The sequence below is a fragment of the Haliotis cracherodii genome, unplaced genomic scaffold (genome assembly GCF_022045235.1).
Source record: "Haliotis cracherodii isolate W230 unplaced genomic scaffold, xgHalCrac1.p SCAF_4, whole genome shotgun sequence".
NCBI lineage: Eukaryota > Metazoa > Mollusca > Gastropoda > Lepetellida > Haliotidae > Haliotis > Haliotis cracherodii.
In genome coordinates, this window is record NW_027266297.1 from 53,331,764 (window position 1) to 53,403,002 (window position 71,239).

General features: G+C 40.6%; 2 protein-coding genes across 2 annotated transcripts in view; both read right to left on the bottom strand.

Annotated features, from left to right (window-relative positions):
* The window catches only part of LOC139479486 (scavenger receptor class F member 1-like), a 3,034-nt gene extending 2,188 nt beyond the window's left edge, over positions 1-846 (bottom strand). Inside the window, 1 exon segment of the mRNA XM_071262332.1 lies at positions 618-846. Coding sequence (XP_071118433.1) covers positions 618-846 — 229 coding nt within the window.
* A 13,897-nt stretch (positions 847-14,743) lies between these two features.
* LOC139478663 (uncharacterized) lies at positions 14,744-54,883 on the bottom strand. Its single transcript, XM_071261227.1, has 24 exons — positions 54,705-54,883; positions 43,480-43,825; positions 42,835-43,018; positions 40,757-42,461; positions 35,793-37,789; positions 35,286-35,370; positions 34,945-35,082; positions 30,615-34,674; positions 27,663-30,256; positions 27,453-27,564; positions 26,134-26,232; positions 25,537-25,635; positions 24,700-24,798; positions 24,280-24,371; positions 23,353-23,698; positions 21,853-22,041; positions 20,721-20,998; positions 19,593-20,191; positions 19,161-19,309; positions 18,560-18,687; positions 18,287-18,369; positions 17,573-17,730; positions 17,215-17,339; positions 14,744-16,405 (listed from the first exon to the last, which is right to left on the bottom strand). Exons 1-24 carry the CDS (start codon positions 54,707-54,709, stop codon positions 16,210-16,212), a joined length of 13,866 nt encoding a protein of 4,621 aa, XP_071117328.1. The 5' UTR covers positions 54,710-54,883; the 3' UTR covers positions 14,744-16,209.
* Positions 54,884-71,239: the final 16,356 nt, after the last annotated feature.

Consider the following 71,239-nt stretch of genomic DNA (forward strand, 5'->3'; position numbering starts at 1 on the left):
ATTTGGCTTATGAATGACATATTGACATAAAACCTGAAAATGCTTCCATGACGTCTTAGGCTTTATGCGATGACGATCATGTATGCCATTCCATATCGAGGACTCAATTTATTCTATCGACACCCTATCAACCAATCTAAACAGCACATATTTATCATCAACGATCAACATATTCATTATTCTACATTTATAACTTCTGATATAGTCCTGCACCATGACCATGGAATATATTTATTTTATGAAAAAACATAATCTAGAAATGCATACAAAAGCAAGTCTAGCCAGCTCAGCTCTGAAATCAGCATAGGGAATTTTTAAAATTTTTTTAGTCAAGAAGGATCTTGTGTAATATAAGATTTCAGAGTCTAAATGTTAGTCTACTTCTGATACTGTGATCATAGAAACAGTTCTGATCTCTACAGTGTCTGTTACATTGTTTATCACAGTTCCATAAAGACCGTGTTTACAACCTCGGGTATACTTATGGCTCCCATACTGTTCACGTGTGTCGCCGAATCAACCCAATGGACAATTGGTGTCACCGACCCAACTGTTCCTTCAGCCTCTAGCACACGACCCGTCCCAGAAGTAGCAGGAGTTGTGTCCACATCCATCACTCCTATTGTGTTCAGACTTCTTTACCCACCAGCTGTCTTGACAGTTTTCCAGACAGTTCGTTGTCTCTCGAATACATATGGGCTTGTCAACATGGCTACATCATCAGTTGGGAGGACATGTTTCTGTACAGTGTGTGGCATGATACCCAGTCCGACACTGTATGCATATCCCGGTGTCCCTGTAACAGCCGTCGAAGTCGCAGAAGCCGTAACGTTTGTCGTCAAACATGCCAGCCTGTCTACACGACCGTCGTCTAATGGCAAGAGGCAGTTGGAATCAGCTGACGAAAGATACTTAAAGAACACTGAAACAGATATACTATTCACATTGTTTGGATACCTAGTTTATATGTATTCAAACTGGACTTTAGTTGGTAACTAGAAAGAATAATATTACATATGAAGGAGTGATTGAGTAAGTATGGTTTTACGCCGCTTTTAGCAATATTCCAGCAACATCACGGCGGGGGACACCACAAATGGGCTTCACACATTGTACCCATGTCGGGAATCGAACCCGGGTCTTCGGCGTGGCGAGCGAACGCTCTAACCACTAGGCTACCCGACCCCTTACATATGAAGGAAATCACATGGAGGGTAATGAACACATACATGTGTTAACTCCAAGTAGTCTGTTATCAGAAAAGTGAACAACGACCCTATCTCAAGAACGACAATTCTCAGTTTGTAATCTCCCTGCCGAATCACTTACAGCCACATCTGCAATGGTGGCTGGTTCCATCGAACGTTTGGGAAAGAGTATTCTTGCGGCCGTTTATCCCGACTTTACATTTCTTCGACAACGCCTCAACCGTGGGTTGGAGAGCTCATTTACCAGTTGCAAGGTTGTAGTCTCTCGAAGAAAGCCCACCTAGAGTTCAAAGCACTGATTCTGGCAGTGTCACATTAGGCGATTTCATCGCCCAATATTAACTTCCTCGACAACCAGATCGCTTATTTACTATCCAACCTTTGACGCCCATCCTGAATCCCGTGGATCGCGAATACCTATCCTTGTGTCCCTTACGTGCGCTTCGGATCTACCTTGATTCGGCGAAACCTCTTTGGCGTTCCCGAAAGAGCATTTTATCACGCTTTCTATGACAACTGTTACGAAAGTTTCTCGTGCCACGATTTCGTTTGGGATTATTTTGGTTTTCCTCCCAGGTTATAACTTTGCTGGTCAACCTGCTCCTGTCGCATCCAACCCTCACGAAACTCGCGTTGCCGCCTCTACTATGGCTCTACATATATACATGTAGTAATTGTACTTTGACAGCAATTATGGATGGATGTTTCTGGAAATCCGATACGGTTTTCGCTTTTCGCATTCGCCTACCTCCGCGACATCTCTGTGATTGACGTCCAAGGTCTGCATCAAATTGAACCGTTGATTCTCACACAACAAGTCTCCGAGACACCTCTGCGCAGATTAAATAAACCTTGGCATGATTGCTTGAGTTTATTTTATTTATTTTTATCTTTTTTATTTAATATTATTTTTATTTCTCCCAGACGAGTATCTGATTGGAAGATGCATACACTTGTCTGAAGGACTTCGGTTTTCATTTGGAAGTCGCCGTTGGGCGCAGCCTGATCTTGATGTCCCGATCCCCTATTCCACTCACCTCTACTTTGGGCATGTGTTATTGTGGAGTGGATCGACGGATGTCGCTCGCCTTAACCTATCTATTCAATCACCGCGATAGGATAAGTTTAAAACTACTTTTCCTATCTCACACGTAAAATGGAATATTAAGCTCTGGAAAGCTGGAGAGACCACGTGTTCAGCGTGTGTGGGTCAACCGGAAGCAAACATGACCAATATTGCTGGGAGTTGACCATGGTGATGCTTTGTGTTTGGGTGAATTGTTTTCTAAGAAGCTGGAAACCTTTGGCTAGGCAGGTTTCCACTTAGGATCGAAAGTAGAATAAGAAATGCATAGCGTGAGATACGATAAGTATTAAAAATATACAATTTATTAGTTACAAGGCTGTGACTAGATACAATGCAGTCCTATGAATTAGTGTTATTCACATATACTTAGAAATCTCGCCATTTCATACCTTAATGTAACTTATAAACCTATCATTGTGTTGTAACCATCTCTCAGACGACCTTTCTTTTGTAGTAAGACCACTCAGCAGGTTTTACAATTGCTCCCCAGGTTTTACAATTGCAATTGTAAAACCTGGGGAGCAATTGTAAAACCTATCGTGAAATCCCGATTGCTGGATGGCATTTGTAGTTTCTCTAAAATGCACTTGAAAAACCTTTCAAATAAAATTGTCAAGAACAAGACGAAAACTTTATTTCGGCATGTTTACATTTAATTGAAGTTGAATGTGAGGGAAATTGATTTCCCTGCAGCGTTAGAAACTGACTGGACCACGTTAACGGGATCTGTACCGAACAAGTTTCCGCTGGACAATCCATCTTCAGGGCTTTAGCCCCAATAATATCGCTGACCTGGGCCTTCTGACATAGATTAATGGATAGCGGTTTATAAGTTGGACAAACCATTCAACCTCAGGAATGATACGCGTACTCGTCTTTTCTGTGCTTACCCGGTTATACAATCATACCATTCCTTCGGTGTCATGGTTTCTCCATTACAGAAAGGAAATTAACTTCACCGTCTTAGTGATACATAATGTATGTGAAATGTGAGACGGATATGAAATGCTTCATGCTTCATGACGAAATAATCCCCTCATATAAATAGACACACCAGTAATTTTGAATTGATATTGTGATCTTGTTTCTTGTAGAGGCAATTTCATTATGATAATAGCTCCGTGATGATTCCGGTTAGAACGGGTTCCTAGCAACCTTTGTTTGTCATACGAGACGTCTTAATGCATTGAGCGGTCGGGCTCGGTGGCTTGTTGGACTGCGTGTCATTGATCTCCGAGGTGTATCGTTGTTCATAGTATCAGTCGCAGGTTTGTCTGGACTTGAGTATTTACATCTTTCAGTGTTTCAAAGTTTAAGCCATCCATTCTTATTTGAGACCATTACAAATTAATCGGGCGGTTTACCAGCGGCAGTAAACCGTATCAGGGAAAACACGTTCAGGTTTATTTTCTGAATTTGCACGAACCGATCATTGATATTTAATGGCCGAATTGTGTTGTCATTTTGCAAATACTCTAATATAAGAAACATTGACACGCAAATAATACTAGAATCCACACTGATACAAACACTATGTGTACAGCCTCCATGACAAGGTTTTCTAACATGTTAATCTACAGGGGCCATAACTCTGTTGCCACCAGTGATGCGTCGCACACGTCTGTGTACTGTACGCTGTCTGACATAAACAAATCTGTCAGTTACAGACACCAAGTAACTATGCCTTAGTTGGAATATACACAACCAGCAGGGTTAACTCATGCAGATTCCTCCCCGTTTTTGTATCTTGAAGGAAGAGGGGCTACAATTAGGTAACAGTATGTAATTGGTACTAAAATTTGTTGTTCTCAGTCACCATTTTGTATGTTGTAGTATAACACATATGTCATGAAATGAAGTGCTTCAATTACAGCGTTGATTACAGCGTCATCCTTCAAGCTGTGTCTGTATAACACAAGGCAAACAGGGGTGACCTGACCACGTTTTACTCGTTGCTCCTATGAATTCAACTTCCTCGTTTTGAAATAGGTCAAAGGGTATCAGCCGGTTAACCCTGTGAGTTTTGTGAGGGTTTGATTGTGGGGAATAAAGTGCGTGGCACACAAGCATCGCCCGTTCACAACGCGAAAACCTACATGGCAAAAACAGTTTCACCCATGCCAACCTTTCTCCAATATAAGCTCATATTACTAATGAGGGGCGGTCGGGTAGTTTAGTGGTTAAAGCGTTTGCTCATCACGCCGAAGACCCAGGCTCGATTCCCGACCTGGATACAATGTGTGAAGCCCATTTCTGGTGTCCCCCGCCGTGACATTGCTGGAATAAAAGCTAAATACGGCGTACAACAAAACTCACTCACTCACTCACTGAAACTACTGATGATCTCACATATTACAACCAACATTGAGAGACTTAATCAATATGTGTGAATCATATTCAATTGTTTGGTGTCAACCGAAAGCTAGTTCACAGGGCTTTCTTACAAAGGTCATACGCAACCACAGCACCAACTCATGTGTGTCATGCTGATTATATCAAAGACTACAGGCTTGAGAGCTATTGATGTCGAACCAGGACCACTGCAGATAATATAAGTAATAAGTCTTCAACTTCACATCTATGCGATCCATTCGTGTCTGCAAGGGAAAATACATATCAATGAATAAATATCTTTGTGCCATGGAAGAGGAAATGTAGATCGAAAGATTACAAAGCAGTAGTGAGTGAGTGAATGACTGAGTTGGGTTAAACGTCGCTTTGAACAGTATTACAGTCATATCAGCTGGATGTGTGGGTGAGTGAGTTAATGTGTGAGTCACAATTATACACCTCATACATACATGCATTGGCATATCTTCATACAGTCTTCATTTTAAATTGATATTTCTTACTTCCATCTCCACCCTGTACGGAATTAAATGTCACGCCTTCTGGTTGGTGCTCCAGACACATCGTGTGGCATTCCTCCCTACATCCACAGGGATGGAGACATCTGTTACAACTACTGTTCCATCATATAGTCAACTTCTGCTCCATCATATAGTCAACTACTGCTCCATCATAGAGTGAACTACTGTTTCATTATATAGTCAACTACTGTTCCATCATACAGTCAACTTCTGCTCCATCATATAGTCAACTACTGCTCCATCGTATAGTCAACTACTACTCCATCATAGTCAACTACTGCACCATCATATAGTCAACTACTGCTCCATCGTATAGTCAACTACTGCTCCATCATAGAGTCAACTACTGTTCCATCATAGAGTCAACTACTGCTCCATTATATAGTCAACTACTGCTCCATTATATAGTCAACTACTTTTTCATTATATAGTCAACTACTGTTTCATTATATAGTCAACTACTGCTCCATCATAGAGTCAACTACTGTTCCATCATATAGTCAACTACTGCTCCATCATATAGTCAACTACTACTCCATCATAGAGTCAACTACGGCTCCATCATAGAGTCAACTACTGTTCCATCATAGAGTCAACTACTACCCCACTGTATAGTCAACTACTCTATCATATAGTCAACTACAGCTTCATCGTATAGTCAGCTACTACTCCATCATAGAGTCAACTACTACTCCATTGTATAGTCAACTACTCTATCATATAGTCAACTACAACTTCATCGTATAGTCAACTACTACTCCATCATAGAGTCAACTACTACCCCATGGTATAGTCAACTACTCTATCATATAGTCAACTACAGCTTCATCGTATAGTCAACTACTGCTCCATGATATAGTCAACTACTCTATCATATAGTCAACTACTGTTCCATCATATAGTCAACTACTACTCCATCATAGAGTCAACTACTACTCCATCATAGAGTCAACTACTGCTCCATCATAGAGTCAACTACTACTCCATCATAGAGTCAACTACTACTCAATCGTATAGTCAACTACTGCTCCATCGTATAGTCAACTACTACTCCATCATAGAGTCAACTACTGCTCCATCATAGAGTCAACTACTGCTCCGTCATATAGTCAACTACTGCTCCATCATAGAGTCAACTACTGCTCCATCATAGAGTCAACTACTACTCCATCATAGAGTCAACTACTGCTCCATCATAGAGTCAACTACTGTTCCATCATATAGTCAACTACTGTTCCATCATATAGTCAACTACTGTTCCATCATATAGTCAACTACTGTTCCATTATATAGTCAACTACTGCTCCATTATATAGTCAACTACTGCTCCATCATATAGTCAACTACTGCTCGTCTTCTGTTTGTAACGGATGTGAAATTGTTACAACCAAACCGTCCATTCAACATACACAAATTGCAGTCTATTAGAAAATCGAGGAATAAATGCCCAGATAAATTGAATCATTTGTCAATAAGTCCCTGTTTCATAATACCATCCACTTTCTCAATACAATGTGGCGATAAACCACATCTTACGTCCAAATCTCCTACAATTAAAAGTTTTCCCATATTTTAGTAAGTATATACGGAAGCGTAGTAGGGCCACGATGGTCTACGTACGACTTAATATCTCCTACGTAGGACTTATTATCTCCTACGTAGGACTTCCTATCTCCTACGTACGAGATACTAAGTCCTACGTAGGCGATACAAAGTCGTACGTAGGAGATAGTGATTCTAGGCCATACTAAGTCCTACGTAAGAGATAGTAAGTCCTACGTAGGAGATACTAGGTCCTACGAAGGAGATACTAAGTTATTCTAGTCCATACTAAGTCCTACGTAGGAGATATTAAGTCCTACGTAGGAGATAGTGATTCTAGGCCATACTAAGTCCTCCGTAGGAGATAGTCAGTCCCATGTAGGAGATAGTATATCACTAATTCCTACGTAGGAGATAGTAAGTTCACGTAGGAGATAATAAGACCTACTTAGGAGATACTTAGTATAAAAAAAACTACCTTGGCCCTTCTACGCTTCCGTAAGTATATAATTGTTCCAGCAACTGTGAGAAGAATAATTCCTGGTCATGTATAAGCTACACACGAGTACAACTTTTCAACTGTCCTTTTACTTGAAATTAACAACAAAAAATACCTTCATGCTCTTTATCCAATATATCGACATCAAAAACTACCCTTAACTAAGACACCCATACATCCAAGGCCCCTCTTTGCCCTTGGGCGGATGAATTGCCACGTTATGCCCGATTATGTGAAATCTGGAACTGGTATAGTTTCACTTTTCTTGAGGAAAGATTCATTCAGACAAAATATATCATAGTTAAAAAAATCAACAGTGTCCGCGGATTTAAACTAACCTGTAGACTACGAAAGTCAGAATGACTCAGTATGGATCTCATCCTATTTATAGGTGTGAGAAATGGTCACATGTCTGTTTTTGACCAATCGAATTTACCACAAATTGCCTCCGGTAACGTCTTTATTCCTTTGAGGGATTTACTTTCACAACGTAAAATGGAGGGAATGGCGAACCATCTCAGGAGGTAATTTGTTTTACAAATGAGTATTTATACCAATAAATTTATTACGTCTAATGGATTCGCTAATCGTCACCAGAGAGGTCAGCTTTTGAGAATGACTGCCAGGGAACGGTTTCGGAACCGAAACCTATGTCCCAACGATTAGAAATCGTCTGCATGCATGTTGTACCACTGTCAGCAAATCGACAGTCTCTGCACGGACGCCAGTTGTGTCGTGTTCTGTGTGGTGTCGAAGGTTTCGTGTAATGTTTTCAGATGAGTCCAGATTCACTCTTGACATTCTAGATAGGCGTTGAAGTATCTGGAGGCGTCCTAACGAAAGTCAGATCCGGGGGTTAGTCTGCAATTGATCTTTCAAGACGACAACGTTTGTGCCCACCGTGCACGTATCGTAACTACCGTGACTACCTCCAACATCACAAGAATCCAATGGCCAACATAGAGTACTGACTTTTCCCTTTTGGAACACATCTGGAACATGATCGGGGGGAGACAAGGACTAGACTCCCTAATATTGTCATTGGGAGATTGATTCTGTCAATGCTATGTCGTATATTGAATTACTGTAACCAGAATTATTGATCAAGTCATTATGACTACACACCCCTGTCGTCTCTCTTGGTTGTTTGCACCCTTACAATACACCGCCAACATGTTCTGTTGACTGTCATGTTTCACCTAGTTGTTCCATTGTTGTTTGCACTCCTATAGTACACCGCCAACATGTTCTGTTGACTGTCATGTTGCACCTAGTTGTTCCTTTGTTGTTTGTGTAACATGTGGTAAATTGCTTTATTTTAATGTTGCATTTAAAAAGGGGGCCCACAAAATCTAATAGTTCGTCACTCAGTTACTGCAGCTTTGGCATTCTTTATCGTGTCAACCGTGGTCAAAGGGGAAACAACTCTATGTAAGCACGTCCTTATATGGTATTTCAGCTGAATGAAAGTCAACTATAATCTTTGTTTTATTCTTCCCCACGGGTAATTACCACGTCAATGTACATACATAAACATTTATTATAAGTCCAAGGTTCTATATATGCAGGTGATAGGTTTGTACAAATTGTGAAAGCGCTGAAATTAGCGAGGCAAGTTCAAGTTCAGACTGCACGGTCTCACGGGTAACGTGACCGGTCAAGTTGATGTAAATTGTGTATATTCTTTAAGCCATCAAATACTATTATTATATATGAATGTTATATATTTTTTTATGTTTCCCAGGAGTATGATTAGTAGTTAATTAGTCAATCAATTCATCTAAGTTCCACGTTCAATGGTTTATATTAGTCGGCATGTTCAGCCAGGATGAGTTATCTTCCTTCCGCTAAGGGCATTCAAGATGGCTGCGCCCATGTGTAAACAATTGCTCCGAGTTTTTTCATCTCTTTTAACTGTTTTTGGCATGTGTAGGAAGGAAGTTGTTCCGTATTTGGAATTATATTTAATTGACAGTAGTACTAAGGAATACGCTTACGATTCATGCATCTAGCGATAATTGCAAGGAATTTCTGGAAATAGTATCTCATCGTCATGATAAACAATAACAGCCTGTGTGAAATGGGTCATCTCCTGTCAGAATCTGTTAATCGTTTTAGTTTTGAAATTTAGTGTTAAGCACGAAAGTGTTGTTTAAATATTACTTTTTATACAAATAAGATAATTATTAATCAAGTTGACATTGGAATATTAAAGTAACTGTATTAGACTGAATCAGTATTGTTACTTTGTATGTAACAACAGCAGTTAAGCATTACAAAGTGTCTTGATGATCATTAATATGCCAGGCATTTCTGGATTATCTTTTTCTGTAATACACAGTGGTTGTTCCAATTGAATTGTAGTTTCTTTGTAGTTCTTTATAGTTGCCATTCGGTAATTGCCATGTGCTCTTAGCGCAGAGTTGCAATGAAAGTATATAGATTGTAGTACACACTACACAATGTTATCAACATGTAACAAATTATTTGTGTAACCGTTGGGTGATACATATGTTGAATGATCTTTGTCTTCATGAGCCTCGCCATTTTGACAGTAAAAGCACTGAGTGAACGTCAACTATAATCGTTGTGTTATTCTACCCCATAGGTGTCTTGGACTGATCTCACCTTGCTTCCCGGCAAGTGTAACATTTGCACTCTTACAATACACCACCAACATGTTCTGTTGACTGTCATGTTGCACCTAGTTGTTTCTTGGTTGTTTGCACAGGTGTGTAAGAAATAGTTGTTATGAACAGTACGTTATTGTTTTGTTGTATTTTAGAAATGTTACTTTTTCTTCCTAGTCACCGTCATTGTTGCAAACCCGATATTGAAGACTAATGACGATGTCGTTGTTTCTGTGTGACTACACGATGTGGTAACTCGAATGTTAGCAGGAGTAGTGTGACCGTCATCTGTGTGACTTCACGATGTGGTAACTCGAATGTTAGCAAGAGTAGTGTGACCGTCATCTGTGTGACTTCACGATGTGGTAACTCGAAAGTTAGCAGGAGTAGTGTGACCGTCATCTGTGTGACTTCACGATGTGGTAACTCGAATGTTAGCAAGAGTAGTGTGACCGTCATCTGTGTGACTTCGCGATGTGCTTACCCGAATGTTAGCAGGAGTAGTGTGACCGTCATCTGTGTGACTTCACGATGTGATAACTTGAATGTTAGCAGGTGTAGTGTGACCCTCATCTGTGTGACTTCATGTGGTAACTCGAATGTTAGCAGGAGCAGTGTGACCGTCATCGGTGACTTCACGATGTGGTAACTCGAATGTCAGCAGGAGCAGTGTGACCCTCATCTGTGTTCCAGATCTGTATCACTTGCTCATATATGAAAATCACTTGCCTCTAATGAATTATTTGATATCACCCTTGTATACAGTGAATACCTTAGTGGTAGATGTGCTGTCGAGTATGTGTCATACACGTTCACGCAATCATTCAATGAGTAACCGTCACCATACCGGCTTTATTCGGGGTAGGCTGACTTATTCTGAATTGCTATGTGAAAGCATAACACGAACTGTCAACTCTTCATGTAGAGCAATCTTGCAGATGGTTATTACCTCATACCATTATCAAATTTATTGAATAATAATGATGTCAATCAATGTGAATTAATACATCGGTAAAACAACCAAAGCAAAACTTCTCACTATAAAAAGGGATAAATCATTACAAAAACTATAATATCAGGAGTAATAATGATAATGTTTTTCAGAAGTGTATTAACATGATATGTATTATCAAAACTATACTCACACGCAAAAGAAACGCAAGTGGTTTTAAGCAAATAGGTAACAAACACGGAACCATAAATTGTACGAGTTTTAGCATGTAGTGAAGCCTGATGGGGTTATCAATATTTTTGGTTGCATTTTGGAAGCCCCGAGTAAAAACGAAAAAAAAAACTAATCGCCAAAACGCACCATTTCAATGAATATGTGGGTATCATGCAACCATTTCTCACGAATTGTAGTGGATATAAAACTGTGGCCGATTCTTGAACCTACTCCTTGGTCAACAATGCCACGCTTAACTCAAATTCAGAGAAACCAGGCTATCGGATGTTTGGAAGCTGGAGAGTCGGTCCAAGATGTTGCCCGTCATTTCAACGATAACATAACCACCCATTTACCGCCTCCTGCATCAATACAATGCTACACAGACCACAGATGACCTTCCTCGGAGCGGTCGTCCTAGGGTCACCACACCTCGACAAGATCGGGACATCACCCGTCAACACCAGCGACATCCGATCCTAACTGCAAGTAAAAGTGCTCGATAGACCATAGGAACACATAATCGACACATTAGCCGGGACACTGTGATCCGACGTCTCCGTTCCAACAACCTTAGATGCCTCCGACCAGCACGTCGTCCTGTTCTCCAACCACGGCAACGACAGGCACGACTTCAGTGAGCACATGGTCATCACAATTGGCGTCATCGTGAGTGGAGGCGTGTCATCTTCTCTGATGAAGTCGCTTTTGTGTCTCCCGTGCAGACAGAAGAGTCAAAATTTGGCGGCGTCGAGGTGCTCGTTTCGCTGACAGAAACGTTGTGGAAAGGGATCCATGGGGTGGACCTAGCGTCATGATATGGGCAGGGATTGGACTTAATGCGAGACTTGGACCCATGTGCTTTCTGAATGTTCGTCAAGGTCATGGACACGGCGTCACTGCTCAGCGGTATATCGACCAAGTGATCAGACCCCACGTTGTTCCATTTACTGCACAACATCAACAACACATTTTCCAGCAAGACAACGCTCGCCCCATGTTGCCAGAGCTACCATGGCCTTTCTGCAACAACACAACATCCGTGTTCTACCGTGGCCAGCGCTCAGCCCTGATCTGAACCCCATCGAACACTTGTGGGATGAGGTTCAAAGGCGTGTGCACAATGTAAGCCCTTAACATTTGAAGAAAAAAACAATTATTTCATCAACCTTTTAATCCATTAAACTGTCTTCAGTCAATTTTTGTCAATCTTGCCGTATTAGTATTTCTTGTTTTTACTGTTGAAAATAAATAAGATGTATACTGCATACTCGACTTGCGTTTCTTTTGCGTGTGAGTATATTTAAAATGTTAAGATTTCTAAAATGTCTAAAAGATTTGACAGCAGACATTTGGCGCTGCACTGATTAGACATGGACAAAATATAAGAGATTTGGTTACATTTGCAACATCTGCACAGGTGTTTCATAGGTAAACACGCGTACCTAAGCACATGTCATATCTGTTCCATCTATTGACTGGGGGTGCACACCATACTTGCCAAAACACAATTTATTTAATTGGATTATGAACAATAATTATTGAAAACATTCTTTATGAGTAAAGTATTCTAAAATGGCAAAATAGCGATGTGATATCACGTTTCAGATACAGGAAATACGTGAAATATCTAATGCATCTACTTTGTCGTAAATCATGTTACCAATTGACAGCATGGAGTGCTGCCATCGATTTTGAATATATGGGATGGAATGGAGTGAAAAGTTTTTGGGAAAATGGTCAAATTGTACATCAAATCATGAAATCTGTTTCATGATTTTACATCCATAAAAACTCTTGACCAGCGATGATAAATGTATCAAAATAACAGTATCAAAACCCTTTAGTATCAACACTTTGGAGACCATAACACGGCTCTGTATACTTTGCTCTCTGGTTTGCTCTCTGTGACAGCGAGTGTGTGTGTGTGTTTTGTTGTTGTTTGTTTGTGTGTGTGTGTGTCTATCTGTCTCTGTGTGTCTGTCTATGAGTGTGCGTGTGTGTGTATATTGGTCTGTCTGTGTTTGTCGCCGCGTGTGTGCGTGTAAATGCGTGTGTGTCTGTGTACATCTGCCTGTGTGTACATGTGTGTATATCTGTGTCTGTGTGTCTGCGTGAGTATGTGTGTAAGTGTGTGCGTGTCTGTATGTGTCTGTCTATGTCTGTGCGTGTGTGTCTATCTGTCGGTCTCTGTCTCTGTGCGTGTGTGTGCGTGTGTGTGCGTGTGTGCGTGTGTGTGTGTGTGTGTGTGTGTGTGTGTGTGTGTGTGTGTGTGTGTGTGTGTGTGTGTGTGTGTGTGTGTGTGTGTGTGTGTGTGTGTGTGTGTGTGTGTGTGTGTGTGTGTGTGTTTCATAAAGTTCATCTGTCGGTTTTTGTCTTAGAGGGATCATAAAATAAACACTGTAGATGATCGTGGTGTTGTTGTGAAGCAATGTATTAATAGGGCCAGATTTACGTCGAACGCCATACCAAGAAATACAGCACTCCCAAGACATCTGTTATTAAAACATAACATCTCGGCCCAATTGGTACATGTGAGGTATACTGCATTTGTCACATATATAAATATTTATAATAAAAGATTATATCTCAATATCACAAAAAGCATGTCTGCAAACTAACACTGATTAACCTTTCAGAAGATAATCATCATTTGTCCCTGGTACAAAATATAGTGACAATATCAAGCATGTATAAATATAGAACATACTTGGGTCATGCAGACTTATATCCTAGTGAGGAATATTTACAGTATCACAACTGTTACACAACTGTAACAGTCACACATCACCCATTCAAGGGTTAAATACCATTGACTATTTACAGTATCAACTACGTGTTACACAACTGTAACAGTCACACATCACCCATGCTAGGTTTACATACCATTGACGAATATTTACAGTATCAAACACGTGTTACACAACTGTAACAGTCACATCACCCATGCTAGGTTTACATACCATTGACGAATATTTACAGTATCAACCACATGTTACTCAACTGTAACATTCACACCTCACCCATGCTAGGTTTACATACCATTGGCGAATATTTACAGTATCAACTATGTGTTACACAACTGTAACAGTCACATCACCCATACAAGGGTTACATACCAGTGACGAATATTTACAGTATCAACCACGTGTCACATCATTCATACTAGGTTTATGTACAAGTGACGAATATTTACAGTTGCAAGCATGCGTTACACAACTGTAACATGCACTTTAATAATGCTTGGTTCCCTAGATTTATATACAAGTGAGAATATTTACAATATCAGTCATGCGTTACACAACTGTAACATGCACTTCAACAATGCTTGGTTCCCTTTATCTATATACAAGTGCGAATATTTACAATATCAAACATGTGTTACACAATTGTAACATGCACTTCAATAATGCTTGGTTCCCTAGATTTATATACAAGTGCGAATATTTACAATATCAAGCATGCATTACACAACTGTAACATACACTTCAATAATGTTTGGTTCCCTAGATTAATATACAAGTGCGAATATTTACAATATCAAGCATGCATTACACAATTGTAACATGCACTTCAATAATGGTAGGTTCCCTAGATTTACATACTAGTGCGAATATTTACAATATCAGTCATGCGTTACACAACTGTAACATGCACTTCAATAATGTTTGGTTCCCTAGATTAATATACAAGTGCGAATATTTACAATATCAAGCATGCATTACACAACTGTAACATACACTTCAATAATGTTTGGTTCCCTAGATTAATATACAAGTGCGAATATTTACAATATCAAGCATGCATTACACAATTGTAACATGCACTTCAATAATGGTAGGTTCCCTAGATTTACATACTAGTGCGAATATTTACAATATCAAGCATGCATTACACAACTGTAACATACACTTCAATAATGTTTGGTTCCCTAGATTAATATACAAGTGCGAATATTTACAATATCAAGCATGCATTACACAATTGTAACATGCACTTCAATAATGGTAGGTTCCCTAGATTTACATACTAGTGCGAATATTTACAATATCAGTCATGCGTTACACAACTGTAACATGCACTTCAACAATGCTTGGTTCCCTTTATCTATATACAAGTGCGAATATTTACAATATCAAACATGTGTTACACAATTGTAACATGCACTTCAATAATGCTTGGTTCCCTAGATTTATATACAAGTGCGAATATTTACAATATCAAGCATGCATTACACAACTGTAACATACACTTCAATAATGTTTGGTTCCCTAGATTAATATACAAGTGCGAATATTTACAATATCAGTCATGCATTACACAACTGTAACATGCATTTCAACAATGTTTGGTACCCTAGATCTATATACAAGTGCGATTATTTACAATATCAGTCATGCATTACACAACTGTATCATGCACTTCAATAATGCTTGGTTCCCTTGATTTACATACAAGTCCGAATATTTACAATATCAAACATGTGTTACACAACTGTAACATGCACTTCAATAATGCTAGGTTTATACACATTGTTCATGTTGGGTTTACTTATATTCTTTCCCGCCGTGATATTGCTGGAATATTTCTAAAAGCGGCGTAAAACTACTCTCACTCACTCACGCACTTATATTCTTTATTCTTGTTGTACTTGTTATATTACATTACCCAATTATTTAAAGAAATATATTATAAAAACAAAACTGTACAAACTCAAAAAATGGAAAACGCACTCAAGCTCTGATATAATCACACATATTTATCACAGGTACAAATACAGTGTAGGTGTATTGCCTTATGTTATCACAGGTACAAATACAGTGTAGGTGTATTTTCTTGTGTTATCACAGGTACAAATACAGTGTAGGTGTATTGTCTTGTGTTATCACAGGTACAAATACAGTGTAGGTGTATTGTCTTGTGTTATCACAGGTACAAATACAGTGTAGGTGTATTGTCTTGTGTTATCACAGGTACAAATACAGTGTAGGTGTATTGTCTTGTGTTATCACAGGACTTCGGCTGGCGGGTCATGCCAATGTCATCACATCGGGTGGTGGTGCAAGGGACGTAACTCGGTATTCTTTGTTGCACATGCTATATATCATGGTATAGGCTGTGACGCCTTCCAAGTAAATGAAATAATAGATATGAATTATCCCACTTTATCCAACGCTTCAGCTGCGAGGTAACCTTATTGTCTGGAGGTTAATCTCCTTTTCTGTGTCTTGTCTTGGGTGACATCTCAGGTGATGCGACGTGTTTCCATACCACCCTTGTTCTCTCCTTGATCTCGTCTTCGTCATAGGTGGAAGTGTGTGCCAGATATTTCTTCTCCACCTCCTCCAGGTAGTCATTGATGGCGTGTACAAACGGGTCATCGGACAAGTCCGTGTTGTTGATCCTAGAAGAAGAAATACCACATACCCATGACAAAGAAGCTATTCCTTTATATTTGTACCTTCCAAGAGCACCTTGCAACTTACTTATGGGTGACTGGCGATGAACTTTGTTATATTTTATTAACAACGTTTTCTTCGTGAGTGTGGCATTATGTAATCAATACACTAATGGCATCTATACTGTGAAGTATTGGAGTAATTACGAAATGCTTGTAGATGAAGCACCGCCTCCGTGGTCTAATGGTAGAGCATCCGCCCGGAGAGCAGAAGGTCCGGGGTTCGATCCCCAGCCGCGTCATACCAAAATACGTTAAAAGATGGTACTTGTTGTTACCCTGTCTGGCGCTCGGCATTAAGAGGCTAAAACAAGGACTGGTCGGCTCGGAGTCAGTATACTGTGTCTGAGTGGGGTATTCATGTTAAACTGCGGCATGGTATCTCAGTGGGCTAGCACTATAACTCGGCATCAGTCCGGACTAGTACAAGCAGCCACACACACACACACACACACACACACACACACACACACACACACACACGTGCAAGTCATATAAGTGCAATAATCTTGGACGCGACGTTAAACCGCATTTCACCTCACCTTGTAGATGAAGCTTCCAATGATTTGAAAATCACATAATGGTTGACGTTCTGTATGTCCATTCCGAAAGAGATAGGGCAGCATAGTGGCTAAAGACGTTCAATTCCCTACATGGACACAATATGTGTATTGTTTGGTGTTCCCCGCCGTGATACTGCTGGTAGAGCTCTAGTATAAGGCTGCGTAAAATCACGAACCCACTCCCTGACCTACCATTCTCTAGCTGTCCTGAGCATCCAGTTCCTTGGAAGGGCCAGACCGAAAGACGTCAGACCCTCGGTCAGTGCCTTGAAAGCCTCGCCCCGAGAACTCTGCTTATCTCGACAAGTTTGTAGAACCTTGGCAAAATAGCAAGACATTACAGCTGAATAAAAATATGAGCAAAAACTTTCACTCTACAGAAGAGTTGTATGTTGTATTTGCCTCAGCAGTAGATTAAGTGTTTGAGTAAAATTAAGAAAAACGAACAACAAATGATTGTCCATTCAAAAACTGACAGTGCGACAAAGGGCTATGTTAAGATTGTTTTTGCGCTGACTCCAAAATGGGAACATACTGAGTATTTGCTTACCTTGATCATCTTGGCCTGGTCAGTGGGAACTAGTGGATCAGCAAGGATAGTGTCTAGCTCCGGTCTAGACACGTCTACATCCCCTGCCAGGTCTAGTTCGACCCCCGTCTCATCCACCAGTGCCTGCAGGAAGGCATCAGACATCGGCTCAAGGAGACCTGAAGCATCCAACCCAGCACAGTTATCTATGTTCTGACATCAGATATTTGTGCTGTTAACATCGAAAAATGCATCCTCATGATCAATGACAATCATTGATTTATTCCTATATTATGTTATAACAGACATTGTCATGTGAGAATGACAAACTAAAGAACACATCGTAGTTTACTTTCACATTTTACAGGCCTGTTTGTAAATGTGGTGTTCATGATAAAATTCACTGTATCTTATTTCGGTATTGCAAAATATATTCACTTTGTTAAATTATAGATCTTTTATAATAATTGAATTAGAAATATGAATAACTCTGGTAATCTGGTCGTTGAACCATAATCAATAATATCAGGCAATCAATTATAAGGCATGGGTACACTACCTTCCGCATATATCATGGTAATGAAGACTAAGTTGTCCACAGATGTGATATATATTTTTGTTAATTTTTATACAGATTAAAATAAATTATGAAGTATGACACAAAGGATTGAAGAACTCGTTTAAGAAAAACGGTAGAGAAAATATTTCATTCAACTATATTTGGGAGAGTTTTACCTGAAGTTTGTGATTCCTTGGCTGTCAATGCATTCTCCAGCCAGGAGTAGAATTTATCCTGTCGCTCCTTCTTCTCATCCAGCCTAAAATTTCACACATCAAGAATAAAGTAAAATACTTATATACCAATACCATAGAAAAACAATAACCTTGTACATGGCAGCACATTCTGCTGTAATGTGCCTTTTATTAAAACAGTGTTGTGAATCATTGTTCCTTCAACACGTCTTTCTGCTGCACCATGTGGGGTTATCATGGGAAAAAGTTACTTACCATTTCTTGAGCTCCGCGATGACAATTGCCACTAGGTCTCTCCTCCCAGATTTCTGTAAGGCTATCAGCAACTCGGGGACGCCATGGTCGGACCGATGAAGACGGAGATCACGCCATCGTGTCAACATCTGAAATTGATAGATAATGAATGTATAGACATGCATATAGTTGCTTGATTACTATTTACAGTGTCTTTGTCAAGCACGTGACAGAGATACGGTCTTTACTTCATTCACAGACTTGACGAAGACTTGGCGAAGACTTGATGGGAATTGATTGATTTGGCAAACAGAAATGCACAAAATGTGAATATTTTGTGGTGCACGATCAAAGTATCCAGCTTGATTCCAATATTGTTATCAATTGTGCAATAAAGTGAAACACGAAGAGATATGAATCATTTGCACTGAATATATGGGCGCAAACAGTTAAAATTCCAGTCTTAAATACATTAGAAGACGCAATGTTCCTTGTCTAATCACAATACATATCGTCACTACTACGAATTGGCACGACATATGTATATAAACTAGACAGCTGATATTTATCATATTCATAAACCACAAATAATCAACCCGGCCGTGAGTGTATCATCACTTACTTTCAGTCGCTTGTCCATGTCCTCTAGGTCTTCCTGAGTCTGCAGCTTGTCGATGGACGCTCCAGTGAAACCCAGGAGTATCCCCAGCCTCATCCATTCTGATCCAAGTCTGCTCGCCAGATCCTGAAGGAGGTGTCTGTCTGTGAAACCTGAAAAACAAATAAATATGTCTAAACCAAAGAACAAGAGTTAAATGAAGATTTAATATTTCAAAATCTGGACTTGTCTGTGAAATTAGGTCAGTTTGGTAATTTTACTACACATTATACCACCTCTTTTCCAGATGCTCTCTGTTATATGTGCGCTAGACACGACTAAATTTTAGCCTTTCTCAAAAAAATTTTTTTTAAAAAGCAAACTCAATGAAAAGAAAAAAATGTTCGACAACAATCCTCTGAAGATTGCTAAATAAGTTAAATATGAAATTAGTACCTGCAAACGCTAAGGCCTCTTCTGTCGTGGTTTCATTCTTTTTTGTATGTGTCTCGCCATTTTTGTTGTTGGCCTTTGTTCTGTCAAAATCAGCCAGGTACACCAGAATCTTGGCCAGAGAGTCATAGGTGGGATTCTGGGCAAACTCTTTCTCAAGCCTCTTCTTTTCCCCTATGTCAACCCAGCCAACTTTATCCTTGGTTTCATCCTTCGCACAGATTGGGAATGTCAAGTAGTTGTCCCTTTTCGGGTGATACTGTAGCTTTGTGATCACGCTGTTGATCTTCTGGCTGTTGCCGCCGATGTCAAAGAGGAACTCCTGTTTAGGGAAGGAGATGAACTCGTTGGTGAAGCTGGGTTTCTGGTCCTTGTAGCCTTCCATCTTCCAGTGCTGGAGCCTGGTGTGAAGCCGTGTGTTCCTGGTGCACTCTACAACAGCTTCACAGTTGGCGTCTTGCATGGGCCGGAGCATGGCCATGAACACAACGCTGCACTCACGGCGCTTTGCTTTCTCAAGAAGCTTAGCATTAGTGCGGATGATGTCTTTTTCCGTGACCTTTGCATCTTCCATTGGTTGTTTGTACTCAATAAGATTAAGACTGCATGACAAGAAAATAATTAAGGTTAAAATATTGAATTCTTAAACCCAGTATCATTACTGACAAGGGCCCTGTTTCAGGAGTAATTGATGAGGTAAGCATGATTAATGTAATTATAAAACGTCAGAGAATAACCGATACTGATTATCCGACGAAACAGATGCCTTTGGGCTTTAAGGCCAAAACATTATATGAATGGATAACTAAAAATCAGTGAAGACACCAGGTTTTCGCGAAAAAGGCTAAACATGTCCTGCTCTACCGGTAGCACCCGCCACTTACACAGTTTGCATGAAAAAGTATGTGTTTGTTGCCTGACCAACACATCGTTCATATAATCTATAGTGCCGCATAACCCTTATCATTATACAAAGCCTGGTTCAAGACAAAGGAGAATTTGGACTCAACATGTGCCTACATGAACAGTAATAATGTCATTTACAATCTGTAACGGTAATGCAGCATTTCTACTCGGCATACTTTAAACATGCTAGGTATCTACACATCTTAAAGATGTTATTGAACTTACTCAGAGAAATGGGGAACTTTAACTGTAATGAGTCCGCCGTTTATTACTGGATTCTTTTCCAGTATCTCCCAACAGTCCTCCTCCTCTTTATGATCCACTTCGTCATGACGAAGCATGACGTACAGATCGCCGTCACCGAAGTAGTCCTGTGGTGTGGGCATGGTGATGAGGACGTCACGCTTGGGTTGTTCCCCCTTGGAATGGTTGACGTCATAGAAGTGGGACAGGGACAACACGGGAGAGAACTCTTCCTCGTCGAAGGCAGGTTTGGGGATGACCTGTGGCGAAATTCGAAATCTAGCATGTCAACGAGTCTTAATCTTTCATAATCATATTGTTTTTTTCAAGAATTTTGTTCATTTATATATTTTATCATGTTTATGTCGTTTACTGAAAATGGAATTCCAAGTTGCACTTGTGTCTTAATAAGCGTCTTTTTTATGCTTCAGCTATTTAAAGAATGTTTACAAAAATAACACATCAGTGTCTCATAGTCCACATAAAGCACTTATTACGACCCTGACTGGAAATAGACACAAAACGAACACACATACTTTAACATAGACTTACAATAGATGTGACGCTGCGATCGATTTGTGCCAGTGGTTTCTGACCATGTATCCTTATATCACGATATCGTGTAAATGATCGCAAGCCAGTGACCGTAAGGTCTTCAGCAACACATGCTTGCTGTAAAAGGCGATTATGCTTGCCGTAAAAGGCGACTATGCTTGCCGTAAAAGGCGACTATGCTTGCCGTAAAAGGCGACTAACGGGATCGGGTGGTGAGGCTCGCTGACTTGGTTGATGCATGCCATAGCATCACAATTGCGTGGATCGATGCTCATGACATTAATCACTGGATTGTCTTGCCCAGACTCGATTATTTACAGACCGCCGTCACATAGCTGGAATATTGCTGAGTGCGGCGTTAAACAACAAAACAAAAACAACAAGCAGGAGCAACGATCCATTCCATCGGGTAAGATGACACGCAGTCAGCCATTTTTGTCTGAGGGATTCCTTCTATAACCTCCAGTGATCAACTGATTTAGAGCAGCATACATGAACTACCATAAACAACACTTGAATGTATAATTATATTATATGTTATTTTAGAGCTTCACAATACCTCTAGAGTGAGTGTTCCCGACTTGACGAAGGTCTCCTTGGGGATCTTGATCTCCACCATGTTGTCCACAGAGGAGGTGAAGACGCCCCCTGCTGGCGTGATCGGGAACTTTTCTACCTTGGGCAGAGTGACGAGGAGAAAAGCGTTGATGTTTGAGATGTTCATCTTCACGTAGCAGAACCACTGTTTCTGTGAAGATGAGCAAACATTTTATAACTCCTTGGTCAACAATGCCACGCTTAACTCAAATTCAGAGAAACCAGGCTATCGGACGTTTGGAGGCTGGAGAGTCTGTCCAAGATGTTGCCCGTCATTTCAACGATAACATAACCACCCATTTACCGCCTCCTGCATCAATACAATGCTACACAGACCACAGATGACCTTCCTCGGAGCGGTCGTCCTAGGGTCACCACACCTCGACAAGATCGGCAGATCATCCTTCAACACCAGCGACATCCGATCCTAACTGCAAGTGACAGTGCTCGATAGACCATAGGAACACATAATCGACACATTAGCCAGGACACTGTGATCCGACGTCTCCGTTCCAACAACCTTAGATGTCTCCGACCAGCACGTCGTCCTGTTCTCCAACCACGGCATCGACAAGCACGACTTCAGTGGGCACATGGTCATCACAATTGGCGTCATCGTGAGTGGAGGCGTGTCATCTTCTCTGATGAAAGTCGCTTTTGTGTCTCCCATACAGACAGAAGAGTCAGAATTTGCGGCGTCGAGGTGATCGTTTCGGAAAGGGATCCACGGGGTGGACCTAGCGTCATGATATGGGCAGGGATTGGACTTAATACGAGACTTGGACCCATGTGCTTTCTGAATGTTCGTCAAGGTCATGGACACGGCGTCACTGCTCAGCGGTATATCGACCAAGTGATCAGACCCCACGTTGTTCCATTCACTGCACAACATCAACAACACATTTTCCAGCAGAACAACGCTCGTCCCCATGTTGCCAGAGCTACCATGGCCTTTCTGCAACACCACAACATCCGTGTTCTACCGTGGCCAGCGCTCAGCCCTGATCTGAACCCCATCGAACACTTGTGGGATGAGGTTCAAAGGCGTGTGCACAATGTGCGCCCAGTGCCTACAACTGCCGATGAGCTACGCACAGCTGCTCTGGATGTGTGCAGGAGGATCCCTAGGGCCTTCACAAATCGTCCGATCCACTCAATGTACAGGAGATGTGTGGCAGTGACCACTGCTAATGGTGGTCACACCAGGTATTGACTGACATTGTGGGTATTGACCCGAAACTGTGTAAGCCCTTAACATCTGCCTTTTAATCCATTAAACTGTCTTCAGTCAAATTTTTGTCAATCTTGCCCTATTAGTATTTCTTGTCTTTACTGTTGAAAATAAATAAGATGTATACTGTATACTCGACTTGCGTTTCTTTTGCGTGTGAGTTTATATATTGTTTTAACATTGAGTTTTCGAAAGCTATTTCCGGGATTCATTAAGATATCTTGTACATACCGTGTCCTCCTCGTACCGTATATCCCTCAATAAACCGCTGTAAACACCACGGTCTGTTTTCATGTACACTTCCTCAAAAAGGTCAGGTTTGGCATATACGGGTATCTTCAGTGTCACATGACCTTCAGGTCGCGTGCCAGACAAGCGGTACTCAAACACGTCACTCATTAGCAGCTCTTTGTCTGCCGGGACCAATGAGCTGCGACTGTACTCGGGTCGGACACGCCTACCGATGAAGTTGACAGATCCGGTGCCTATGGAGAGCGGTGTTTTTATGGTGAGATCCAGCTTCTTAAGATGATAGGTGGAGTCAGCTTCCAGTGTTGTGTGCTCTATAAACACATAACTGAAATATAAAAAAATATGTCGATTGGATAATATTGTAAGGAACTTGACCAGGTCACCTTTACTTGTTAACATCTTGAGGAAGTCGGTGCAGTGTGGTTACAGCGTTTGCTCGTCACGCCGAAAGCCCGGGTTTGATTTGCGACATTGTTGTAGTATAGGCAAAAGCGGAGTAAACACTCACTCACTCACTCACTCACTCACTCACCCGACCACCCACCCACTCACTCACTCACTCACTCACCCGACCACCTATCCACTCACTCACTCACTCACTCACTCACTCACCCACCCACCAACCCCCTCACTCACTCACTCACTGATGTAAATCGTTAATGTGATTTTATACGCGAATGAAATATTATTAAAGTGAAGGAATCCTTCGTAAAATATTTTAAAATAATACTTGCGCTCTGTCGCATTGACAATTTTCAAGAAGTGCAACCAAAGATGTCAAACAGTCCTTAACAATGTGTATATTTAACATAATAATTAAATAAATGTGTATATTTTATAAGTTTTAGCGAACGCTTATGATAGCTCTTGTTCCAAAACGGAAAAAAAAACTATTTCATGACTTACCCGTTCTTGATTCCAAACACTGTCTGCCTCGACTCCTGCATGAGACGCAGCATGTCCTGCCGCTTACACGTGTAGGACGGGGTGTTGCCCATCTGGAAGTCACGTCACATGTACGTTGTATGTTATCTCTGTACATTTGTATTTGTATTGTTGACCTATTATGTTGATCCTTTGTTCATAGTGGTGATAAAACTGGATCATTGCTATTTTTGTTTGATGTTTAACGCACTGTGCCAGCTATATGTCGCCGGTCTGCAAATAATCGAGTCTGGACCAGACAATTCAGTGATTCAGTGAGCATCGATCTACACAATTGGGATATGATACATGCTTTTAGTCTCTATTATATAGCTGAAATACTCTACAGTGGCGGTAAATCCAACTTATTCATACTTTGTTCCCCTAGTTTAAATGGGTTACCTTGTCCTTGATGGTGACATCGGCTCCACAGAAGACCAGGATGTCCACAGCCTCCGTCTGCTTCTTGTTGACAGCGTAATGGAGAGGAGTGCGGCCATTCTAAATCACAGTTACATATTCATCATTTATTCTTGCACAGGAATCGAGGCATTATAGTTTTTTAACAAATAATCTATACTGTCATACGTTCATGTGCCATTGATTAGCTCTTTCTATGCACATAATAAGCATATATATGTATGTGTGCACGGTATATATGAATATGCACATTTACATACTGGTAATACTGAGATTTTGTTTATTTGCTTTGTTTGTTGTTTAACGCCGCACTCAGCAATATTTCAGCCATGTGACGGTGGTTTGTAAATAATCAATTCTGGTCCAGACAATGCAGTGATTGACATTACGAGCATCGATCTACGCAATTGCAATATCATGACATGTATCAACTAACTTAGCCGGCCTCATCGCCCGATTCCGTCAGTCGCATCTTGCGACAGTCATGGGTTGCTAAAGAGCAATTCTAACCCGGAATCTTCTCGGGGTCTGTTTATATTAATCACATGAGGGAATCGATGATCTAGGACAATATATTACACTCGTGGTCATGGAATATAAATTCAACCTGTACACAGGAGCAGTAGACCATAATAAATATCAAAGATTGTTTTAACACACAAAAGAGATCGATTGGCATCGATATACTAAATTGATTTATATATATTACAGCTGATTCAAAAATGTAATCGTGAGCATTGTTTATCAATGCATCGTAAGGACGATTTTCATTTGATGTTTCACCGACTAGATATTGACAAGGAGACGTTAATACTGTACCTTGTCTCTAGCATTGACTTTAATATCATATGTCAGCAACAGCTTTATGCTCTCTACATCTCCGTGAGCTGACTCTATATGCAGCGGTGTGCGTCCACCCTGGAATAAATTTTCTTTCGGCATCCATTCTATGTTGTATTTTGTTTTACATGTTTCAATAGTGTTATAGAAGTCTTAGAAATCAATAATGTTCATGCTATCTTAAAGTACAAAAGGTTTTCAATTTACTTTGTCAATAGGTAATATAAAACGTATACCCCAGAGAATAACCAGTCTCTATTCTGTTGAGCATAAAAGGCGAAATAGATATGCATGGATTACTCATAATCTGGATCTGTTCGTTTGTAAGTCTATATGAGTTTAAGCGAGAGTAAGTTGGGCTTTACACCGACTGTAGCAGTATTCCAGCAATATCACGATGGGTGACACCAAAAATGAGCTTCACACATTGTACTTACGTGGGGAATGGAATCCGGGACTTCGGTGTGACGAGCGGACGCTTTAACCACTTGGCTATCACTACGCCCCATGAATGTGAGCAAAATAGCAAATACACCCTACCTTTCGACTTAATTAGAGCATGGCAAAATGTCTCACCTTGTCAGTTTTCGAGACATCAGCCCCATGAGAGAGCAGTAAATTTTGGACCACATAGTTCCTCAACTCAGCAGCTCGAAGCAAAGGTGTGCAACCATCCTGGAATTGAAATGTGATGACATGTCATTAGTGTTAATTGTGCCAAGGTTTGTATACTGAACCAAATTAAAAACTTCACAATCCTAACATTTTAACATTTTGACCAGTTATCATTGTGGGCCCTTATTGTGTATTTAAACAGTAATGGTCACGTATTGTCTTCAGTTAACACCCGTTTGTGTGCAGGTGAATCGATCAAAATCATGTGCACAGCACTAAAGTGGCAAAAGTATTTTTTCACGTGCAACTGGTCACGTGGCCATAATACCGCACGTGTTTTCAGCCATACTTGTTAGCAGTCATTAACAAAAAAAGAAAAACACAAGAAAACAAAAGTCTTTACGGCCATTTGTCATGACACGCCTTTCAAATGTGAAACGTGAACATGCCATCGGCATGTTACATGTTGATGGTAGGGCGAGGGTGTGGAGGCGCCGTCATGAACGTTACGCCCAGTGCTGTGTACAGGAAGTTGTCAGATTTCGAGGTGGAAGTGTCATGGTGTGGGGTGCTTTCTGTGGCAATGCACGTTCCAGGCTTCCAAGCACGTTCATCGCTGCTGCTTACCGCGACCAGGTACTGGCACCAGAACTTCTGCCTTTTATGGCAGCACATGGACCCGGTTTGATCTTCCGACACGACAATGCCAGACCCCACACAGCAATTTTGACAAGGAATTTCCTTCAGACTGCGGGAGTCAACGTCATGGACTGGCCGTCAAGGTCTCCCGACCTCAATGCCATCGAACACGTCTGGGACGCTCTTGGCAGAAATCTGCGCACTCTCCAGAACCAACCACAGAATTTGCAAGATCTTGGCACCATTTTGCAGCAACAATGGCGTCGTCTTCCCAAACATGTGTTCACAAGCATCACAAGGTCCATGCGGAGGCGTTGTGTGGCAGTTGTCAACGCACATGGTGGCCATACACGCTACTGAACTTGTGTGCCATCATATTCTCGTGCTTGGGACTTCTGATTTAAACTGTTGATGTTATTACCGAATACCGTAGGTGCTTGGAACAAATTATGGTTACCACCGTTAATTAAAATCCTTCTTTGGACATTAATGATTAAAAATTACCTTCTCTGATACATTTGTTCGTTGTATATCATATATGGGATAACTTTTAAAAATGTGAAGTTTTTAATTTGACTCAGTATATATGATGTTGACATTTTGAAAAAATAAATGTGTAATCCCTTTCAATATATACATACCGCGTTTTTCGCATTGATATTAGCTCCAATATCGAGAACATTTTCAATATTTCCTGTGTGTCCAATCTCTACAAAGTCAAACAGCCGGTCTGTAGCTTTCTGGATAGCTAGCCTGCAAAAAGAAGAAAGTTAACGGAATTGGTATGGTTTTACTCACAATACGGATTGCTTTTTTTGCGATTGATAATAAGTAACAGTTACTGTAAATACCTGCTGGTTGCTGTGGGGCGTCGTAGTCTGTCTACTTTGGGCAGTTCCTTCTTCACCTTAGGTGGAGAGCTGATAGTCATCACAGAGTGGTTGTCTGGAAACAGGTCCTCTGTTAAAATCATTGGCAGATAGCTACTCCCATGATTTGACAACCTAGATCGGTCATAGCGGTTCGAGGTACTTCCTTTGAGAGCAGCTAGGAGGTCATCTTCAACCTCAGACTGTGAAGCAATATTGCCATCATCCTTTAACACAGAGAACCTCAGGTTGCCATTCTCAAATGTTGCCACGGATCCATCCCTTGATGACTCCTTTACTTCCAGTGACACCAGTTCAGAGACCAATCGTTGCTTGGCATCTGCATCGGTCTCTGCAACTGTTTTCAAAGCAGCCGAGAAGTTGACCCTTGACTGTACCGCCGCAGAAAGAATAGATTCCTTGTCTTTTCTTCCATGGAACTTAAATACGGTCACGGCATGAGCCAGCATATCCATTCCTAATGTTCTAGAGAGAGCCTCAGATATGAAGAAAGGAGTTTGGAACTCGAATGTACGACACACTGCAGAAATCAAGATATCAGTTATTGTTCTGAGCTCTGAGTCAGTATCAAGAATATTTGGTTTGAAATTTATATACAGATCTCTCTCTGAGAGAAGATGTATGTCCGCAGTTTCAGTGTGTGTAGTGCCTTTCACTGTTTCAATAGAGTCTTCATCTTTCACAGAATGTTTGAATCCGATACGAATGTGTCCAATATCAGCAATTGTTGACAATATGGCGTCCTTGTTTTCGTCATGTCCTTTTGGGAGGTCAGCTATTTCTTCAAGTGTCTTCTGCATTATATAACCCACAACCTGAAGACTTGAGTCACTTTCAAAGTCTCCCGTATCGAACACAACATTTGTTCCGAGTTTGCTTCCAATGTCCCATACATCGTACACAGCAGATATGCTCTTAAAACTGCTCTTCACCATGAATTGTAAGGAGTTCATGTGTAGACACATATTTTGTTTCTCGTAGAAGTAACCTTGTCGGCAAATCACATCTTCACAGGTAATGCCCAGTTCTCCTGCAGCAACAGGATGAAGTTTATCTGTGCCGTCATTTGGTTTGATGTTTACTGTATGAGGGATTTCCAAAAGCAAACGCTTAACAGCAGGTTTATCACAAAGAAACATCAGCTTCTTATTAATGCTTATAAGTTGCACTCTTTGAATCTGCTGATCATCATCTTTCATGAAATGATTGAATGATATGTGTTGCCAGATGCCGCAAACTTCTGCTTTATTCATTTCTTGAATCTCAGATAATTTGCTTATTTTGAACATCTTTGTTTTCTTTGTGTCAGCCTGCTTCAGTCGTACCAACAGCACCTTTGACATCCTGATGTCTTTCAGTTCATTGTGTGTCACCCATGTCCAGGCACCAGCAGGTATGTTGAAATCACCAAGGTATCTACATCCGCGTGCACCCTGTAAGATGCTCAGGAGCATGTGGGTGAAGGCATACCATGTACCAAATGCCAACCAATCATAGTATCTACCAATCAGATGTAGAGGATGAGTCATTTCTCGAATGTCATTTGTGTGTATGATCTTTAGCCAGTCAGAGTCGACAGGAGACACTGTAACAATAATGCCAAGTTGCTCCTGGAGATTCATTGTAGCTTTAGCAAGTTTTTCAGAGCTTGTCAAGGCTTTCACTTGTGCTGACTTGGGCCAAGTAACGTCCTTAATGTTGTGAGGATATTCAAACTTGAAGGGTAAAACATGGTCAAGAATCTGTTTTTCTTCCAATGAATAGAAGAACTTGGAATAGTCCATGTCTTCAGTCATCCACATTCCCGTGTCAGTCTTTGTAACCCTCAAGCTAACCACAAGAGTTTTCTTCTTGAACCAAATTCCAGACCTGTCCTTCATTCGTGTTACCCTTAAGCATACATCATCAATATCAAAATGAAGCCACATCATGAAAGCATAGAGTTGAGCTATCTTCTGAAGTTCCTGAACAGCATATCCCCTGATGAATCCAAGGATTCTCCCAACCATGCCAATGCTTTCAAACGATTCCCATTCTATTGTTGCATCAACCTTTGGCTTCTTACGTTTTTGGCTAATCTGCATAGTAGGATTAGAGTAATCTGGTTTGCTGGTCAGTATCCTGAATCCATGCAAGAGACAGTTGTAACCTGCTCTGCAAGTAGTCAGTAGTTTTAATAAAATGAAATGATCCGAATTGTATCGAAGGGAGCCATCTTTCACTGAAAAGTACCACAGCATTGATGATTCATTGGATGTAATAGACTCTGCTTTCAAAATAGGTAGATTTGTCACATACTTGACTGTAATTTCTTTCAAATTAGAGTAAAGTTGTACTGTAGAACTGACAGCTTTTCTACCACAAAGGGATTTTATATCTCTCAACAATGAACCACAACGAAGTATAACACTTTGAAGTCCACCAAGTTTGTTGCAGGCAGCATCTCCTGATAACATTCCCATGACAAGTGAATGAATCCCCATACCCCTGGACACCATGACTGAATCCCAGTCAACACTGACCGTCACAGCAAGACCACTCAGTTCTCGTTTCACCTGAAAGAATACACATAATATAAATGCGACAAAAGATAACCATGATACATAAGTTCAAATTGTGATGAATTATTTTTTACATTCACTTCAATGAGTAATATTCACATATCGTCCATTAGCGCAGTAACTGTGCAATATGTTATTTCTATTCACCACACATGAAAGAAAAATATGTTTTCCTCCTTTTATACAATCTATGAATCAATACTTAAAAGCTTAACCTAGGGCTAAAATATAAATTGTCAATGGAAGATAATGACCAGTTTAGAATATCCACCGAGTACATACGTACATGTCCTTGATCTATGGACAGTGCTTCAGCTAAATGTAAGATTAATAAAAGATTATGTTGACTTACTAGATTCTCCATTTCTTTTGTGACTGTCTCATCAATTTGCTCACAGGTAACAGCTTCCTTTGTGATTTCAGTTGGCATCTCTCCCGTAAAAACATACACTTCAGCATCCTCAACAGAAATTTGGATTTTATCTTGAAGATGAGATCCAGAAAGTAATACTTGAGCACTGCCATCGGAACCCTTCTGGATACATGATACACTGATTCTTGATACTGCTTTCCAAGCATGACTATTTGTATCTATGTAAGTTGAGTACCTTCCAAGAACAAGCTTTGACATGGCTAGACCACGTGTTTGCACTTTTGAATAACCTGGAAGAATCTTTTCAAAGCTCATCAAATCTACATGTAGTTCTTTCCCAAAGAAGTGTGTTGGTATCATTGCTTCAGGATCAGCCTGCTTTTCAATAATCATTTTGTTGTCTTGATCTTTGGATTTGGTCAGCAATACGTCAGCAAATGACATGCGGGAATTGGAATTGTCCATGTCAGATTGCCATCCATAATCACCTGGATGTGAAAACCCAATTCTCCATTGTATGGACACAGGTAATGCTCCTTGGATAGTTTGTAGCACTGGGTACATCTCTGTAGCCCCACTGTTCTTGATAGTAGATACTATTTCTGTATTCCCGTATGCCAAAGCAACTTCCAATGGTGAAGCCATATCCCCTGTGACTAAGTCAGTAAATGACCTTTTCTCCAAAACGGTCTTGAAGAATTTGTTTTTCTTTGTTTGTGCAGCATAGCAGCAGAGTTCAGCAATGTTTTCTTGTCCATGTGATGTGTTTTGGAAGTAGAAACACGCCGCCTCTTCTAAATTTGATTTTAGCGCCCATTGGAGAACATCTTTTTCTTTATTCAACAAAAACAATTGTGTGTTTATAATATCAGCTCCATATCCCATTGTTGCCAGTGCACTGAACATAGCACCATTAGAATGGGTTATTCTAGACCATGTGTAAAGTGTGTCGAGGGGATGTGTGAATCGCTTCTTTCCAAACTTCAGATGAACATCCAGACAGAAACCTACTCTCGATGGCTTTCTATCAAGAATGTTTCTCTTTGGAACCATTGGTGTTTTCATGTATCCATTCTGGTACATCTTAGACCAACCAATTGCTGAATCCATCAGACAGAGCACACAAGCATAATCTGCCACTTGGTGAGATGCATGAGAACTTTCTTCAAATGTTATACCCTTGCAAAGATATTGCAACAGGTGATGATTGCCATAGGCAACAGCCGTGGCAACAGGAATCAAGTTCGATTTGTCCCTGGCAGTAAACGCTACCTCAGGGGCTCTGACTGTGACCGTTTCAGTGATTGAAGGAATACCAATACGGGCAGCTAAATGAAGAACATTTTCTTGCAAAGGAGATTTCCAATTGTACAAGTTGGTCTCTTCCATTAAAAGTTCAACACATGAAACATGCTTTTTTTCCATGGCCAAAACCAAAGGTGGTGTCTCTACATCATGTAACCACTCCACTAGTCTATCTGGATCATGTGCTTTTGTGAGGGCGAGAAGGAATTTTAGAGAGTACTTACAACCATAAAGTGCACAGAGATGAAACAGTGTAGGTGCTTGCTTTGAATCTATCATCTCCTGAATAAGTCTTTCTTGTAAAGTCTCCATGATTGCTAATGCACCATGATCATCACCATGCCGAACAAGGGATTGCACATTGGATTCAAGCCTCTTTTGTTGCGTGTAAGGTGGCATGAGGTCACCTGATACTGAAGGGGATGATTCATTCTTCATCATGAGATGTTTCAACCAGCCTGTTTGTCCTGTATCAAACGTTGACAATGCCTTGTAATTGTTCACAAGGTGGTTAGCCAATGTTATGTTTCCCATGCATCTTGCGAGATCCAATGGGGTGTGATCAAAATTATTTCTTGAATTGAGCTCATCTTTAGATGTGTTGAGAATAACTTCAATAAGCGCCTTCATATTCCAAACACATGCATAATGCAACACTGAATTGTCATGCCGATCAGTCCTCCTTACATCAAGGTATCTGCTGTTCAGGAGATCAACGCAAGCCTTTTCTTGACCTCTTGCAGCTGCCTTCAATAGCACCTTCTCTGAAAAATCCTTTGTAAGCACTGATGTGACCATTCTGGACTGAACAAGTGTAACAATGACGGCATTATTTGCATGATCAGAAGCCAGTTCCATACTCTCTCTGATTCTAACACTATCGATTGTACCACTTGCATCAAGTGCATCTAGCACTTTTTGCACAATATCACTGCTTCCACTAAGGACAGCAAAATCTAAGACCCATTTGCCGCTGTCAAGGGCTGTAATGTTCTTTGCTTCCTGTTGTAGCTTCAAATGCTGGGCTAGGAAATAATCAACTGTTGCTGATCTTTTGTGGAAGCATGCCAAACACAATGATCTATATAATACCATTGATTTGTCAGACACCACACGTGTGTGTAGTTTTTGACAGATTTCTGTTACAATATCAAGATGTCCTTTCTTTGAGGAATCATATAGCACTTCTATCCATGTATCAACCGTTTCAAAGGCTCTGTCTTTTGCTGAGTAGTCCCTAACGACTTCATGCAGCATGGCATACAAACCCGTCTTCGTCGCAAATCCTATTGTACCAGTGCTTAGCGTTAGATCTATTTCATTTGCTAAATATCGCAGAACGCCTACCCTGTCTCTAACGTCACCATCCTTAGCATGCTTTGTAAACATGAACAAAAGGTCAGTGAACAACAAGTCACCAGATATCTTTCTTGCAAAAAGAGCTTTGAATTCTTCATACCCAGTCTGCCGCAAGAGCTCTATAGGCTGAACCTTCCCGAGATATGCAAGAACTGATATAAGGGAATTTGGCACATTGGATTTGCATATCTTTAATGCTGATTTCACCAAGAGAGTAATTTCTGATAGTGTAAGTCTGGTCCCAAGTGAAAGATAATTCTTGAGTTTCTGGAAGATCTTGAATGCATCCTGTTTTCCTTGAAGCTCAGACAGAAGATCTTTGCCCATCCTTTCTTTTGGAGATTTAATTTTCCTCTTCTGTACAAACAAGTCGAATTCTGTTGTCTCTAAGGTAGCAAGTGTCAGAATATCATATAAATGTTCAGGTTCATCGGTGACCTTCTTGAGCACTGTTTCAAATGATTGGTACTGATGATTTGCCACAGCAAAGACCAATGGTGATGGACAAGTGGTTAGCTGTAGCATGTGTTGAGACATTGTCAGATTTAACATCTCTTGGAGAAGTTTAGTGTCACCAGTGGCTGCAGCTCCGTGTAACATGCTGGAAGAATTGGATTGACAATAGTTTGAGAGGTCTAGTAAATATTGGACCTTTTGTTTAAGTGTGTCAAATGGAACTACTTTGGGCACGTGGTGATCCAACACGGACGTATACTTGTGAGGAGCCCTTTGGGATTTTGTGTATACTTCTTTAAATACCATAGTCCTTGGAGACACTATTTCTGCTACCCTGGTTGAATCATTTCTCATTATTTGTGCATCACGATGCCTTGACCATTCTTCATGACTGTGTTCATGGCCATGGCTGTGTTCATGAGTGAAAACCCTCTTTGGCCACATATCAGGGACGGATCTGTTCAGGCTTAGGATGCCACCATGCATCAAAACTACTTCAGATATATTGAAATGCCTGTTTGCGAGAGCGTACCATAAGGGTGTCACTTTTGAGTGGTCCTTCACATTAACAACGCTTTGAACAGGAATGTATCCATGTGTGCCCAGCAAATTCAGTGCATATTTCACAAAATCAATATTTCCATTTTGGCACACGTTGTGGAAGGTCGTCATTCCATGGCTATTTTCCCATGTAAGTAGCTTAACAATGGAATCTGAAAGACCAGGCTGATTTGTATATCTTGAAGTAAGAAGTTTGAAGAGCATCAATGCAGTTTGTTCAGAACCTCTAACACTGGCAGTAAACAAGGCCTCCTGTGCTACATCAAAAGATCCAGTCATGAGATTTTGTCCGTGGTTTTCTAACAGATGGCTGCAGGTTTTCCAGGGACCTCTTCCTAACAGAGGTAGGATAACCAGTCTGAAAATATATTTATATGTAATAATCTAGTTACATCAAAATTAGATCATATTATTTGTCTTTTTTTCTTCAGAACAATTGACATATTTGTTGTCTGTGGTTATTCCTACTCAATGAATCATTGCATTATTATGTATGTCTCAGTCAAGTGGTTTACCAGTTGTACAAACAAAATGGAGGTCATTTGTAATATGTACTTGAAATCACATTCATTATTTAGGCTTTGAATAGAATGCTTTATAGCTTATGCATTCTAATAACGATACCTACCTATCACTGAGGATGTCAGTAGAAATGTTTGTTCCATTTTCAAGGATGAATTGAACCAACTGCCAATGTTTGTCTTCTACAGCTACTCTCAGCAAGTTTCCAAACACTGGATGATGATAGCTAACATCAATCTGCAAACTAGTTGATAAACATATACTGATAAAAAGTCTTGACACGATCCCATGAACATCAAGATTGGAATATAAACATAGATAAACTGTAATACACAATAATACTATATGATTTCAATAACAATAGAATGACTTCTTTCAATGACACTGAATGGAAACAACAATAAATTTAGGGCAATGAATAAAGAGAAACCTCGTTACATTACTTACACTGAACTCAGTGTCCTCAGGTCCCTTGTTTGCCTTTCCTCTTCAGGGACTCTCAAGGATTTGGTGTACTTCCACTGCATAAAAGCTGATTTGAAGGATATAAAATAAAATATATACTGAATAAGTAATATAATTTCATGAATGTAAGATATTCTTACAAATGTGAATTTTACAGATTCATTGAACACATATTTCTTTGACACCTATATGTGCATAAATTCGCTATTGGTCATGAGGGGATCAGGTGGTTCGTATGAACTGTAGATCCCCTTGTTCGACCCTCAGATGCCATGAACCTCTGTTCATCATGTCTGAATCATGTTGGAATCCCATATTATATTTACCATAATTGTGTTGAGTATTTATAGGTAATCATCATGTGTGTCACATTGGGCTTTACTCAGATAAAACACTATGATATGACCGAAATACTGACAAAGTGGTGTTACACCCAATTCACTCACTGATAGGAGTTAACCAGGGAATGCAGAAATGATAACTACTCACGCAAAAATCTTGTGCCAACACACACAGCAAGCAGAGTCTGCTGTGAAACATTTGCACCATTCTTCAACAGAAACTCTACTGTTTTCTCATTGCCCATGGCTACAGCATAGTCAAGACATGTAGCTCCAAGTGCATCCTCAAAGTTGATAGACAGAGGATCAACACAATCAATAACTGCTTTCATTAGCTCCACATCATCTAGAACGCTAACTGTGTGCAAAAGAGATGCTCCACTGTTTATGACTTTATCCAGTGTTGACAGTCCCATGGTGGATAAAGAAAATAACAGTTTTCTGTCTTGTGTCATATTCCTGAGAAGTTTAATTGTGTGCCAGCCCTTTGTGTGCATGACATACATTTGAGTAAACTCATCTCTTGGCATGACAGTCATCCATTCATTAAGATTCTGAAAGTTCCTAGCTTTGTCTAGAACTTGAGGAAGGAGATTTGGAAAGAGGATCAAAAGTTTTGCAATTGTGAAGCTAGACCTTCTTGATAAATCCAGACCCTCAATGTGATGGGATGCAATCTGAGTAAGGATATTTTCACTAAACATTCTCTCTTTGTGGTCTGATTCTTTCAACAGAGGAGACAATTTCTTCACAAGATGTTTAAAGTCAAGCGTATTTACAACATTGAGTCCTTGTTGAAAGAAAAGCTTCAATGTTGACAATGGAGCGTACCCAAACAGCTTGTTCCACGTCTGAAAGAGCACAGGATAAGACTTTGTGTCTTCTTTTTCCATATTGTAAACGTGTCTGTGACAAGAATGGTTTTTGGTCAGGAGGCACTGCCACAAAGTACTCCCCCCAACTCTGAGAACTTCATCAGCTACTGCCCAGCATCTTTTGTTGATAACTGTCATAAACATATCACATGAAATGTGTATTGTGCTTTTCTTTGAAACACGCACTTCATCCAGATAAAGACCTTTTTTCAGTAGTTCCATAACCACATATTCAATTTCTGGTTTCTTGCCTAACCTGTTTGCAAGCCATGTATGTGGTAGTGATGAGATGTCGTTGTTTCTTTCAGAGAATTTGAACAGGAAGCATTTAAGAAGGGAGTAGTTGGATGATATATCAATGTCTGGGCGAATTTCAGAAACCATGTTTCTTGTCAGAAGTTTCTTACTTTGGAGAGATTCTGGAATTGCCTGTACTACAGAATGGATGTGTTTCAAGCTTATTTCTCTTGCACTACACAAGGCCTGTAGTATACCCATTCCCAGAGAACATACACGCCACAGTTCATCAACATTGTCTATTGTTCCAATGATGGATTCACCTTCCTCTTTCCTTTCTCTGAGTAAGTAATCAGACATTTTAACATCCCCATTCAGAGCTGCTAGATGAACAGCAAAACATATTGAACTTGATGCTCCATTTCTCACCAGCACTTCCACCAATGATGTATTTTGATTTATAACACCTAGTTCTAGAGGACTGTAATATAGCACACGTTTTTCATAAGATGTCAAAGCTATCATGCTGTATAGATCATTCTTCTTTGGTATAAGATTTGGATGTGCTCCTAAATCTATGAGATAGTTAACAACATTGATCTGTCGTTCTTCCTGAACAGAGTCTGATGGTTTCTGCAAGCAGGCTAGATGCAAGAGTGCTGTAAGAACTTCTTGAGATGCCTCCAAAAAGATCATCAGGATTTTCAAACTATCTCTGTGCCAATTACAAGCTGCAAATAAAGCAGCATGTTTTGCACAGTTCTGTAGGAGTTCAGGGCAAATATTTGCAATAAGTACTAAGATATCGTTCCTGTTCATTAGAATTAGTATTTGAGGTAAGGACTGGACTTCTTCTGTGCTGGATTTAAATGTTTTGAATGGCCCATGAATTGCTTCTATCTCCTCACAATATTCCTTCTTACTATATACTGGTGGCACTTTCGTCTTTTTTGGCGAATCTATCTTGCCTGCGTGACTTTGTGAGTCCAGTGATTCCTCCAAGGCCTCGTCAGATTTGCATTTGTGTAACCATCTGGAACAATAATATGGTGGTACAAAATATTGCATTTTCATGGTGGTTTGCATTGGAATTACTATTCATGATTTCTTCGAGTCATCCCATTAACTTATGTTCATCAGGGATAAGGAACGAACATTTCAAATAGTGGTCACAAACAATGATACCCACAAGGATACTTCCTGCTGAATTTTCACAAACGCAACGTATTCGCGAAACATTGCACGTAAAGGCATGCCATTATATTTTCGTCACCAATGTATCGCCGTGAAATGTAAGGGAATAAAGTACATGTGTCACAATACATGGTGAAACATTCAGACAAGACAGAAGCAGTAAATGATAGATTCAGATCATCAACAAGCGAAGCTTATGGTCAACACACACCAGCAAGTAAGCAAACAACCTGTGCAGTCGTTTGAAAGCAGCAGGAGAAAAATCTTGTCCAGTGATTGCCATCCCTATGGCTGGAAATCAGAGAAAGTGCCTTCAGTGGTATCATAGCATCAGACCATCACTGTACCAAATCTGAGCACCACTGATATGATAAATTGTGTGAGCCTTTAGCACACACCTCGTTCATCTTAATGATTAAATGAGTATGGTTTTACGCTGATTTTAGAATTATTCCAGCAATATCACCACGGGGAACAACAAGAATGGGCTTCAGACATTGGCATTGAACCCATGTCCCCGGCATGATGAGTATATGCTTTAATCACTTGCCTAACCCCATCTTAAAATTGACTTACAGGGTTCGTTATTATGAGGTTTTGAGACAGTTGTTCATTTGCAGGAATGCATTCAAACCCAAACCACAGTTGTCCAGGTTCAGGGAGGGTACAGCCCTTTTAACATGTCACATCCAACACCGTTGTCAAACAAGGCATGCCCACTGAGTTTTTCATTCAATGCAACTGACACCTTAGTTTTCTAGAAGTATATTTAGGAATTGACTGTAGTTGTATAATGACTGTGAAATGGGCAACCATAAACAACGCTCAATGCACTCAGCTGGAACTAAGTCTCTAACTAAGCCCAGCGATGGGCATACAATGCAAGTTAAATCTGCAACTTGCAGTAGGGTAGTACTGAACATTCTTCCTTGTAACAGACGGGGCCAAGCCTCGCGGCCACACTGTAAGAAGACTGTGATACATTAGTTGGGGTATAATTAGAATCCCACATGGCTTATCCCATGTGTCGTTAGTGTGAGGGGTGGTGCCTTATACATACAGTATTAACATACAGCATTACAATGCAGAAAGCAAACGTTTAACTAAGGTGTATGTCAAGAGGGACAGTATTCTCTTCAACATATACTGAAATTTTAAAGTTATGTTTCCATTAATGTTGAGGATAATACTGTCCTTGACATACACAAATTTCATGTTGTAATGTTGATGATTAATGTCCCGAAGGCGTGCATCATAAAAGGAACCAGTCGAAGAATGTTTGTATAAATCAATTCATTTTTATTCTCATGCATTGAAAACACAATTTTTAAGGAAACTCCAGTATTCATTTGCTATAACTATTGCACATGAATATGAGGGTAGTGGGGGAAAGTGTAATCTAGACACAATTAAATGCCTTCTCATTTACCATTCATGCCAGAGAAATAAGCCAACACATTTCTTGCCTGTTGATTGGTAATCTATTTGCTACTGACAAGCAGATGATTAAAAAACTGATATTGGTTAGGAGAATCCTTGTTTAGGTCGTGAACTGTATACATTATCCCAGGAAATGACAGTGACCATAATCATTGTACCAGTAAGACATGGGATGCTTAGACATATGAATCAAAAAGTCAATGTCCACATCATTCTTGAGATTTACAATCTACCCGTGTGGCTTCATTCTGTGGAGTATTTTGACAAGGAAAAGATGGACACAAAAAACGTGTTAATCTTCGTCTAACTTAAGAGGAAGCAATAAAGGAATTCCCCGAGCAATTTAACTGGTATCTTGATATTCTGCACGGAAAATATGAAAGGGACAACAATACACAAAATACACAAGATGAAATGAGGATATTATCAATAAGATGACAGTGTTTCAGAACTTGAGGTTGTTGATGCAGATGTTGGTAGTAGCATTGACAGCACTGATAACACTGATAAGATTGAACCACATCCTAATGTTGGCCAATGTCCTCATTGCTACTCTAAAGCATCGGTTACCGAAAATAGGTGGTTGAGCAAAGGACAGTCCCCGACTAATGGCCCTTTGAGGAAGTCAATGTACTAGAAGTTTTGAAAAATGCTGAATGACAGATACTTTGCAAGTAAATCATTATGAGATATAGAAAGCTCACATTCTCTGCCAGGCAGACACAAGCGATGAAGTAGTGTGGGAGGGGGAACTGGAGACAGGAAAATAATGCCCAACTGTGTTTTTCATAATGTTCGTGGTTTATACCCAAACCCATCTGGTATGGGACACAAATGGCAGTAATAATTAGCTCATTCCAGATCGATTGCATACTCTGGTGTTTTCCCATTACTTCTTAGCTTGGAATATATGCTTGAAATGCAAAACTATTAAGTAGAGAGAAAGAGAAGAGAGAGAAACTGGACAGGGCTATCAGGACAGATTCGCACTATTTTCATCAGGGGGAAAGCCCCAATCTGTACCCTGACACATGAACTCTGACCCTGTCATTCAAATGCTCAACAATTGTTAACATTCAAAGAGAACATTTGAAATATTTATCAACGCTACAAAACTGTGTTTGCTTTCAACAAAACATTCCATGTTTTTTCATACTGTCACCCATGTGTGACAAATCAGAATCCAGATTAGTTTGTTAAACGAGCTAGAAGCTTTCCCATGTCTCAAGTGGAGAGGTGACTGGTTTGAAATTGCCACTCCGTATTTGTGAGGTCTCGTAAAATCTCGCTCTATTTATAGTTTACGTTTGCCAACTAAAAACAAATAACAGCTGGAAGAAAAAGGATATATGTTACTGAAACCTACCTGATGCGATCTCCAAGAACAGTCCAAATCTTCCCACACTTCTTGCATCTCATTCTTGAAGATTTGACTTCCCGTCTGCTTAGTTTTCTACCCTTTTCTTTCAAATCAAGCGTTTGATCTCTCCACATCTCACATATTGGCACAAATGAGGACAATTCCTTCACTTCAGGTGTAGCATCCTCAATGATTGGTATATCCTTCATCAGGGTAAGCATTGTCTCTGCTGTCTCAACGTCCATTAAATACAGGTAGTGAAGGATGGATCTTCTTTTCAAATCCAGAGCATGTGGATCTAGCTGTCTGAGGTAGGTGTTAACAAGAGTCTTCAGCAGTACAACTTTCTTACTGTGTGCTGCAACGAGCAATGGGGTCCTACCAGAAACATCCTTCACATTTGGCACAGTTCGTTCATTTTCAAGAAGTACCTTCACAGAGTTGACTTGTCCTGACATGCATGCATAATGAAGAGCAGTTGAACCTCTCCAATCAACATCGTTTGGATTAGCACTGCTAGCTAAAAGGAAATGTATACATTCAGTATGTCCCATCTGTGCTGCCTCATGTAAAGGGGTTCTTCCCATTATGTCTGGATGCTTCAAATTAGTACCCTGTTCCGCTAGCCATTTTAAAGCTCCAATGTCTCCAACACGAGTAGCCTGAGATACAAACCTGACAAGTACCTTTGCCTCTATTTTCAAACATGGCATAAGCGCTACCGAAAGTTCAGGGTGAACAGAGAAGTTTTGTTCAATTTCACATATGATCATTTGCTTGGTCCTGGCATCAAGAAAGAAGAGGTCCCTGGCTTGAACAATTGTCTGAAGAACAGATGTTCGTTTCCACTGGACTGCTAGTCGGATTCCTTTTACAAAATCGTCATCAGACATTTCATCATAATATAACAGAGAAAGTACAGATGCATTACCATGCTGGCAGGCATAGTGAAATGGGAGATGTCCATCTTTGTCTTTTTCTTTTGGATCATGTCCCTGTGTTGTGTTCTCGTTCACGACGTCTTGGTCGTACTGGTTTCTGACATCAGACTCTGTGGTATCATCCCCATCTCCCTTGCGAAGCAACAACTCAACTAGGTCCTTCTCTCCAACTTCAGCAGCCAGGTGTAAGGGTGGAAGGTAAAACACTGAGTCGAAAACCTTCACAAGCTTGCAGAGATCACGCGCAAATTCCAGTTTCCTGTACTGAAGGGAATAACAAGTCAGATGAAGGATCAACTTGTCATCCAAGAGACTTAGATCTGTCCTCCTAATGACTTCATCTAGTGACCTATTTCCGAGAGTGAAAAGTATCCAGTAACAGCTGAGTCCTTGAATATCCTGACACTGTAAATCAGGTCCAAGTTGGAGAAGGTAGCAAACCACATCAAATTTGGCATCAAGACGCCCATCTTCATTACTTTGTCTCTTCTCAAACCCCGATTCTTCAAACTTTCCAAACGTCAATGCACAATGAAGGGGTGTTCTCTTGTTGATGTCTTTCATGTACAGTATTTCCCTTCCGAAACGACCAATCAGAAGCTCACACACGGCCACGTGGCCATTCTGTGCTGCATAGTGTAGAGGATTCGCAGCTCTACTGTCTCTGAAATGTTGTAGTTCGGTTTCTGGTGGGATCGTCTCCAGAAGCTCTGCAAGCTCTCTTTCCTTGCCCAGCGCAGCATACTCGTTCAGTGCATAGACTGACACATCTACAACAAAACAAAACACTGACGTCAAAGAACAGTTTATGAAATGTATTTTTTATATTATATGAATACTTTGATAATAGGTAACTAGGTAACTAGGTGCAGCCGTCCATTAAACGAAGCCATCCTTTTTTAAATATTTGTTCAATGTTCATGGGTTTTAACTTCTTTCAACTCCTCATCCAACAAAATGTCTTGTGATAAACAAATTCATAATCGGTGAACAGTCTGCATAAGGTCAACAAATCCCCACATACCTCCCTCAGGCTGTCATTGCTAACGATTCAGTTAAAACATGATAATTTTCACATCCCAAAATGTAATCAATGGTTCACATACTGTCGGTCATATTGACTTACGGCACAACTATGCTTACCATCACTTTCTGCCCTGGCTGATGTGATGCTCCAAGGTACATAATCGAAGCCGGAGATGGTGGGAGCGCTGAGAGCGTCCTGGAGGGTGTCAGGGATCCAGTGACTTAGTCCGCTGTCCTCGTACAGGAACACCATCCCACAGCACATGGATGTATAGCGACGTCCGTCCTTCTCGAAAGTCAACTGTAATGTATCACAAGCTATGCAGTCAGCAATATTACAACTAAATCTCAAGTAAATAATCGATTATTGATCGGAATAACCAGTGGTTGATAATATGAGCAAAGGTTCGTACCTTCAAAGTGCAGTGATACACAATCATACAAAACACTACAACCACTCAATCCTTTCCTAATACTGTAGGTTCCAGGCACGTATGTCGTCACAAAATCTCAATCATGGGATAATATCTGTAATATTGACAGTTTTGGAAAACTAATTGTTGCTGCAATTCAATTATGAATATGAGATATTTATGTCATATTGTCGAAATGTGAAAAAGATACCGATAAGGCACATTTACCATATTTTATCATATTATTAAACGATATTCAGAAGATAGATATGTGAATCTAGCCATAACTCAAAATGTTAAACATGTAACAGAGAGATGGTTCATAGGTACATTTCTTGATTAGTGTCACCTTTTTGTACTGTACGTTCTGATATCGAAAGGCAGGGTTTTGAACTTTAGAGGGTGGCCTTGGTAGGATGTCAAACAAACGTAGAATTCTCTCCCTGGATCGCACCACCTCTTTGTTCTTCCGCAGGAAAATAAATCCCTTTTCGTAGCACGGTGCAAAGGTCCTGTATATGAGCTTGCGGATCTCGAGCAAACTGGACTTGGAACTTAGATAAAGGGAACAGCTTCGCAGGCATGGATGTTCTCTACTGACCGCCTGGAACTTGACCAGGATGTCCGGGGCCTTCTCCCTCGGTACACTTGGGGCAGAGGAAAACACATATTGGTCCCCGCTTCTCTCTGTAGCCCTGGAAACAGAAGGGAACATGTAACTGCACATTTCTACCATTTTAAAGATCAACCGATCGTCGTTGTCCCTTTGCTGAAGTTGCATCTTTATTGACACACTTCGTAACTGTTACTGTGTTCGTGTCATAGCATCTGAATCAATTATTCTTGTATAAAGAAAGGCTGCACACATTGTACCCATCTGAGGAATCGAACTCAGATCTTCGACACAATGAGCAAACCTCCAGGTTACCCTGCCACATTTGCTTCTTTGAAATAACTGTTGGAACTAATGCATATTTGTGTTGAAGACATGTAACATGGCAACAGTTACGTTAAGTCTCATTGATATTTGATAAGGGGCTCAGACGTTCCTACTGCCACAGCTCTATATAAGCAGCTACAGTTGCTCACAAAACCTAATCCGCTTATCTATAGTGACCCTACAACCAATATGGTCAATAGAGTATTATAGGTGTTTAAGTGGCAACATGTAGGTACCTCCTTGAATGCTATAATGGGCTTAGTTATAAATATATATTCAATAACTATTTACTCACGCCCACAAGGTCACATTCAAACCATGGAATATTATCACATAGTGAGCTTTTGCAGCACGTCAGCTGAAACTGATATCACTTCATGGTATTGGCAGATTATTGTATACCACAAGATGTTTATTATCAATCCTTTAATTGATACAGCTGATTTGGGGGAAATTGTTTAATAAGGCCACGAAAACTTACTTGGTTTGTATATACAGTGAATCATTTAAGGAGAGGAAAGACGACTAGACGTGAATGAATATGTTTATATTCCTATGTAGATTCAGCCAATATATTAAAACCGATATCATATATTATTGAATCGTACTTATGTTTTACAATATAGAATTACATTACAACAGATACTATTAAAGCATATGTTATAATTCTATCACATTTTACGACAATTAGAAGTAATATTATAACACACTATTTTGGTATAATATATTATGCCACTATCAAAGGTGAGGTGAAATGGGGTTTAACGTCGCGTCCAAGATTATTGCACTCATATAGCGACGTGCATGCACGTGCGTGTGTCGCAGTTTAACACGATTACCCCACTCAGACACAGTGTACTGACTCCGAGCCGACCAATCCTTGTTTTACCCCCTTAATGTCGAGCGCCAGACAGGGTTACAACAAGTAGAATCTTTTAACGTCTTTTGGTAGTACGCGGCCGGGGATCGAACCAAGGACCTTTCCTTCTTCGGGCGAACGCTGTACCACCAGGCCACGGAGGCTGTCTCCACTATTATAGACGATACCACACACTATTAATACGTCTGTAACATTATATACTGTTTATAATTTGTTATATATCTTTTAATACTGTTTTTGCACGCTTAAAGCATATAGTTTTGACTATCAGAATGTAATTATACACTATTAATGCATCTCTGTTATGCGAGATATCATTTTCCTCTTGAAACTGATATGGCACATTATATCGGTATGTTTTGAACACTATTAGAACTGATTTTATACAGCATCTGCTGTGGGACTATCAAAACTACTATCAAGTAAATACAAAAACCGCTATTACTAGTATTATTATAAGGTTATCGATTCCGATTCTAGTTCTTATGACCTTTGAACAATTCTTCAATGAGCATATCTCATCGCAAATATTTTCTTTGTAACTCATCATGTAAAATCCATATAACGACTGACAAGTGACTAAAACTACCCTCTTCTTTCATACGCACATGAGAAACTCAGACGTGACATGCAGAGCGGAAAGTGACACCGGCGGAAGCGAGAAACAAAGTGTCGGTTATCGACCGTATCTGTGTCAGTAGAGCCCCCATTCCGGAATAGTGACAAATCTGTACACACACTGTGCATTACTTCAATGTCAGATAGTTCACGCATTCACAAGAATTATGTAACCGACTTTGGATAAATTCATAAATACGGAAACAAACAATCACTAGGTGTTGTTGTCCACTGATGTTGATTGAGGACATTTGTGAGTTTACAAACTCGTTTTAAACAGAGCGACGACCTATTGCGCGCCGTAAATATAAGACATGAATGTATGTTTTGGTGTTTAGCCTGAATCCATGGAGAAGCTATGCAGCTGCTATCGTCAGCAAATAGCAACCACTGAAATATTTTTATTAGGGAATCCGATTTTCAACAACCGCCTGAAGCCACTGAAAACGTCTTTGTGACTGACGACGGCCCCAACACATTGTGTTGTAATCTCCAAGGTCTTGTGTACAAGCGTCAACGCCCTAGCAGTACAGCAGATAGATTTTATACATATTCAGAGGACAATGACGTACACTCAACAAATATTAACAAAGAGGTTACATGTTTGTTGAGAGTCAGTGAAATGTGTCTGCAATGAGACAGCGTTTTATCCACCCCGAGATGAGACTGGTGAGATGAGAGCTGAAAATAGCACTGACTCATCAACATACGTTCTTGTTTACATGTCCCTGCTCATGTTGACGTGTGTGTGGCGTCACATTGCGGATCGCCATGGATCGGAAAATGGAATATGACTTGAACATGTAATTATATGTTCTTTGAATGTGTTGTCAAAGCCAAGGAGGTATTTGAATAAAAAAAAAATAGAATACATAAAACATACTTCATAGGGATAACATGAAATTCAGTATACTCCTAGTAGGTGTACCTTATACCTATTGATACAAGCACTCAGTCATGCATTATCTGTGAAAAAAATGGGGTAATTTAGTGAGTGAGGGAGGGAGTGAGTGAGTGAGGGAGGGAGGGAGGGAGCGAGCGAGGGAGGGAGCGAGCGAGGGAGGGAGCGATCGAGTGCTCGCGAGTGGGTGTGTCTTTTTCCACCGATTGACTACACAGCTCAGGTATTCAAAAGAGATATTTAATCTATACATTGTTTAAGATATACAAATAAACACTCACATTAATCTTACATGTTTTCGATAGCACTTAAAATCGTTTTCCGTGAAAAATGTAATGTCATGAACCAACACCTAACATTCGACATGAATAAAAAGCTGTGCTTATTATATGGCCTGTGATTCAACCTTTTACAATGTCATTCCTGCTCTTTGAAGGTGCACATCGCTCACTGAGATTTGTTTGCTTTGTTCTACAGGGATGAAATGACTTCCGCCCAAGGCTAGCATCAACACATGTCCCTCGCCGATACATTACCATGCAGCTAGGACAACATTTACTCCGCACTTCCCCAGCTAGGACAACATTTACTCCGCATCTCCCCGGCTAGAACAACATTTACGCCGCATATCCCCGGCTAGAACAACATTTACTCCACATTTCCCCAGCTGGGACAACATTTACTCCACATTTCCCCGGCTAGGACAACATTTACTCCACATCTCCCCAGCTAGGACAACATTTACTCCACATCTCCCCAGCTAGGACAACATTTACTCCACATCTCCCCAGCTAGGACAACATTTACTCCAAATTTTCCCGGCTAGGACAACATTTACTCCACATCTCCCCAGCTAGGACAACATTTACTCCACATTTCCCCAGCTAGGACAACATTTACTCCGCATCTCCCCGGCTAGGACAGCATTTACTCCGCACTTCCCCAGCTAGGACAACATTTACTCCGCATTTCCCCGGCTAGGACAACATTTACTCCACATTTCCCCAGCTAGGACAACATTTACTCCGCACTTCCCCAGCTAGGACAACATTTACTCCGCATTTCCCCAGTTAGGACAACATTTACTCCGCACTTCCCCAGCTAGGACAACATTTACTCCACATTTCCCCAGCTAGAACAACATTTACTCCACATTTCCCCAGCTAGAACAACATTTACTCCGTAAATATCCGCGTATGTTTGCCGTGAAAGTGGTGTGAGATTCCTTCAAAGAGACACGAGCGTGCTATAATCGGATTATTCAGACACCGTTACCACGAATGGAATAACTGACTTTCTGCATAGCCGGCATACAGTAGCGTACATTATGCTGTATGGGTTTCTCGAGGTTAGGGAACAGACACCAATCATTATCATGTTGAGTTCATTAAGAACTGACTTTTCCTTTGTGCGAGATCTTTAAGCATGAACCTTCAATGAGTGAGGGCCGAACTGTATGAACGTCGGAGCTTGCGATAAACTGAAGGCCGATTCGTATCCTATATTATTCGTATATATATTACTATTTTATACATTGAAGGATGTATACACAATTTATTGTAGTACGTGTGACTTTATGTTTATACTGACAGCCATTAACAACCCGGTTGTATCGTGGAATACAATTATAGTTCCTCAAATGGACATGAGCGTATGTATGCTCAAATTGCTCTACAATAACATCTTTTGTATTTCGGTTACAACACATAGATTTAAATAATATCATCATTCACATTTAAATGAGAAAAGTCTGTTTAGAGCTACCTCAGTAAGTCGGTCACAGAGGCAGTGCGTCAAAATACATTTACATCAAGTGCAGGCCGTCACAACAGCCGACACGATCAACGTGACGGGAGATATTTCAGAAGTTGTTGCGGTTACATGTGTTTGTCATCATTGATCAATTGGCCGATCATTGAAAGGTGATTGTAAAGATGTGTTAAATAAATACTAAGGTAAATTCATAGATTGCTGTTGACTGTCACTGTCAGTGTAAACACGGATCGAGTCGACAGTTGTGTGAGCGTGTATTTCTTCGTTTTGTTCACTAGGATAAGTCGTAGCGAGGACATCGGGCACGGGCATGCATCAAACTCTCTGACTATTCCCAATGTATGCTAAAACGCTGAGTTCAAGATTAAAGTGTCCAAATAATCAAAAACAGAAACGGAAAACAGACGTTGTCCGTCAGTGTTTACGTCATTTCAAGAAAAACATCTTGTAAAAAAACTATTGACGTCAAAATGTGTCGTTCATTCGCTTATGGACGTCACAGTCGCGGTCATGAGGTCTCTCGTCTGACTTTTCCCAATGTATGCTAAAACGCTGAATTCAAGATTAAAGTGTCTAAATGATCAAACACAGAAACGGAAAACCGAAAAGGTGGGTCAATGTTAACGTCATATCAAGAACACAATCTCGTAAAAAAAGTATTAACGTCAACACGTGTCGTCCATTCGCTTATGAACGTCATTTTAAACTGCTGTCATGTGGTCGGCCTCTCACCTCACTTTTCCCAATGAATGCTAAATCGCTGAGGTCAAGATTAAATTGTCTAAATGATCAGAAACAGAAGCGGTTAAACCGAAATATTGGGTCACATTTAAAAAAATTGTTTTGATAATTTTAAATCGTAAAACAGTCACATAGACACTTGAGCCCGGGTCAAAGTGCATATTCCGTGTGTAGTACCAATACCTCTACAGAGAGAGGGCGATCGTTGATGTGTCTTTGTCTGTTAGGATAACATTCCCAAATCTTCCATAAAAATACCTCCCCGGTGGTTATGCAACTACCCATTGGGGATATCGAGTAGACGTGGTCCCCAGTCACCTCCTTCGTGACCAACTCGTGTTATTCCGGGACAGACGGAAAAGGACGAGGGGTGACGAATGCAGTAACCTGTGCTTGTCGTGCGAGTCGTACAATGGATCGGGTGATCAGAGTCTATGGACTGGTTAGATGTTAGTATGTTCCGATAGTGTGGAACGTTGATCAAGGTGTCCGTCACTGGTGTGTCTGGTCCGGGCTAGATTATTTACTGGTCGCCATGGTACAGCTGGAATGTTACCGAGTGGCGTTAAACAACATTCACACACTCATCTACTGTCGCAAAATTTCTTCAGTATATATTTATTTTATATCAGCGAGCTTCTTGAAGAGTACGTGCCTGGGAGATCTCTCAGATCAAACTGCCAGTCCCTACTCTCTGTGCCTAGTGTTAGAACGGCGACTTTTGGAGGTCGGAGTTTCGCCAAAGTTGCCCCTGAGCTATGGAATAGGCTGCCATTGGATATCAGGAACATTGACAGTCCTACTTTGTTCCGATCAAGACTCAAAACCTATCTTTTCACCAAATCTTTCTTGGACCATGAGGCTTTGTGTTTTCCTAGCTGTGTAATGTCTCTTTTTTTTGGTAGACTCAAATGAAGCGCTTTTGAGCAGTTCTTCGAACTGGATACCAGCGCTTTATAAATCTGTAGTTATTATTATTTTAAAGTCTTGTCGCCATGTTGTCTTCAGTGTAATCTATCCCTCCTTTTTATTCCTACTTTTGTTTCTGCTCACACACAGCAACAAAAACTACCAAGTGAGCATCTAACAATAGGTTATTCAAACCCATCCAAGTCATCATAACGTTGCCAACGGCAATCAATGTCGCCATTCATAGCTCTCGTGTTGTCATTCACAAAACGAGAGGCTGAATGAAAGAAATTGAACTTAAAATATACAGCAACGATTGAAATTGACATTTGGAAAATAATTGTTATTTGATTTGCAAATTCAGGGTGCGGTAATCAATAGACACGGAAGAAATGTATAGTTGACAGTTTTCAATTCAGTCGGAAGACCTCGGGCTTTTCCGCAAGCCACAAGCCATGTTGCATAAATAATTACCGTTGACCAGTAACTACCGGGTTAAGATACAATCAATCATAAGCAGGCTAACCTTGACCCAGATATGTATGTTAATGATACTCCTAACAACGTTATTATGTAAATCCAATATGACGTCATAATTATTTGAACAGCTCTGTTGTTTTATTTTCTAAAAACGACACTGTTTAAAGTTTAGATGGAATTCGTTCGTTATGGCTTCAAATTTCTATTAACATTTTCAAACATGATAAATAATGTGTCTGTAGAAACATTATCGGTCGGGAAATTGAAAGCTTTAAGATTTAAGAAAAACTTTATATGGGGTATACGGTAATCACTCAATGGCACAATGCCAGATAAGATCGACATTCCGAGCATTTAACGTGTCCTAATTACACTGATAGATCCATCCATTTATATATATTATTACTTTTTAATATATACAATTGTGAGTTGGATTATATGGTATTTCTTCGATATGGTATTTACATTATGTCTATTCCCGCGTTTCTATACACGTGCAGTAATAATATATCCATTACGGTATTGTAAGTGAATGACAACCATTCGAAGCATTCAACTTAAGCTGACGCTGACAGGTTACAATTATGTTTGTTAATAACCTTTGAAGTGCGTACTCCCTGAGCCCTGCATTTCACTGATGTGTTCATAACAGTCTTCCATTACCCGATCTGATACATACTGCTGTCTCATGACCCGTCAAACAAACTTGCAACAAATGGAACTTAAGCCATGGTTAGATTTAATAGCAATGCCCCATAACGTGCTATCATCTCCATTGAAGCTGAACCTTTATAGTCGTGCATACATGTATGAGATTTGCTGGCCGACGGGAATATGACAGGGCCTCGTTACATCTTAGTGCCCGTGTCTTGGTGTGTTGGCCTCGGGGGTTAGTGGAGTCAGGTTATAGGGGAAGTTTATTTCAATGTAATGTTGTAGAGTAGAGTAGAGTAGAGTAATTGAGTCTTCTGTTATGCCGCCGTCAGCAATACTACAGCTGGGTCACAATCTATAAGGGTTAATTCCAGATCTGACGAAACAATGGTTGCTAACAACAGGCACACGTTGCCACGGTACAGTGATCACGGTGAGCCTGGGAGAGGATAGTGTTTATTACAGTCTCACCCTACACACATATAGCGTAGACACATATTTGAACAATAACATGTACAGGCCACCAATGGATTATGAGAGACTTAACCAACACACAAATCTAAATAAATAAATAAACTTTAAAATAATACATATAGACAACCATTTTCCTACAAAATAACACCAATAAACAGTTATATCTACATTCATCCACAGCATACTTGACAGTCACATTGTGGACACGGCTGTGGTCGCCGCGTGGGTACAATGTGTGAAGCCAGTTCTTGGTGCCGTCGCTCCAATACTACTACAAGCGGCGTAACACAACACCCACTCAAACATTATATTGTTTAAACCCAAACAGGTATAATTTGATATCTGGTGATCAATCATATCAATATCCCCATTCGTATCGAGATATGAATGTGGCTGGCACCATGTCAACGATGTTCATAAGGTTCATGTGGGATGTCCCAGGACGCACTTCAAAACAGATTCAGCTTTTTTCCGCATGTAAAGAATAAAAGGGGAAAGGGGTTTACGAGGTGCGCCATACACAGCCAGCCAGTGTATAGCAGATTAAGTATCCTGAGTCAAACACTGTATAATGTCCTACCCCCACACAGCGCATTCCACAACAATTATTTCAATTAACAGGATCAGTGTACGGACTGAAACTCAAAACGTCATCCTTGTTGGAAGTCATTTACGTTTAAAGTGTTTTAACGTGATGACCGAACACACAGTGATGACATCGGTGATGAAAACATGTTTTAACTTTCACTTTGATCTTGTAGATAACAACGACCTGTGGATCATCGTGGCCTATTTATTCTGGTATAAGGAGACATTAGTTGACAAAGTTGACATAGCTGCGATTGGCCATATTTCCTGCACACAATGAGCTAAACACTGCAACCCATCTTTGTACATTTCAAATGAAGGTTATTCGGTGCTAATCGATAACGATTTTAGCTATTAGGCTTTTGTCGTTTAACGAGGTCAGTGATTCTGTGCTAACTGGGGTTAGTGTATCATAGAAGGGAGACTACAGTTGGTATAACACGACACTAACCACACTGCTATTTTTGTATGGATTGTTAATGTAAATGTTGACATGATATTGACACAATCACTATACATATTACACTTGTCGGTTTCATATGTAGACGGAAGCAGTCAAATTGGTCGGTAAAAGCTTCGCTACTCAGATTTAATAACTCGGCGTATAAAGGACAGTGATAACGTTATTATCTGCTACATACCAAATTGCTTGATTGGCATGTGGTCAAAACATGGTGCTATATATCACGTATAAGCTGCCATTTCCGACTGACTGACAGGTCATGGTGATATTGACAGTACTGTCATGTTATCAATTCAAAATCCATCAGCTACGGATGAATTGCCAATTCCAACTTGCGGTTTTTATCTAATTTGCTGGTTACATAGTGTGCATTTAATGAGCGGCAGAATTGACAAATACGCATTAATACATCAGTGGTGTTCAATCACTGAATACAATTGCAGTCAATCGAAGTACAGGTTATTATGTCGTGGCACTGTCGTTATAAATCATGTAAGACGTCATTGTAACGTCGTAACGTCTTCAGTGAGGCATCAGTAACGCTAGGTGCATGTCAGATGTAGCTGTATGTGTGGTGATGATGGTTGTGGTGGCTGTAGTGCACACAATTACGAGGGTACAACTTAGTTTTGAGGGTAACTAGGGAAATACCGGGTGTTTATGATATATGGTTAATATTATTTATGGGTATGTGTGAGTATGGTTTTACGCCGCTTTTAGTAATATCCCACCAATATCACCAGAAATGGGCTTCACACATTGTAACCATGTCGGGATTCCAACCCGGGTCTTCGACGTGACGAGCGAACGCTTTGACCACTAAGCTACCCACCGCCTCCTATTATTTTTGGAATAAACCAATCCGATAAATTTCGTGTCACAAGACGATAAATATGCAAATAAAGTCACCTAGCAGGAACTATTTTTAAGTTCAATACATCGATGCAATGCCTTCTTTCTAATGAAACTATTGACCAACGCGGCTGTATGTCAGTTCACCAAAACACTGTATTCATACACGATTTCTAAAGCAATGGGTGAAATTACATCTGAAATATCGATTATTGTAAGAAGGAGATTATATGATAAAGATATTATCACCCTCGTGTGTTTCCGTATCGTAAAACTAATGTATAAGGAATAAGAAACTATGTTTAATGCTCGACTATGGCTGAAATAATACACTTTTTTTCCTATTAAATATTGATAATTACGACACGGAAACACACTCGGCTACTAATCCCTATTGCTCTATTGCTATAAAACAGGAAACATTACTCGATTACAACTTGTGTCAGTGGAAGAACTACGAGGTACATATGAGCAAACCAAAGTGGATGAAGTAGTAGTTTAGTCCAGACATGGATGTCAACATCGGCACAGCCTCCAGGCCGGGACACCTACTTTATGATAGCGACAAATGTGTGTATCTGAACCATACTGACGTCATCTCGTCAAGTTTGTAGATCAACTTGATAAGACATAAAAACAACTGGTCAAATAACATTGCTGAATCTTTTAAATAAAATACTTAAACTTGGTTGTTATGACAACGTCCATGTTTCCGCAACATATATCTGCAATTACTATATTGTGTTGGTATACTATATGAATAATTAGTGACTAGAACTCACGACAAACAGAATCGCTTCCCTATCGAATAAAGCCCCTTTCAACATGCCACTGTATAAAGCAGTTTATTGAGAGCCTTTTGTCGACATTAATGGTATTTTAACATAACACGGTTATATGCTGGTGTAAAGAAACAGGTTTACAGGCGTTTGTTGTCAAGTGTGACAAGCTTTTTCAGCAGGAAGACTGAGGGGTTATTCAACTTACAACTGTAAAATTTACATTTTATTTGAGCGTGTTGTTTACACCATTAAAACATACAGAGTGTGGTTATATTGGGAGCTTATGATTGCAACATCCGTTTTCTCATCGACAACATCTTTGTTAACATGTTTAAAGGATTAAGACACCTGCTTCAACACAGTGTTTGAGTATTTCAGTTTCATCTAGAGAATCAGATAGAGTAGACACACCAATACCCATACAGTATGTCTGTAAACAAAGTGTATGCTATGACATCCCATTGAGAAGTTGTACTTCCTCGTTGCAAACCACTTCCATACACAACGACATTCACTTACCCCATGATGTTACAATCGTCTGTGTCACATGAGATAACTCCCGGAGAACGACAGTCTGTCCATCAGCGATAGCGAGTCACTTTCACATGAGCAAAGGTATACCTATGTCCGATTGCATTACAGGTGCGTGAATCACCTGTCGTGAATCACATGACGCACGGACGCCTGTCCATCCACTCTTTACATCAATACACGAGCTAACTTCCTCCAAGTTTGACACCAGGCGTCGGAGCGTAACTACAGTAAACTGTCGTCTGCTACAGCTGGCTGTCGTCTGGTCTGTGAAGCAGACGACACTTCAGTTGCTGGTGTTTAGTCGTATCCAAGGCCGGCACGCAAGATTTAACACGCTGGAAACAAGATCAGTGTTTTGTTCTCCGTATATCACACGGGATATGAGTTCCCGAGGCATGTGTTGATGCTTTTTTGTGTGTGTCTTGTCATCTGTTGTCTTTCGCCATGACAATATGTCAATAATCACTACTCTCCTGAGAAAACACACCCTAGTAACACAACAAGCATTTGTTTGTGTCGCATCTGATTTATAATCTATTGCAAAAAACACAATGTGTCTCTTTGAAACGTTTAAACATATGCATAGATTCTTAGGAATTGGCATGATTTATGTCTTTAGCGGTGTGTGTCAATATGCATACTTGTATGCCAAGACCCGTGAAGATCCGGGGTAGAATAGGTCTTCAGCAGCCCATGCTTACCGTAAAAGGAGACTATGCTTGTAGTAGAAGGCGACTAACGGGATCGGGTAGTCAGGCTCTCTGACATCGTTGATGCATGTCATCCTTAGTTTTCAAATCTTGAATGAGTGAGTGAGTTGGGTTTAACGCCACTTTGAACAGCATTCCAGTTATATCACGGCGTTAAAGTCTAGAGGTTTATACCATTTAGCAGGTCTTTGATTGGTATGGTAAAACCATGGTGAGAATCGAACTCGGACCTATCCTCAGCCTTATTACCAGCAGTCGTAGACGAGGGAAGAAGGAAATTCAAGACCTAATGTTGAGAAAATAACTGTCTGCGTCTGTTTCTCTCCCAACCACGTCATTTTCCTATCCTGACAAGATACTGTCGTCGCGAAGATTTATCTAAACATAAACATATACAAACATAATATACCTAACGTGTGTGGGTCAATGTTGTTTAGTGCCGCACACACCAATTTTCCAGCGTATTATGGCGGCAAGTTAAGAATAGAGTCTAGACCAGGAAAACCAATGACTGAAAACACGAGCAACGATACACGCCATTGAGGCCGATCAGTTTCAATGTTCTCCTCGTGGCCAGGCTTCGGTCTGTTCAGATTACTATCCCGTCGACAACACCCCCCACCCCCCCCCACCCCCCCACCCCCCCCACCCACCCACCCACACACACACACACACACACACACACACACACACACACACACACACCCTCCCCTCCCTTTTTGTACTATAGTGTTTTAAGGAAAGATGCTACATCGCTTTTATGAAATATACTATATTGGTTTTAGGAAATATACTATATCGCTTTTAAGAACTATACTGTATTCAATTTGCATTTATAGCGACGGTGCACATATTGCCTTTCCCCAGCTAATTTGTTTGCATAATCAGCGTGATACTAAAATACTCTCATGCAGAGGACAACAGTTCATAAGGTCGGTTTCTAAATCGTAGGCTCAATATAATCTAGTTAACAATCTTATTACGAACAATGGGTCCGCCTCCTTGTTCTCATACAGTGTACAGAGATTTGGTATTAAGAACCCACATATATTTTACCCGCCTAAAAGCTGGATAACTTCCTCATAACGTTGATATTACATTTCCAGTCAAAGCAGCGGTTGTTGTTACCGTCTTATCTCCAAAATCTACAAAACCAATTTAACTTGCGTGTTATTTACACAATCTATATATCCTCATATATCCTTCCAACACGCTGTTGTGTTATGTTGGTATCAAAGTAACTAAATGAATAGTTTATATTTCATCATCACCATGTTTTGTAATGCATCATATTAATTCACATAGGTAATTACCATACATGAAGTAATATTATATATATATATAGGTAATTACTTCATATATGGTATATATATATATATATATATTGTGGTTATTGTATATTATTTGTCAGGTAAGGCTCTTTAGCATTTATTACATTGATATCTTTCTCTACAGATATGTTTTTTTCGGGAAACATTTTATTTTCACTTGTAAAAATAGTCTTATAGATAACTTGCTGAAAACCAAACAAATTGTCTATGAGAAGAGTTTTACAACAACAAAAAAAGGATGTGCAGAAATAAATATATGTTTGGAACGCATTTTCTCCTGTAAACAAATGGTCATCTTATTATAAAATCTTTATTTGAAAATGATGACCGGTTGACCTATTAGTCAACCCAATACGTCAGACATGTTTGGCGTTTTTCATCCTTAAATTTAAGAGGACGGCGTGATTTGCTCCTTCTCGCACTGTCCGGCCTTTGGTTGTCAATATAGATATACATATGATAAAGATGCCTTCAGGGCTCAGCAATGTCTGGTCACTGAGACATACCGATCTTTGAAATGAATCGGTTGTCAAATATTCCAAAGCAAAGTAGCATTGATACCAATGCCGTAAATTATTCATTGTGGCATTATTTCTTTATCAAACAATTAATAACGTGGAAGGAAACGGCATATTGAATAAATGCATTATTTTTTATTGAATAGTCACTAATGTGTATTGACAAAGGGCGAAACACCATGTGTGCTATCTTCCATACTACTGCAATCATTGCTGGTGGGTTTTGGTAGACAAGTATGTATTTGCGGAACGAGTTCTGTCAACAATGCGGTAAATCAAACAACCATTTGCCACATGGTAAAGAGAGTCGGAAATTAGATACGAGGTTAATTATCCCAACTAACGCTAACTATAGTAAATTATCTTGATTGCATCAGATCAGTCTCTGGAAACAACTATTCTCTTTTGTCATCTGTGGGCGTCAACGGAAATTCCCCTATTCGATTACACACAACACTTATAGTGTTATCTTGAGGAAATGGTTGCTGAGAATAATCATAAATCTCTAACAATATCAGTAAACGATATTGCAATAATACATGTATGCCTAATCATATCAATTACATCAATTTTAAGGTTTGAAAGGTTACAGAGGATCACGTGTTATAGGGTGGAGTAACCGGTTCACAGAGTTCTGTCCCTTAGCCGAGACAGGATTCCCTGATCGTGGGTTCAAATTGGTCATGTCTTATCACACGCATTCGCGGGGTGCTGTGCTGTGGTAAACGTATACTTTGTATGATGGGCGTCTTTCCTCCATAAGGTGGGGTGATGTGAAATTCGGTTTAACGTCGTGTTCAAGATTATTGCACTTATGTAGCGACGTGCGTGCACGTGTGGATGTGTGTGGCTGCTTGTACTAGTTCGGAATAATGCCGAGTTTATAGTACTAGCCCACTGGGATACCACGCCGCAGTTTAACATGAATACTCCACTCAGACACAATATACTAACCCCGAGTGAGTGAGTGAGTATGGATTTACGCCGCTTTTAGCAATATTCCAGCAATATCACGGCGGGGGACACCACAAATGGGCTTCACACATTGTACCCATGTCGGGAATCGAACCCGGGTCTTCGGCGTGACGAGCGAACGCTTTAACCACTAGGCTATCCGACCGCCCCATACTGACCCCGAGCTGACGAGTCCTTGTTTTAGCCCCTTAACGCGGAGCGCCAGACAGGGTAACAACAAGTACCATCTTTTAACGTCTTTTGGTATGACGCGGTCGGGTATCGAACCTACGACCTTCCCCTCTCCGGGGAGACGATCTATCCACCAGACCACAGAATCGGTCCTGTACTAAAGAGACAGGGCTGATATAACATAAATACTGTTCAACCAGGCGTAAACCCATCTAACCAAAGCTGAAAGGGGTGTGTAATATTATTCATGACGTCTTGGGTATTTAGGGGCGATTGCATTCGAGAAAAATCTCATAGTTCATGCTTGGATTGTTCAGTGCAATATGGAATCATCTTCCCGAGGCAAGGGAGTTAACTGACTACAAAAGTCCAGTTTCCACCCTAGCCGAACTAGGCTGGAATTATTGAGTTATATTTTGGCTGGACTAACGAGTCTATGAATAGTCCAATCAAATTCGCGTAACGAAATCAACATCCGGTTCGTAAACTGCCGTGCAGGTTTTGGTCGATTTGAGGATTTGCAAGGCATGTATACCGAGAACTTATCAACAGATACTTTACAAATCGTTTCATGTTTTTAATCAGTGTGCTAACGTAATTTCATGCAATTTTCGAAGTAAGATCCGCGTTGTTACAAAATAGATCTTGACTATCGATCCTATCGTCTTCGCAGGGCGCTGCCTTTTTATGCAAATGCATGTGATATCAGAGGTGGAATCTGATTGGTTTATTTGTTGTTTAGCGCCCCACTCAGCAATATTCCAGCTACATGACGGCGGTCTGTAAATAATTGAGTCTGGGCCAGACAATCCAGTGATTGACATCATGAGCATCGATCCACGCAATCGAGATGAATCAAATTGTTCAATAGGAGGGACATAGAAGAAGTATGATCCTTTTGTCTTAACGACAGACTCCACTCATCTGGACACTTCTTGACAAGTCTAGACTCCAAGTGAAAAATGAGCAATTTACGAGTTAACTGCTTGGAAATAGACTGCAAATGTATGTACATCAGAATATCTCTGCGCCCGATCATAAGGCATGGAAATGGACGCTATTATAATATCTGCATACAAGCAATGATGCATGGAGTATATAAATGAGGTCATCTCCCGCTGGAGAATACAATTAGGTTGCACGGAATTTACTCTGTCCCAGCTCCCCACTGGAACTACGTCACAGAACAAGCACTTGTCCGTATATCAGCACAGGGCTGGTTCACGAACCTGACTAGGGCAATTACATATTAGTAAGATATGTTGGGTTGAGGGCGTCTTTAGTAGTATTTCAGTTAAGTCATGGTAGAAAACCAAGAGAGACTCGAGTCGTAGACACTTTGGGGACTATTTGAGCACATATATGGTGCTGGCAGACCGAGAAGGATCCTTAACGTCACGAATCAGGGATTCGAGTAAACGAGCTCTGGATCCTGGCACGAGTAAGGGGAATAACCCCTACCGTATTACAGGTAATGCTATGCCTGCCATTTCTTAATGTGTAACAAACAAGCTGTGGTGTTTTAACATCACACTGTACCCATCATGTATAAGTTAACACATACTTCCCCAAACTGTACACATGGCTCACTGATCTGACGGGCAGAGGTCAGTATATACCCATGTTTGTTGGTGCCTAACATGAAACAAACAAGACACGGTTATTCGATGGTGATGTATTTAATATTGGTACCATAGTTTTGGACCTTAAGTTTGCAGTGTTTCGGCGACTATTTTCAGCATAGTAACGCTTTGAAAACGTTTGTATTTGTTTGGTCAAATCCAATTTTCAGGTTCGACCGGCTGCTTAGTACAGTTTTAACATGTAGCTTGGGTCTATCGCCCCAGGAGGTGTATCGGATGTGCATTAACATCGGCTTTTGAAAGCTCTCTTGACTTCAATGTACAATAAATAAGTAATGCGCTGACTGAATCGAGAAGCCAAGGATCACGCTTCCAGAGAGTGTTAATCAAATCATACTCAACCGACTTGTCATTGTGTGTTTTGGCTCGAGTGTCATTGCATACGCCAGTTTGATGAATGGACATCATATAGATCTGCAGGGTATTATCAGTTCCAGACATGTCATTGAAGATCTCCTGGCAAAGGGAAATTCTGTAAGTCGCTATTGGTTACGCGTCCATACAGTCATCAAAGGAGGAATTAACATGTAACTAAATATTGATAATTATAGTAATGAAATAGCATTTATCATTTGTGTATTAAGATGTGTGTGTGCGAGATTTCAGGGAAGTGCATCAGGCTCCGCGTACCGAGGCTCCAGTGTGGCTGAAGGTATTCCATCCGGGACAACTAGGTATGAACGGAGCCAGTCATGGATCCGCGCACGTGACACGACCGGTTGGCAATCAATTGAAAGAATATTGTGTGACTGGACGAGCTGTCTGTGTGACACTTGGCATAACTTCAAAACGATTGTGTATGTCACGTAGTTCAAAAGTTAAAATAGCACAAGTACATTGGCATACGGCGTTGTGTCCTGTCTTCCTCACAAAAGGAGGAATGGCTCAGTATCATTTTGAAAAGTGGATAAGTATGATTCAGTTAGCAGCAGAAATTGAATCGTAACTTTCGAATCGTGTGTCGAACTGTCGAGGTTGGGTGAGGTAAATGGGGTTTAACGTCGCGTCCAAGATTATTCACTTATATAGCGACTTGCATGCACGTGTGTGCGTGTGGCTGCTTGTACTAGTCCGGACTAATGTCGATTTTATAGTGCTAGTCCATTGAGATACCACAGTTTAACATGGCACCGCTCAGACACAGAAAACCGGCTCCGAGCCAACCAGTCCTTGTTTTAGCCCCTTAATGCCGAGCGCCAGACAGGGTAACAACAAGTACCATCTTTTAACGTCTTTTGGTATGATCGAGCCCCGGACCTTCCGCTCTCCCGTCGGACGCTCTACCACTAGATCAAGAACGCAGTCTTTAACATGTTTTACACGAATAGTGAGACTTGAAAGGAAGAGAAATCTCATTGGTTCTATGACATATATAGACTTGTTTCCAGGGTATCCATTCGAACTTTTCTGTGTTCTACAGCTACGTCTACAGTGTCTGTTGGATGATTATTTATACAGACATACGTTTCGAGGGTGGGCTGAATAAATGTGGACAACACCATAATTTATAAGGTAGGGTCAAGTTATACAGGCGAGTACCTCTCCACGTATAGTCTCTTCCCTTTATCTACTCAGTCACTGAGTTTGTCTACAGATTTATATCTGATGTTTGCCTGGAGCCTGTCCGGTTATAATATAAACATGAACGTGATATAGATATAAATAGGAGCAGTACATCATCAATCCCGTCTTATTTAGGGAGCCTTTACCAATCCCCTTAGGGACAAACAGGTAAGCTATTTCGGAAAAAAGCGTTGGTGTAATATATGTCCCCGGTGACGCGTCCTACCATTAGTGGGCAACTGATATAGTCACGGTAGAAGAAACAGCCTATGTTCTCTTCAAGCGAAGGAGGAATTTACTCGTATTCCTGTCTGATATAATCGTCACGCTTGCTTACTAAATTCTAAGTATATACAATTTGCTTACTGATATGTAAGTATATCAAAATTGCTTACTAATATTTAAGTATATCTAAATTGCTTACTAATATCTAAGTATATCCATATTGTTTACTAATGTTTACTAATGTCTAAGTATATCCAAATCACAGACACAAATACAAATAGAAGAAGCCATAGTAAAAATGTTATCAGGAATTCTCAAGAAAATATATGCGGGTGTTTTTTACATATGTTCACTGTAGAATGAGAACAATAAGTGAACATTTTTTTGTTTCACACCTTTTCTTGACCAGACAAACATCTATAATATGTGCAATTGACCTGGGAACATCAAAACCAAATACTCCCAAGGTGTTATACAGCTTAATCACTAATTACGTTTAAAGCCAATTTATCAACAGGTACGAGGGTTCACACACCTGTCGTAGTGTGATCAAGAGGCCTCCACACCCAATAGAGTAACCTTGTAGATATTTTACCTCCTTGAGAAACAGCCATGGCATTATTTGGCCAGTCACTCATATATAAATACATGTAATTTAAGTCCACGGTGTTGGCATTGCTGAATGTACAGGTCCCCTGTGGGGTGGTTGGAATGTATCGCTTCACTGAGTTCAAGCTGGGCCTTCTGAACAATAGACGCAATCAGTGGCACTTTAAGTCCTATAAATCGTATTTTTGTGTCGGTGTTAGTTGTGATAGTGCTGATGATGGTATTGACATGTTGTGGTATTCATAGTCAGGTGTGTTAGTTGTGATAGTGCTGATGCTGGTATTGACAGGTTGTGGTATTCATAGTCAGGTGTACACGTTATGACGGTGTTAGTTGTGATAGTGCTGATGCTGGTATTGACATGTTGTGGTATTCATAGTCAGGTGTACACGTTATGACGGTGTTAGTTGTGATAGTGCTGATGCTGGTATTGACAGGTTGTGGTATTCATAGTCAGATATACACGTTATGACGGTGTTAGTTGTGATAGTGCTGATGCTGGTATTGACAGGTTGTGGTATTCATAGTCAGGTATACACGTTATGACAGTGTTAGTTGTGATAGTGCTGATGCTGGTATTGACAGGTTGTGGTATTCATAGTCAGGTATACACGTTATGACGGTGTTAGTTGTGATAGTGCTGATGCTGGTATTGACAGGTTGTGGTATTCATAGTCAGGTATACACGTTATGACGGTGTTAGTTGTGATAGTGCTGATGCTGGTATTGACAGGTTGTGGTATTCATAGTCAGGTATACACGTTATGACGGTGTTAGTTGTGATAGTGCTGATGCTGGTATTGACAGGTTGTGGTAATCATAGTCAGGTATACACGTTTGTTTTATGTATTCAAACATTGATAGGGGTCAAAGGGTATCGCAGAGTCTATAAGGTGCAGCATGTCAGTGTGATAGTTGCGCTCCTTAGTCATGCCAGGATCTGCTGAACGTCGGTTTGAAACGCAGATTAGACCCGAGTATGAGGCTTGGATCGTCAGCACCGTGCCCATCATCATGGGTTTAATAGAGGTCATAAACAAATTTACTAGGACCTGCATCACTTTCCTTCCACATGAAGCTGCCACGCCGTGATATAACTGAAATAATGCTCAAAGCGGCGTTAAACCAAACCCATTCGCGACCGCCCCCGTGGTCTAATGGATAGAGCGTCCGTCAGGAGAGCGGAAGGTTCGATCCCCGGCCGCGTCCTACCAAAAGACGTTTAAAAATGGTACTTGTTGTTACCCTGCCAGGAGCTCTGCATTAAGGGGCGAAAACAAGGACTGGTCGGCTCGAAGTCGGTATACTTTGTCTGAGTGGGGTATTCATGTTAAACTGTGGCATGGTATCTCAGTGAGCTAGCACTATAAAATCGGCATCAGTCCAGACTAGTACAAGCAGATACAAGCACACGTGCATGCACGTTGCTATACAAGTGCAATTATCTTTAACACGACGTTAAACCCTATTTCACCTCACCCCACCCAAACCCAGCCGCTCACTATAACCTGATAAATTAACACAGTTCCCTTGTGTATGATTACGATAACAAAATTCTTGCTGTTGTCAGTAAATTGCAACGGTATTTGTTTGAAGTGTGAATAAGTCGGAATTAACATTTCAATATTCATGCATACGAGGAATGGAAGACGCATATATGGGAGCAAACTTGAGTTTTCATCATGACAGGCGAACCCTTTAACCACTAAACTACCCCGCCCCTGAGAAGCCACGTATGTCACCGTATCTGTCTCGTGTTACGGGTCGTGTTTGCAGTGGCAGATGCCTTGTCCAGGTAATATAAATCCACGGTTTATAGTCTGTCTGTACTGTTTGCGTGACACACGGCAGTGACAGAACAATCCGTGTTGATGGAAGGCCTACTGCCCGTCAGTTCGCTTGTCATGTAGATAGCTCGCCGTTATCACACCGCGCACCTGTCAGCCGCATGCTCACGGAAGATATTAAAACGCTTGCAGAATGCAGATAGCTGTCAGTCAATACCAAAACCCCTCGTTCTCAGCACGGGGAGTTATGGCAATCAATAAATGTGTGACAGCATCATCACTAATTTACCTTCTGTAGACAAAGGGGTGCCTGTAGTGTGACGTATAGTTAAGTACCTGTGTGGGTTGTGACAGACTGAAACCCAGGGTGTAGTCGTGTCTTAGACGAATACACAAAATACGTGTCTGCTCCTAGTCATAGTTTCTTTCCCAGGGAGGAGAAGACAAGCAGTCTTTTCACACCACATTTCCTGTCAGGACATCCGACTTCTCCAACAAACAATATTTTTTTCTGGTAAAACCTGAGGCAATCTTATTTTTTCTTTATTTCTGGAACAATTTTTTTTTTCAAAAGTGTGTGAGTGAATGGCATCTTCCGTTGTATTTAGCAATAATCCAACCATATCGCGATGATCGATATGTAACTATCAAGACTGGGCTTGAATAAGCTGCCGGAGACTGGTGATTAACGATCCGCAATGACAATCAAGCAGACTACACATTGTACGTTCCCAGTCCTCCATGAGTCGGCTCTTGCAATAAATATATGCAGGTATTTGGGTCCTTTTCCGACCAAGACATCATCATTTATTTCTCAAAAAAGAACCCTCCACGGTGGTACAGGAGAAAAAGGTTTCTTAACATGATAATAATTCATATCAAACAAGATGTCGGTTATACTGTACAAATATTTGGCGATAAACATTTTGCTTGAACATTTGTACGAACATTTAAACAGAAACACTTACATAAACAAACACACATATACACTCAAAGGTACTTATCTATTATATATATGAACTTTTCCTTTTGATTTCTTTTATATGTCTGGTACTCAACATTTTTTTGCATTTTATCATATTCGGAAATTGCGTATATTTATTCGAGATAAGTTTAGATCTAGATTCACGGAACGCTTCACATTTATAGCTGGAATTCATTGGCTATAGCAGGCGACATTCTCTATCTATACCAAGCCAACGGCCAACTTCGACAGGTAGATTATGGTTACAGGTTCTATGTTTTAGAATAGGATAATACAAATTTGTAGATAGGAGAAGAAAGTTTTCAAATGACGGGATATCTTTTAAATATTTATAATTATACCCTTTTGAATTAATTGATTAATTATCATCTGGGATTATAACCGCCACTCTGAAAAAATAACAGTTGATGAAAGTCTGATAGCAAAGCTTCTGAACGCTTCCATAGCAGCTCGGTTCCAGTATCAGTATTTTGTGTGACTTCCCCAGGCATCCAGATAGGCCTGGACACGACTTGTGACCTCCTCAGGCATCTAGACAGGCCTGGACACGACGTGTGACCTCCTCAGGCATCAAGACAGGCCTGGACACGATGTGTGACCTCCTCAGGCATCTAGACAGGCCTGGACACGATGTGTGACCTCCTCAGCCATCTAGACAGGCCTGGACACGATGTGTGACCTCCTAAGGCATCAAGACAGGCCTTGACACGATGTGTGACCTCCTCAGGCATCAAGACAGGCCTGGACACGACGTGTGACCTCCTCAGCCATCTAGACAGGCCTGGACACGATGTGTGACCTCCTCAGGCATCTAGACAGGCCTGGACACGATGGGTGACCTCCTCGGGCATCTAGACAGGCCTGTACACGATGTGTGACCTCCTCAGGCATCTAGACAGGCCTGGACACGATGTGTGACCTCCTCGGGCATCTAGACAGGCCTGGACACGATGTGTGACCTCCTCAGCCATCTAGACAGGCCTGGACACGACGCCTCATGGATGACATAACCGTTTTGATGACGTCATTTGGGTAAGGAGTCCCACTTCTCCAATAACGCACGTTCCGGCTGCTGTACGTTGTTTGGCAGGTTTGGACGTGGTCTTATCTGTTGCCCAAGATGATCCCAGGGCAACCGGGGTATGTTATGAGAAAGGTAAGGACAACTGGCTGCCGAATGACAACCATGTAACGTTGGGTTTTCAAATGATCCACGCATGAGAACAAGACGTGGCTTTCTTTCACCACAAATCCCGCCCCACACCATGACTCCGGACCCGTGAAGATCCGGGGTAGAATAGGTCTTCAGCAACCCATGCTTGCCTTAAAAGGCGACTATGCTTGTCGTAAGAGGCGATCGTAACGGGATCGGGTGGTCAGGCTCTCTGACTTGGTTGATGCATGTCATCCTATCCTAATTGCGTAAATTGATGCTCATGATGTCAATCACTGGATTGTCTGGTCCAGACTCCATTATTTACAGACCGCCGTCATATAGCTGGAATATTGCTGAGTGCGGCGTTAAACAACAAACCAACCATCCATGGCACCGCAGTCTTAAGTTGAACCAGCTCTCGCCCCTGAACAGTACCCTTGATCAATCACGTCGCTGCCAACATCGTGTAATTGCAGCATGGAGTTGTCTTGTGTGACTGCTGAGGCGGCGTCCCAGCTTCGTCAACGCCTATGACGCCACCGTCATCATCAGATTGTGGTCCCACTGAGGGTCCCCCCCTGTGGGGTTCCAGTTCGAGGTCACATGTGCCTTGTCTGGTGGTATCGCTGAAGTTGTCTGGCAATGGCCAGTCGGCTGCACCTCAGCGTTCTTACAATATGTACCCAATAGCCTCTCCGTGCATGTTCATCTTGTGCTATCCTCCTAAATCAATACAATTCAAACATTATTATTTTTCTCAAAATGAACGGACTTCTGACAGTCAGATGCTGCTGCATGTGTTTGGGCAATCGTTTTTAACCTGAATTCATTTTCCTATGGCCAAGATATTAAAACCTATACACTTACAATATAACAATGTTTACATTCTTTTTATCGAAAGTACATAAACTGTTGAGTCAGAATATTTACAAGCAAACTACAGTCTACCACGAGCCCGCCTTCCGTAACAAAGACGTATGTACAAAAATACACCTGATATGTATTTCCGAAAAAGTCCATTAGTTACATGGCTTTGATAGGGTGAGTGAGGTAATTACATGTTTCTTGGTTTAGGGAACATGAAGCTAATCTTCTGTTCTTATTATACGTAGATATTTGATAATTGTTGCTTTTGTTTTAATGACAAGGGTTTGGGATATATAGTTTACTAAGGAGGTAGATTGTTATCATGAACTTGTAATTAATTTTCTTGTCTTTGTCATTAATGTAACGGACGTGGCCTATGAAATAAGTATTCCCATCATATTAATGAATATTCCCATCCTCGATTATACAGTGTATTGTATTTGTATCCCGAGACCCCATTCGCCACCGCGGCTTGTTTACGGGAGTGATCTCAGTGTCTGTTATCGCCAACTTAACACAGCGTTTCTCGAGCGAGGTAATTTATCGTGACAGAATGGATGTATGATACACTGGATAATCGAAGTCATTTTACCTTAACTACATTTCAAGATCGAAACCCGTTGGCACCCGGTACAGAATCGGTCCCCAGTGACCAAATTGAATCAAATAGTCAGGCTTACTGACACGGCGGATTGCCCGGACGGCGTAAGACGTTGCTCATAATATCGACCCCTTTTTTGTCAACTCCAGACTCTATTATTTCCAGGACGCAGCTGGAATATATTAAAGACTACGGCTTTTAACATCATTCCTTCACTACATTGGAAACCCAACACAGATGGTTGTTATGGATAGCGTCACGGGCCATTGCAGACGGGTTCTTTCCAGACCCGTACTGACAGCTGCTCATGTGAAAACATACATTTGACCGAAGTCCATAGCACTGTCGACAGACAGTAACGGCGTGCGTGTTTATGGAATTTCCTCGGCCATGCTCTGTTGTTAAATGCTGTCCCTGCTCGATTGTCTTCTTGACGGTATAAAGACATGTATAAAATGGTGGGTAATCATTTGTGTGACTTGTCGCATGAACTTGTCACGTCAGTATACCAGTATATTTGACAAGTCTACAAACACAGACAGCCACGACAGCAATAGTATGCGCGGACCTTTCTCAGAACGGTCATTAGGCAATAAGAGTTATGTCCCCTGGGCATGGTATCTCCATCACACACCCCGTAAATGTGAAACGCCCATAAAAGCATCTTAAGATCGTTTCCATTGACACTCACAGACTTTTTAGGGATTCGTGTCTAATGTTTACTGAGATTAAAAACACACTGTTTCGATGTTGACACACTTGTTTCTGTGTTTCAGGGATTCTAGGTCCGAAAATCCCATGTCCTAAGAACCGTATCATACGGATACGGTGTGTGAAGAAGTTTATCAACACCTTTCGTGCCCCTTGGACCGTTGCTCATCGTATCAACCACTGGGCTGGCTCTTCAAGATTGAATTATTTACAGGCAATCATGGAACTGTTGACTGCGGCGTAAAACAACATACACTCACTCGCCCCTTCGGATAACTTACCTGGCTGTCATCTACACTAATAACGTTGCGTCTTTTGAAAGAAAAGAATCTGATGATATAGGTTGGACACATAACGAATGCATTCTTAGCAGTGGTCGACTGAATGTATTCTTAGCAGTGGTCGACTGAATGTATTCTTAGCAGTGGTCGACTGAATGTATTCTTAGCAGTGGTCGACTGAATGCATTCTTAGTAGTGGTCGACTGAATGCATTCTTAGCAGTGGTCGACTGAATGTATTCTTAGCAGTGGTCGACTGAATGCATTTTTAGCAGTGGTCGACTGAATGCAATCTTAGCAGTGGTCGACTGAATGCATTCTTAGCAGTGGTCGACTGAATGCATTCTTAGCAGTGGTCGACTGAATGTATTGACATGGCATAACTGGAGAAAGTAATGGAGTTTCAAACACTTCGCCATGCAGAGTGGCGTCCCTTTGCTCGCACTTCTTGATTTGGAATCCACTGTGCTTATCGTCTCATTCTGAAGTACGAAACGAACCAGTTCTTAAGTAGAAAAGAGCTACTCCTACAAAATTTCTCTGGGTAGAGTGGGATGAAATAATAACCCGAGAAAAAACAATAGTTTGTTTTGATCCACTTTCTTATAGACAGAATACAAAGACAGAAGTAAGACCAGTCTGTTAATGCAAATATAAGCCATATCCAGCCACTCCTTGTCGGTAAAAGTGATTGTCGAAAAATTGTCGGAAAAAGATATAACTGTCTGAAAAGAAAATACTAGCGTCCGGGTCCCTTTCTCCTAGTACTCTCGTGACTGACCAAGCGTCAACACGCAAGTACAATTGCTCCTCCAGGACGCAGGGGATCCAGGTGTGGAGGGTTCACGTGTGACTGCTGCTCTTACTTGCCACTACGCTTTCGGGAGAGATTACACTGAAGTGGGAGAAATAAGATCAAGTCAAACAATTTCAACCTTCGGCATACCGCGAGGATTACCAACTACACCTGCACGGATGCATGAGCTCAGTTCTTGGAACCTGTGTCAGGAGGGACTCGGTGGTATAACAGGACCTATGACTTAATCATGTAATAGTTTTCAGAACAAATATTGAAGTTGGGAGGGTGGAGGGGTGCCTATGCTCCATTTCTAGTTTAATTCTCAGATTCTTTATTTCTCTTTTAACCACCATCGGTGGTACATGAACAATGAGAGAATACATACTATATGAAGTGTCAACACTGAATCAGTGAATCAAGATGACAGGGGGTATACATTTATATATAACTATGGATACACACAATTAGTTAATGCGACTTCAGATTGCATTCTGTATATATGGCTACTAACTTAATTCTGTATTAATAGTTCTTAGGACCCTACCATGTTGCTTTAAATGTTTACATTTAGGAGTACATAAAAGACATTTTACATTTGCTATCGATTTATGTTATTCTTTGTTTTCTAAAAGCCTGACAACGAAATAAGTAGTGAAATTCTTCTGCAATGTCTGGTGAGTTTCATCATTTACATAAGCGATCTTTTCTAGGAGTATTGCTCCTTCTTCCGGTCTCAATGGGAAGGTGGTGGTTTGTTGTTCGAAATTTTAGTAGTGGGTATGATACTGATTTAGGGAGCCAAAGGCAATTTCCAAAATTAGGTATACTTATGCTTAAAATATTTTTAGTAAAATCTTTTAAAGTTTGTTGCAATTGTACAACGCCAAAATTAATCAAGTTGATCTTTCATTGTTCGCTCAACAGCTGCTACGACCCAGTCTGTTAAAATGTTGGGGTGAATGAAATACGGCAGTCCACAAGAGTTCAGTATATTTTCAACGAAGCTAAGCCACTGGTCTTTCTGTGGATTTATATAGCTATCAGCTTGTTCAAGATTCAATATAACTGTGATGACTTAGGGGGCTCAGTTAGATTATTTGATAGATTCCAGATGCTGATAAAACTTTTACAAATGTGTATACCGAGTGGGATTGGGCTTGATGTATTCAGACTAGTAGCAATTTAAAAACAATTAAATTGATTTTTCAACAACTGCTGCTTTTTCAAATCCCCAGACTTCGGATCCATACAGGAGTATGGGAGTTACCATAACGTCGACTGCTTACATAAACATTGCTTTGGATACTTTGGATACTTTGGATGTCTCTATCAACGTTAAATAGCGGACGTAAACAGCCTATTTCTGTGAAACTTTATTCCTATGTTAGCAACTAGCAACTATTTCCAACTTTTTGTCTGTAACTGTACCTCCACCAAAAATAGCAACTTTGGTTTTTTGTAATATTGCCATCATGTTTCCATTTGCCGCAATGACAGTAGAATGCACCATATGTGGTTTGCAAAGATAATGGATCATTCCCAAATACTACTGTGTCATCTGCATATAGAAGGAACAGAAATTGAAGGCA

Excerpts from the sequence above, each read along its gene's own strand:
- LOC139478663 (XM_071261227.1), bottom strand. Across the intron at positions 24,799-25,536 it reads AAGTCAATGCTAGAGACAAG|AATGGCCGCACTCCTCTCCA; the intron begins GTACAGTATTAA and ends ACTGTGATTTAG. Across the intron at positions 17,340-17,572 it reads ACCAGGCCAAGATGATCAAG|GTTCTACAAACTTGTCGAGA; the intron begins GTAAGCAAATAC and ends TATTTTGCCAAG.